The following is a 56,394-nucleotide window of genomic DNA, read 5'->3' as shown; positions in this document are numbered from 1 at the left end:
AATTTTCTTTCTAGTGACCTTCGTTTGGGAGAAAAATGCAAAGGTACAAGACAGCTTTTCCTTGCCAATATCTCTCTTTTGCAAAGAGCTGCGCATTGGAAAATTCAGGACTATGTCGTGTAGATGATGACCTAACAGGATGCTTTAAAATTTTCTTTCTAGTGTCCTTCGTTTGGGAGAAAAATGCAAAGGTACAAGACAGCTTTTCCTTGCCAATATCTCTCTTTTGCAAAGAGCTGCGCATTGGAAAATTCAGGGCTATGTCGTGTAGATGATGGCCTAACAGGAGGCTTTACAATTTTCTTTCTAGTGTCTTTCGTTTGGGAGAAAAATGCAAAGGTACAAGACAGTTTTTCCTTGCCAATATCTCTCTTTTGCAAAGAGCTACACATTGGAAAATTAAGGGCTATGTCGTGTAGATGATGGCCTAACAGGAGGCTTTAAAATTATCTTTCTAGTGTCCTTCGTTTGGAAGAAAAATGCAAAGGTACAAGACAGCTTTTCCTTGCCAATATCTCTCTTTTGCAAAGAGCTACGCATTGGAAAATTCAGGGCTATGTCGTGTAGATGATGGCCTAACAGGAGGCTTTAAAATTATCTTTCTAGTGTCCTTCGTTTGGAAGAAAAATGCAAAGGTACAAGACAGCTTTTCCTTGCCAATATCTCTCTTTTGCAAAGAGCTACGCTTTGGAAAATTCAGGGCTATGTCGTGTAGATGATGGCCTAACAGGAGGCTTTAAAATTTTCTTTTTAGTGACCTTCGTTTGGGAGAAACATGCGAAGGTACAAGACAGCTTTTCCTTGCCAATATCTCTCTTTTGCAAAGAGCTGCGCATTGGAAAATTCAGGGCTATGTCGTGTAGATGATGGCCTAACAGGAGGCTTTAAAATTTTCTTTCTAGTGTCCTTAGTTTGGGAGAAAAATGCAAAGGTACAAGACAGCTTTTCCTTGCCAGTATCTCTCTTTTGCAAAGAGCTGCGCATTGGAAAATTCAGGGCTATGTCGTGTAGATGATGGCCTAACAGGAGGCTTTAAAATTATCTTTCTAGTGTCCTTCGTTTGGGAGAAAAATGCAAAGGTACAAGACAGCTTTTCCTTGCCAATATCTCTCTTTTGCAAAGAGCTACGCATTGGAAAATTCAGGGCTATGTCGTGTAGATGATGGCCTAACAGGAGGCTTTAAAATTTTCTTTCTAGTGTCCTTCGTTTGGGAGAAAAATGCAAAGGTACAAGACAGCTTTTCCTTGCCAATATCTCTCTTTTGCAAAGAGCTGCGCATTGGAAAATTCAGGGCTATGTCGTGTAGATGATGGCCTAACAGGAGGCTTTAAAATTTTCTTTCTAGTGACCTTCGTTTGGGAGAAAAATGCAAAGGTACAATACAGCTTTTCCTTGCCAATATCTCTCTTTTTTGCAAAGAGCTGCGCATTGGAAAATTCAGGACTATGTCGTGTAGATGATGGCCTAACAGGAGGCTTTAAAATTTTCTTTCTAGTGTCCTTCGTTTGGGAGAAAAATGCAAAGGTACAAGACAGCTTTTCCTTGCCAATATCTCTCTTTTGCAAAGAGCTGCGCATTGGAAAATTCAGGACTATGTCGTGTAGATGATGGCCTAACAGGAGGCTCTAAAATTTTCTTTCTAGTGTCCTTCGTTTGGGAGAAAAATGCAAAGGTACAAGACAGCTTTTCCTTGCCAATATCTCTCTTTTGCAAAGAGCTACGCATTGGAAAATTCAGCTAGCTGTTTTTATAAAATCACTGAATCAAATCTAACTCTGATTACATCAGAGAAGGCCAGGTACCCTACACCATAACAGGGGGTTTGAAATTTTGACTTGTCTACTTAAAGATCACCAAAATCTGATAACAAGGTCAATTAGGTCCCTGGGTGGGATTGAACCACCAACCTTTTGGTTAATAGCCGCACATACTAACTGATTGCGCCACAGAGACACTTTGCAAAAGTCCATACTGACAAAGGCTAATAAGCATTCATCTAAAACGTTTCCTAGAAAAACTTTAAAAAGTCAATAATCTGGAGAGTTTTTGTAAGATGTTTCTTCCATCAACCAACGAAGAAACACATTGGTACTTTCCCATGATGAGTGAGTGCTTCAGGATCTCTTGAACTTACATGTGCAGCAGAGTACAGCAATGGAAGCATGCTGGGCCCATAACCCAGAGGTAGGCAGATTGAAACTATCCTCTGCTATATGCATTTTTTTGTTTGTTAATTAAAGTAATCCAAAACTGGGATTGATATTTTGGCTCTTTTATTTTTACTTAAAGTACAATAACTTTTACCATTTTAATTTGTTTTAATAGTATATTGACAGTATTGTTTTCTTTCAAAAATCCACTTAATTTTCTTTACCCTATTATTAAAATGGTAATTGACAAAAACAAACTACATTGTCACCAGAAGAGCAATACAAAATGTACAAGTGATATATTAAAATCATCTTTCCAGCTTGAATTTCAATGATGCATTGGGGCAACGATTTTGTGAGAAACATCTTCACCCTTAAATAAAGATTTTCTTAATTCCTTACCTGTGTGCTAATTAGATATCACCTTGTTTTCACATTAAACAGACTTCCACATGAGAAAGCAGCAAGGATGCAGTGGCGCTAATGTTACCTGGTGTCAACCTGTATTATTTCAGTAGACATTGAAATGAGGATGCATCTTGCTGCCTTTCCAATGAAGCAAGTTTAATTTAGTAATAGGTGAAAAACCATCCTTACAAAGGTGTTAATCAGAGACTTGGCTTTGTGGACACTTTTCAGAGAACAAATTTGTTAGCATAAAGATAAAGCCAGAAAATAAAGAGCTGTTTAATCACTCAATTGGATTTTTCTGCCAGCATATTTTTTTTCTCTGCAACCCACTGCTAAATTGTGCTTCCTAGCTGTTTTTATAAAATCACTGAATCAAATCTAACTCTGATTACATCAGAGAAGGCCAGGTACCCTACACCATAACAGGGGGTTTGAAATTTTGACTTGTCTACTTAAAGATCACCAAAATCTGATAAGAAGGTCAATTAGGTCCCTGGGTGGGATTGAACCACCAACCTTTTGGTTAATAGCCGTACACACTAACTGATTGCGCCACAGAGACACTTTGCAAAAAGTCCATACTGACAAAGGCTAATAAGCATTCATCTAAAACGTTTCCTAGAAAAACTTTAAAAAGTCAATAATCTGGAGAGTTTTTGTAAGATGTTTCTTCCATCAACCAACGAAGAAACACATTGGTACTTTCCCATGATGAGTGAGTGCTTCAGGATCTCTTGAACTTACATGTGCAGCAGAGTACTGCAATGGAAGCATGCTGGGCTCATAACCGAGAGGTAGGCAGATTGAAACTATCCTCTGCTATATGCATTTTTTTTTTGTTAATTAAAGTAATCCAAAACTGGGATTGATATTTTGTCTCTTTTATTTTTACTTAAAGTACAATAACTTTTACCATTTTAATTTGTTTTAATAGTATATTGACAGTATTGTTTTCTTTCAAAAATCCACTTCATTTTCTTTACCCTATTATTAAAATGGTAATTGACAAAAACAAACTACATTGTCACCAGAAGAGCAATACAAAATGTACAAGTGATATATTAAAATCATCTTTCCAGCTTGAATTTCAATGTTGCATTGGGTCAACAATTTTGTGAGAAACATCTTCACCCTTAAATAAAGATTTTCTTAATTCCTTACCTGTGTGCTAATTAGATATCACCTTGTTTTCACATTAAACAGACTTCCACATGAGAAAGCAGCAAGGATGCAGTGGCGTTAATGTTTCCTGGTGTCAACCTGTATTATTTCAGTAGACATTGAAATGAGGATACATCTTGCTGCCTTTCCAATGAAGCAAGTTTAATTTAGTAATAGGTGAAAAACCATCCCTACAAAGGTGTTAATCAGAGACTTGGCTTTGTGGACACTTTTCAGAGAACAAATTTGTTAGCATAAAAATAAAGCCAGAAAATGAAGAGCTGTTTAATCACGCAATTTGATTTTTTTGCCAGCATATTTCTTTTTCTCTGCAACCCACTGCTAAATTGTGCTTCCTAGATGTTTTTATAAAATCACTGAATCAAATCTAACTCTGATTACATCAGAGAAGGCCAGGTACCCTACACCATAACAGGGGGTATGAAATTTGACTTGTCTACTTAAAGATCACCAAAATCTGATAACAAGGTCAATCACGTCCCTGGGTGGGATTGAACCACCAACCTTTTGGTTAATAGCCGTACATACTAACTGATTGCGCCACAGAGACACTTTGCAAAAGTACATACTGACAAATGCTAATAAGCATTCATCTAAAACGTTTCCTAGAAAAACTTAAAAAAGTCAATAATCTGGAGAGTTTTTGTAAGATGTTTCTTCTATCAACCAACGAAGAAACACATTGGTACTTTCCCATGATGAGTGAGTGCTTCAGGATCTCTTGCACTTACATGTGCAGCAGAGTACAGCAATGGAAGCATGCTGGGCCCATAACCCAGAGGTAGGCAGGTTGAAACTATCCTCTGCTATATGCATTTTTTTGTTTGTTAATTAAAGTAATCCAAAACTGGGATTGATATTTTGGCTCTTTTATTTTTACTTAAAGTACAATAACTTTTACCATTTTAATTTGTTTTAATAGTATATTGACAGTATTGTTTTCTTTCAAAAATCCACTTAATTTTCTTTACCCTATTATTAAAATGGTAATTGACAAAAACAAACTACATTGTCACCAGAAGAGCAATACAAAATGTACAAGTGATATATTAAAATCATATTTCCAGCTTGAATTTCAATGATGCATTGTGGCAACGATTTTGTGAGAAACATCTTCACCCTTAAATAAAGATTTTCTTAATTCCTTACCTGTGTGCTAATTAGATATCACCTTGTTTTCATATAAAACAGACTTCCACATGAGAAAGCAGCAAGGATGCAGTTTCGTTAATGTTTCCTGGTGTCAACTTGTATTATTTTAGTAGACATTGAAATGAGGATGCATCTTGCTGCCTTTCCAATGAAGCAAGTTTAATTTAGTAATAGGTGAAAAACCATCCTTACAAAGGTGTTAATCAGAGACTTGGCTTTGTGGACACTTTTCAGAGAACAAATTTGTTAGCATAAAAATAAAGCCAGAAAATGAAGAGCTGTTTAATCACTCAATTGGATTTTTCTGCCAGCATATTTTTTTTCTCTGCAACCCACTGCTAAATTGTGCTTCCTAGCTGTTTTTATAAAATCACTGAATCAAATCTAACTCTGATTACATCAGAGAAGGCCAGGTACCCTACACCATAACAGGGGGTTTGAAATTTTGACTTGTCTACTTAAAGATCACCAAAATCTGATAACAAGGTCAATTAGGTCCCTGGATGGGATTGAACCACCAACCTTATGGTTAATAGCCGTACATACTAACTGATTGCGCCACAGAGACACTTTGCGAAAGTCCATACTGACAAAGGCTAATAAGCATTCATCTAAAACGTTTCCTAGAAAAACTTTAAAAAGTCAATAATCTGGAGAGTTTTTGTAAGATGTTTCTTCCATCAACCAACGAAGAAACACATTGGTACTTTCCCATGATGAGTGAGTGCTTCAGGATCTCTTGAACTTACATGTGCAGCAGAGTACTGCAATGGAAGCATGCTGGGCCCATAACCCAGAGGTAGGCAGATTGAAACTATCCTCTGCTATATGCATTTTTTTTTTGTTAATTAAAGTAATCCAAAACTGGGATTGATATTTTGTCTCTTTTATTTTTACTTAAAGTACAATAACTTTTACCATTTTAATTTGTTTTAATAGTATATTGACAGTATTGTTTTCTTTCAAAAATCCACTTCATTTTCTTTACCCTATTATTAAAATGGTAATTGACAAAAACAAACTACATTGTCACCAGAAGAGCAATACAAAATGTACAAGTGATATATTAAAATCATCTTTCCAGCTTGAATTTCAACGATGCATTGGGTCAACAATTTTGTGAGAAACATCTTCACCCTTAAATAAAGATTTTCTTAATTCCTTACCTGTGTGCTAATTAGATATCACCTTGTTTTCACATTAAACAGACTTCCACATGAGAAAGCAGCAAGGATGCAGTGGCGTTAATGTTTCCTGGTGTCAACCTGTATTATTTCAGTAGACATTGAAATGAGGATACATCTTGCTGCCTTTCCAATGAAGCAAGTTTAATTTAGTAATAGGTGAAAAACCATCCCTACAAAGGTGTTAATCAGAGACTTGGCTTTGTGGACACTTTTCAGAGAACAAATTTGTTAGCATAAAAATAAAGCCAGAAAATGAAGAGCTGTTTAATCACGCAATTTGATTTTTTTGCCAGCATATTTCTTTTTCTCTGCAACCCACTGCTAAATTGTGCTTCCTAGATGTTTTTATAAAATCACTGAATCAAATCTAACTCTGATTACATCAGAGAAGGCCAGGTACCCTACACCATAACAGGGGGTATGAAATTTGACTTGTCTACTTAAAGATCACAAAAATCTGATAACAAGGTCAATTACGTCCCTGGGTGGGATTGAACCACCAACCTTTTGGTTAATAGCCGTACACACTAACTGATTGCGCCACAGAGACACTTTGCAAAACTACATACTGACAAATGCTAATAAGCATTCATCTAAAACGTTTCCTAGAAAAACTTTAAAAAGTCAATAATCTGGAGAGTTTTTGTAAGATGTTTCTTCTATCAACCAACGAAGAAACACATTGGTACTTTCCCATGATGAGTGAGTGCTTCAGGATCTCTTGCACTTACATGTGCAGCAGAGTACAGCAATGGAAGCATGCTGGGCCCATTACCCAGAGGTAGGCAGATTGAAACTATCCTCTGCTATATGCATTTTTTTGTTTGTTAATTAAAGTAATCCAAAACTGGGATTGATATTTTGGCTCTTTTATTTTTACTTAAAGTACAATAACTTTTACCATTTTAATTTGTTTTAATAGTATATTGACAGTATTGTTTTCTTTCAAAAATCCACTTAATTTTCTTTACCCTATTATTAAAATGGTAATTGACAAAAACAAACTACATTGTCACCAGAAGAGCAATACAAAATGTACAAGTGATATATTAAAATCATCTTTCCAGCTTGAATTTCAATGATGCATTGGGGCAACGATTTTGTGAGAAACATCTTCACCCTTAAATAAAGATTTTCTTAATTCCTTACCTGTGTGCTAATTAGATATCACCTTGTTTTCACATTAAACAGACTTCCACATGAGAAAGCAGCAAGGATGCAGTGGCGTTAATGTTTCCTGGTGTCAACCTGTATTATTTCAGTAGACATTGAAATGAGGATGCATCTTGCTGCCTTTCCAATGAAGCAAGTTTAATTTAGTAATAGGTGAAAAACCATCCTTACAAAGGTGTTAATCAGAGACTTGGCTTTGTGGACACTTTTCAGAGAACAAATTTGTTAGCATAAAAATAAAGCCAGAAAATAAAGAGCTGTTTAATCACTCAATTGGATTTTTCTGCCAGCATATTTTTTTTCTCTGCAACCCACTGCTAAATTGTGCTTCCTAGCTGTTTTTATAAAATCACTGAATCAAATCTAACTCTGATTACATCAGAGAAGGCCAGGTACCCTACACCATAACAGGGGGTTTGAAATTTTGACTTGTCTACTTAAAGATCACCAAAATCTGATAACAAGGTCAATTAGGTCCCTGGGTGGGATTGAACCACCAACCTTTTGGTTAATAGCCGTACACACTAACTGATTGCGCCACAGAGACACTTTGCAAAAAGTCCATACTGACAAAGGCTAATAAGCATTCATCTAAAACGTTTCCTAGAAAAACTTTAAAAAGTCAATAATCTGGAGAGTTTTTGTAAGATGTTTCTTCCATCAACCAACGAAGAAACACATTGGTACTTTCCCATGATGAGTGAGTGCTTCAGGATCTCTTGAACTTACATGTGCAGCAGAGTACTGCAATGGAAGCATGCTGGGCTCATAACCGAGAGGTAGGCAGATTGAAACTATCCTCTGCTATATGCATTTTTTTTTTGTTAATTAAAGTAATCCAAAACTGGGATTGATATTTTGTCTCTTTTATTTTTACTTAAAGTACAATAACTTTTACCATTTTAATTTGTTTTAATAGTATATTGACAGTATTGTTTTCTTTCAAAAATCCACTTCATTTTCTTTACCCTATTATTAAAATGGTAATTGACAAAAACAAACTACATTGTCACCAGAAGAGCAATACAAAATGTACAAGTGATATATTAAAATCATCTTTCCAGCTTGAATTTCAATGTTGCATTGGGTCAACATTTTTGTGAGAAACATCTTCACCCTTAAATAAAGATTTTCTTAATTCCTTACCTGTGTGCTAATTAGATATCACCTTGTTTTCACATTAAACAGACTTCCACATGAGAAAGCAGCAAGGATGCAGTGGCGTTAATGTTTCCTGGTGTCAACTTGTATTATTTCAGTAGACATTGAAATGAGGATGCATCTTGCTGCCTTTCCAATGAAGCAAGTTTAATTTAGTAATAGGTGAAAAACCATCCTTACAAAGGTGTTAATCAGAGACTTGGCTTTGTGGACACTTTTCAGAGAACAAATTTGTTAGCATAAAAATAAAGCCAGAAAATGAAGAGCTGTTTAATCACTCGATTGGATTTTTCTGCCAGCATATTTTTTTTCTCTGCAACCCACTGCTAAATTGTGCTTCCTAGCTGTTTTTTATAAAATCACTGAATCAAATCTAACTCTGATTACATCAGAGAAGGCCATGTACCCTACACCATAAGAGGAGGTTTGAAATTTTGACTTGTCTCCTTAAATATCACCAAAATCTGATCACAAGGTTAATTACGTCCCTGGGTGGGATTGAACCACCAACATTTTGGTTAATAGCCAAACACACTAACCGATTGCGCCACAGAGACACTTTGCAAAAGTCCATACTGACAAAGGCTAATAAGCATTCATCTAAAACGTTTCCTAGAAAAACTTTAAAAAGTCAATAATCTGGAGAGTTTTTGTAAGATGTTTCTTCCATCAACCAACGAAGAAACACATTGGTACTTTCCCATGATGAGTGAGTGCTTCAGGATCTCTTGCACTTACATGTGCAGCAGAGTACTGCAATGGAAGCATGCTGGGCCCATAACCCAGAGGTAGGCAGATTGAAACTATCCTCTGCTATATGCATTTTTTTTGTTAATTAAAGTAATCCAAAACTGGGATTGATATTTTGTCTCTTTTATTTTTACTTAAAGTACAATAACTTTTACCATTTTAATTTGTTTTAATAGTATATTGACAGTATTGTTTTCTTTCAAAAATCCACTTCATTTTCTTTACCCTATTATTAAAATGGTAATTGACAAAAACAAACTACATTGTCACCAGAAGAGCAATACAAAATGTACAAGTGATATATTAAAATCATCTTTCCAGCTTGAATTTCAATGTTGCATTGGGTCAACATTTTTGTGAGAAACATCTTCACCCTTAAATAAAGATTTTCTTAATTCCTTACCTGTGTGCTAATTAGATATCACCTTGTTTTCACATTAAACAGACTTCCACATGAGAAAGCAGCAAGGATGCAGTGGCGTTAATGTTTCCTGGTGTCAACTTGTATTATTTCAGTAGACATTGAAATGAGGATGCATCTTGCTGCCTTTCCAATGAAGCAAGTTTAATTTAGTAATAGGTGAAAAACCATCCTTACAAAGGTGTTAATCAGAGACTTGGCTTTGTGGACACTTTTCAGAGAACAAATTTGTTAGCATAAAAATAAAGCCAGAAAATGAAGAGCTGTTTAATCACTCGATTGGATTTTTCTGCCAGCATATTTTTTTTCTCTGCAACCCACTGCTAAATTGTGCTTCCTAGCTGTTTTTTATAAAATCACTGAATCAAATCTAACTCTGATTACATCAGAGAAGGCCATGTACCCTACACCATAAGAGGAGGTTTGAAATTTTGACTTGTCTCCTTAAATATCACCAAAATCTGATCACAAGGTTAATTACGTCCCTGGGTGGGATTGAACCACCAACATTTTGGTTAATAGCCAAACACACTAACCGATTGCGCCACAGAGACACTTTGCAAAAGTCCATACTGACAAAGGCTAATAAGCATTCATCTAAAACGTTTCCTAGAAAAACTTTAAAAAGTCAATAATCTGGAGAGTTTTTGTAAGATGTTTCTTCCATCAACCAACGAAGAAACACATTGGTACTTTCCCATGATGAGTGAGTGCTTCAGGATCTCTTGCACTTACATGTGCAGCCAGTGGGGACGAATTGATAATCTGTGAGGAGGGGGATGTACACGGTGATATATCGGAGGGTGAAGATGAGGTGGACATCTTGCCTCTGTAGAGCCAGTTTGTGCAAGGAGAGATTAATTGCTTCTTTTTTGGGGGGGGTCCAAACCAACCCGTCATATCAGTCACAGTCGTGTGGCAGACCCTGTCACTGAAATGATGGGTTGGTTAAAGTGTGCATGTCCTGTTTTGTTTATACAACATAAGGGTGGGTGGGAGGGCCCAAGGACAATTCCATCTTGCACCTCTTTTTTCTTTTCTTTTTCTTTGCATCATGTGCTGATTGGGGAGGGTTTTTTGGAAGGGACATCCTGCGTGACACTGCAGTGCCACTCCTAGATGGGCCCGGTGTTTGTGTCGGCCACTAGGGTCGCTAATCTTACTCACACAGTCAGCTACCTCATTGCGCCTCTTTTTTTCTTTGCGTCATGTGCTGTTTGGGGAGGGTTTTTTGGAAGGGACATCCTGCGTGACACTGCAGTGCCACTCCTAGATGGGCCCGGTGTTTGTGTCGGCCACTAGGGTCGCTAATCTTACTCACACAGCTACCTCATTGCGCCTCTTTTTTTCTTTGCGTCATGTGCTGTTTGGGGAGGGTTTTTTGGAAGGGCCATCCTGCGTGACACTGCAGTGCCACTCCTAGATGGGCCCGGTGTTTGTGTCGGCCACTAGGGTCGCTAATCTTACTCACACAGCTACCTCATTGCGCCTCTTTTTTTCTTTGCGTCATGTGCTGTTTGGGGAGGGTTTTTTGGAAGGGACATCCTGCGTGACACTGCAGTGCCACTCCTAGATGGGCCCGGTGTTTGTGTCGGCCACTAGGGTCGCTTATCTTACTCACACAGCGACCTCGGTGCAAATTTTAGGACTAAAAATAATATTGTGAGGTGTGAGGTATTCAGAATAGACTGAAAATGAGTGTAAATTATGGTTTTTGAGGTTAATAATACTTTGGGATCAAAATGACCCCCAAATTCTATGATTTAAGCTGTTTTTTAGTGTTTTTTGAAAAAAACACCCGAATCCAAAACACACCCGAATCCGACAAAAAAAATTCGGTGAGGTTTTGCCAAAACGCGTTCGAACCCAAAACACGGCCGCGGAACCGAACCCAAAACCAAAACACAAAACCCGAAAAATTTCAGGCGCTCATCTCTACTATTTACCCTTGCATAGAAAGGTATAATCTAAGCTAGAGAATTCTATTTGGAGCTCACCTTGTACTTTGTGAAGAAATAATCAGCTTTGTGGCTGAGCAGATATATGGAGTGTGTGGCTGCACACTGCATAGATCTGCTGAGTTGCAATGCTAATAATTTTTTTTTTGCAAAGTACCAATAGCTTCATTGTGAAGGTGGAAAGAAGGGTGTTACGGCATGGAATGTACAAACTGCGAGACCCTGCTGGTAGCGCCTTTGTCTATTTAGTAGGAAGGGCACGTAACAGCCGGGGGGCAATGGAGGAAGCCCCTTTAGGGCTGGAGCCCGGCGGCAACTGACTCCGTTGACTGCCAGAGCAGTTCCGCCCCTGGACTAGAGGAATGGTCAAGAACATGGCAACATTTAATGCCAAAAAATGCAAAATCATACACGTCTCAAAAATGCAAAGGCTAACTATAATATTAAGGGCATTATAATGGCAAGAGGAAAGCTATCTAAGTATTACTATTTCAGGTGAGCAATGTAACAAAGCAATAGGAAAGGCAAGTCAGATGCTTGTTTGCATAGGTTAAAGAACCAGTAGCAGAAAAAAGTAATACAGGTTGAGTATCCCATATCCAAATATTCCGAAATATGGAATATTCCGAAATACGGACTTTTTTGAGTGAGACTGAGATAGTGAAACCTTTGTGTTTTGATGGCTCAGTGTACACAAACTTTGTTTAATACTCAAAGTTATTAAAAATATTGTATTAAATGAACTTCAGACTGTGTGTATAAGGTGTATATGAAACATAAATGAATTCTGTGAATGTACACACACTTTGTTTAATGCACAAAGTTATAAAAAATATTGGCTAAAATGACCTTCAGGCTGTGTGTATAAGGTGTATATGAAACATAAATGCCTTCTGTGCTTAGATTTAGGTCCCATCACCATAATATCTCGTTATGGTATGCAATTATTCCAAAATACAGAAAAATCCGATATCCAAAATTCCTCTGGTCCCAAGCATTTTGGATAAGGGATACTCAACCTGTAATGCCACTGTATAGGTCCTTGGTACAGCCACATTTAGAATCCTGTGTTCAGTTCCAGAAGCCATATCTCCAGAAGGCTGTAAATACATTAGGGCAACTAAAATTGTGCATGGCCTACATCACAAAACTTACCTGGAAATACTAAAAAATGTTGATGTGTATAGTTTGGAGAAGGGAAGAGGGAACATACAGTAATAGAAACATTTAAATATATAGGGAGGAATGTAATAGGGTGTGAGAATCAGAAAGTGAGAGATTTTGTGTTTTTTCCTGTTGTTTTTTTTTTTGTTTGTTTGATTGTTTGTTTTTAAAGTGGCAATCCTTTACATGGCAAAACCAGGTTGATATTTGCCATGTAAAGGATTGCCACCGTGGGCATGTGTAGAAGGGGCACTGCTACTGTTGGCATTATGTGTGTAAACTGCACTGATATGGTGGTTATGTGTATAAAGGGCACTGCGACTGTGGGTATTATTATTATTATTATTATTACATGCGGTGTAATGACAATAAGATAGTGCTACTGTGTGGCGTATTTTGATTTGGGGTGCTATTGTGTGGCCATGCCCCTTCCTTGTGATACCACACCTTCTTTTTTTAAGGAGCGCACTGTCCCTTTATTAAGTATTGGAGAGAGGGCCCAAATTAATAGTTTGCAGGGAGGCGCCAAATACCCTAGCACTGGCCCTTTGGTAGGGGACAGGATTTGCTTCTGCTTGTGCACATATGTTATGATTGCCAGCCAACAGCACTGGTTTTGCCTATAACACTAACTATAAATATTTTGAATTGGTCCTGGACCACCAATCCAAGGCACCCCTGCAAGTGTCCTGAGGCACCCCAGGGTGCAGTTTGAGAACCACTGGTCTAGTGAGTACCCAGGATAATTATTGTAGCTGGTCTGCGGGTAACAGCTCTCAGATCCACTTCTAGAAAAAATGCAGCAATGTAATTTGAGTGATAAACTGCAGAGATGAACCCTTTCTGTGACTGCTGCACAGGGATCACACAAACTCTATTCATAGGGCTGACTTCACTTAGGGGAGATGTTCTCACCCCGCAAAGAAGTGCGAGTATATACCGCACTTACGGTACCATTGGATTTACAGATATTTTCTTGCAATACACTATGGGGGTCATTCTGAGTTGATTGCTCGCTAGCAGTTTTTAGCAGCCATGCAAACGCATTGTCGCTGCCCACTGGAGAGTGTATATTCACTTTGGAGAAGTGCGAATACTTGAGTAGCAGAGCGCCTGCAAAATCGTTTCAAAATAAGACCAGCACTGTAGTTACACTTCGTGTGCGTTGATTCTAACAACCGAGGGACGGCTTTTGATGTCACACACCCATCCAGCGAATGCCCAGCCACGTCTGCATTTCTTCTGCCACGCCTGCATTTTTCCAAGCACTCCCTGAAAACGGTCAGTTGACACCCAGAAACGCCCTCTTTCTGTCAATCTCCTTGTGGCCTGTTCTGTGATTGGAATAATCGCTAGAACTAGTGCAAAACCACAATGGACTTTGTACCCGTACGATGCGCATGCACATTACGGAGCATGCGCATGCACAGATTAGCCATTTTTTTTCAACTGATTGCTACGCAGCGAACAACGGCAGCAAGCGATCAACTCGGAATGACCCCCTATATACATAGAAACATGGATTTTTACTGCAGGAATTATGGTTAGTTTAGGGGTATCGGTTAGGGTCAACAGAGGTGTAGCTAGGGGTCCAAGCGCCCCTGGCAAAGTAAGGGACTGGCGCCCCCCCTTTCGATAAAGCATTGCAGTCCATTGGCGGTTACCATGTTGGAGCCACAGCAACTGACCCCCTCCCCCACACGCTGCCCTACATCATCGGCTGGGATTCACTGTTGGTGTGAAGCCACTGGGAACATTCTGGTAGCATTAGCAGCAGTCTGTGTCATAGATAGGGAAGGCAGAAGGTTAACTAGCTAATAGCAGTCTGTTGGCAGCAGAGGCTGGGCGGGGGGCTGAGAATGAGCCAACGCTGATCAGTGTCCAGTCTGCTCAGACAAAAATATTTTGTGATCAGGGCTGGTTCTAGACCAAAGGAGCCAATGGCAAAAATTTCCTTTGGCACCCCCCCCCCCCCCACACACACACACACATACACACACACACACACACACACACACACACACACACACACCAAAAAAGAACATATCCCAGTTTAACATAACGCTATGTGGTGCAAGGTGTGGAGCTGGTCACTTGTATCAGACCTTTGACATTTGCCTTTTCACCCATATTGCATACTTTTTCTTGCAGGTTGTGTCTTAATTCAAGAAGTGTTCTAAGTAGAGATGAGCGGGTTCGGTTTCTTTGAATCCGAACCCGCACGAACTTCACTTTTTTTTCACGGGTCCGAGCGACTCGGATCTTCCCGCCTTGCTCGGTTAACCCGAGCGCGCCCGAACGTCATCATGACGCTGTCGGATTCTCGCGAGACTCGGATTCTATATAAGGAGCCGCGCGTCGCCGCCATTTTCACACGTGCATTGAGATTGATAGGGAGAGGACGTGGCTGGCGTCCTCTCCATTAGAATAGATTAGAAGAGAGAGAGAGAGAGAGAGATTGTGCAGACAGAGTTTACCACAGTGACCAGTGCAGTTGTTGTTAAGTTAACTTTTATTTAATATATCCGTTCTCTGCTATATCCGTTCTCTGCCTGAAAAAAACGATACACAGCAGTCACACAGTGTGACTCAGTCTGTGTGCACTCAGCTCAGCCCAGTGTGCTGCACATCAATGTATAAAAGCTTATAATAATTGTGGGGGAGACTGGGGAGCACTGCAGGTTGTTATAGCAGGAGCCAGGAGTACATAATATTATATTAATTTAAAATTAAACAGTGCACACTTTTGCTGCAGGAGTGCCACTGCCAGTGTGACTAGTGGTGACCAGTGCCTGACCACCAGTATAGTAGTATATTGTTGTATACTATCTCTTTATCAACCAGTCTATATTAGCAGCAGACACAGTACAGTGCGGTAGTTCACGGCTGTGGCTACCTCTGTGTCGGCAGTCGGCACTCGGCAGGCAGTCCGTCCATCCATAATTGTATAATTATATACCACCTAACCGTGGTATTTTTTTTTCTTTCTTTATACCGTCGTCATAGTCATACTAGTTGTTACGAGTATACTACTATCTCTTTATCAACCAGTGTACAGTGCGGTAGTTCACGGCTGTGGCTACCTCTGTGTCGGCAGTCGGCAGGCAGTCCGTCCATCCATAATTGTATTATTATAATATATACCACCTAACCGTGGTTTTTTTTTCATTCTTTATACCGTCATAGTGTCATACTAGTTGTTACGAGTATACTACTATCTCTTTATCAACCAGTGTACAGTGCGGTAGTTCACGGCTGTGGCTACCTCTGTGTCGGCAGTCGGCAGGCAGTCCGTCCATCCATAATTGTATTATAATATATACCACCTAACCGTGGTTTTTTTTTCATTCTTTATACCGTCATAGTGTCATACTAGTTGTTACGAGTATACTACTATCTCTTTATCAACCAGTGTACAGTGCGGTAGTTCACGGCTGTGGCTACCTCTGTGTCGGCAGTCGGCAGGCAGTCCGTCCATCCATAATTGTATTATAATATATACCACCTAACCGTGGTTTTTTTTTCATTCTTTATACCGTCATAGTCAGTCATACTAGTTGTTACGAGTATACTACTATCTCTTTATCAACCAGTGTACAGTGCGGTAGTTCACGGCTGTGGCTACCTCTGTGTCGGCACTCGGCAGGCAGTCCGTCCATCCATAATTGTATTATAATATATACCACCTAACCGTGGTTTTTTTTTCATTCTTTATACCGTCATAGTGTCATACTAGTTGTTACGAGTATACTACTATCTCTTTATCAACCAGTGTACAGTGCGGTAGTTCACGGCTGTGGCTACCTCTGTGTCGGCAGTCGGCAGGCAGTCCGTCCATCCATAATTGTATTATAATATATACCACCTAACCGTGGTTTTTTTTTCATTCTTTATACCGTCATAGTGTCATACTAGTTGTTACGAGTATACTACTATCTCTTTATCAACCAGTGTACAGTGCGGTAGTTCACGGCTGTGGCTACCTCTGTGTCGGCAGTCGGCAGGCAGTCCGTCCATCCATAATTGTATTATAATATATACCACCTAACCGTGGTTTTTTTTTCATTCTTTATACCGTCATAGTCAGTCATACTAGTTGTTACGAGTATACTACTATCTCTTTATCAACCAGTGTACAGTGCGGTAGTTCACGGCTGTGGCTACCTCTGTGTCGGAACTCGGCAGGCAGTCCGTCCATCCATAATTGTATTACAATATAAACCACCTAACCGTGGTTTTTTTTTCATTCTTTATACCGTCATAGTCAGTCATACTAGTTGTTACGAGTATACTACTATCTCTTTATCAACCAGTGTACAGTGCGGTAGTTCACGGCTGTGGCTACCTCTGTGTCGGAACTCGGCAGGCAGTCAATCCATCCATAATTGTATTACAATATATACCACCTAACCGTGGTTTTTTTTTCATTCTTTATACCGTCATAGTCAGTCATACTAGTTGTTACGAGTATACTACTATCTCTTTATCAACCAGTGTACAGTGCGGTAGTTCACGGCTGTGGCTACCTCTGTGTCGGAACTCGGCAGGCAGTCCGTCCATCCATAATTGTATTATTATAATATATACCACCTAACCGTGGTTTTTTTTTCATTCTTTATACCGTCATAGTGTCATACTAGTTGTTACGAGTATACTACTATCTCTTTATCAACCAGTGTACAGTGCGGTAGTTCACGGCTGTGGCTACCTCTGTGTCGGCAGTCGGCAGGCAGTCCGTCCATCCATAATTGTATTATAATATATACCACCTAACCGTGGTTTTTTTTTCATTCTTTATACCGTCATAGTCAGTCATACTAGTTGTTACGAGTATACTACTATCTCTTTATCAACCAGTGTACAGTGCGGTAGTTCACGGCTGTGGCTACCTCTGTGTCGGCACACGGCAGGCAGTCCGTCCATCCATAATTGTATTACAATATATACCACCTAACCGTGGTTTTTTTATACCACCTAACCGTGGCAGTCCGTCCATAATTGTATACTAGTATCCAATCCATCCATCTCCATTGTTTACCTGAGGTGCCTTTTAGTTCTGCCTATAAAATATGGAGAACAAAAAAGTTGAGGTTCCAAAATTAGGGAAAGATCAAGATCCACTTCCACCTCGTGCTGAAGCTGCTGCCACTAGTCATGGCCGAGACGATGAAATGCCAGCAACGTCGTCTGCCAAGGCCGATGCCCAATGTCATAGTACAGAGCATGTCAAATCCAAAACACCAAATATCAGAAAAAAAAGGACTCCAAAACCTAAAATAAAATTGTCGGAGGAGAAGCGTAAACTTGCCAATATGCCATTTACCACACGGAGTGGCAAGGAACGGCTGAGGCCCTGGCCTATGTTCATGGCTAGTGGTTCAGCTTCACATGAGGATGGAAGCACTCAGCCTCTCGCTAGAAAACTGAAAAGACTCAAGCTGGCAAAAGCACCGCAAAGAACTGTGCGTTCTTTGAAATCCCAAATCCACAAGGAGAGTCCAATTGTGTCGTTTGCGATGCCTGACCTTCCCAACACTGGACGTGAAGAGCATGCGCCTTCCACTATTTGCATGCCCCCAGAGTACTGCAATGGAAGCATGCTGGGCCCATAACCCAGAGGTAGGCAGATTGAAACTATCCTCTGCTATATGCATTTTTTTTGTTAATTAAAGTAATCCAAAACTGGGATTGATATTTTGTCTCTTTTATTTTTACTTAAAGTACAATAACTTTTACCATTTTAATTTGTTTTAATAGTATATTGACAGTATTGTTTTCTTTCAAAAATCAACTTCATTTTCTTTACCCTATTATTAAAATGGTAATTGACAAAAACAAACTACATTGTCACCAGAAGAGCAATACAAAATGTACAAGTGATATATTAAAATCATCTTTCCAGCTTGAATTTCAATGATGCATTGGGTCAACAATTTTGTGAGAAACATCTTCACCCTTAAATAAAGATTTTCTTAATTCCTTACCTGTGTGCTAATTAGATATCACCTTGTTTTCACATTAAACAGACTTCCACATGAGAAAGCAGCAAGGATGCAGTGGCGTTAATGTTTCCTGGTGTCAACCTGTATTATTTCAGTAGACATTGAAATGAGGATACATCTTGCTGCCTTTCCAATGAAGCAAGTTTAATTTAGTAATAGGTGAAAAACCATCCCTACAAAGGTGTTAATCAGAGACTTGGCTTTGTGGACACTTTTCAGAGAACAAATTTGTTAGCATAAAAATAAAGCCAGAAAATGAAGAGCTGTTTAATCACGCAATTTGATTTTTTTGCCAGCATATTTCTTTTTCTCTGCAACCCACTGCTAAATTGTGCTTCCTAGATGTTTTTTATAAAATCACTGAATCAAATCTAACTCTGATTACATCAGAGAAGGCCAGGTACCCTACACCATAACAGGGGGTTTGAAATTTTGACTTGTCTACTTAATCAGAGTTAGATTTGATTCAGTGATTTTATAAAAACAGCTAGGAAGCACAATTTAGCAGTGGGTTGCAGAGAAAAAGAAATATGCTGGCAAAAAAATCAAATTGCGTGATTAAACAGCTCTTCATTTTCTGGCTTTCCTCCCACGGACAACAGGTGTCTCCCCGGGTGCCTGACTTAAACAAACCACCTCACCATCAGAATCCTTCTGGTCAATTTCCTCCCCAGCGCCAGCAACACCCATATCCTCCTCATCCTGGTGTACTTCAACACTGACATCTTCAATCTGACTATCAGGAACTGGACTGCGGGTGCTCCTTCCAGCACTTGCAGGGGGCATGCAAATAGTGGAAGGCGCATGCTCTTCACGTCCAGTGTTGGGAAGGTCAGGCATCGCAAACGACACAATTGGACTCTCCTTGTGGATTTGGGATTTCAAAGAACGCACAGTTCTTTGCGGTGCTTTTGCCAGCTTGAGTCTTTTCAGTTTTCTAGCGAGAGGCTGAGTGCTTCCATCCTCATGTGAAGCTGAACCACTAGCCATGAACATAGGCCAGGGCCTCAGCCGTTCCTTGCCACTCCGTGTGGTAAATGGCATATTGGCAAGTTTACGCTTCTCCTCCGACAATTTTATTTTAGGTTTTGGAGTCCTTTTTTTTCTGATATTTGGTGTTTTGGATTTGACATGCTCTGTACTATGACATTGGGCATCGGCCTTGGCAGACGACGTTGCTGGCATTTCATCGTCTCGGCCATGACTAGTGGCAGCAGCTTCAGCACGAGGTGGAAGTGGATCTTGATCTTTCCCTAATTTTGGAACCTCAACTTTTTTGTTCTCCATATTTTATAGGCAGAACTAAAAGGCACCTCAGGTAAACAATGGAGATGGATGGATTGGATACTAGTATACAATTATGGACGGACTGCCACGGTTAGGTGGTATAAAAAAACCACGGTTAGGTGGTATATATTGTAATACAATTATGGATGGACGGACTGCCTGCCGTGTGCCGACACAGAGGTAGCCACAGCCGTGAACTACCGCACTGTACACTGGTTGATAAAGAGATAGTAGTATACTCGTAACAACTAGTATGACTGACTATGACGGTATAAAGAATGAAAAAAAAACCACGGTTAGGTGGTATATATTATAATACAATTATGGATGGACGGACTGCCTGCCGACTGCCGACACAGAGGTAGCCACAGCCGTGAACTACCGCACTGTACACTGGTTGATAAAGAGATAGTAGTATACTCGTAACAACTAGTATGACACTATGACGGTATAAAGAATGAAAAAAAAACCACGGTTAGGTGGTATATATTATAATAATACAATTATGGATGGACGGACTGCCTGCCGAGTTCCGACACAGAGGTAGCCACAGCCGTGAACTACCGCACTGTACACTGGTTGATAAAGAGATAGTAGTATACTCGTAACAACTAGTATGACTGACTATGACGGTATAAAGAATGAAAAAAAAACCACGGTTAGGTGGTATATATTGTAATACAATTATGGATGGATTGACTGCCTGCCGAGTTCCGACACAGAGGTAGCCACAGCCGTGAACTACCGCACTGTACACTGGTTGATAAAGAGATAGTAGTATACTCGTAACAACTAGTATGACTGACTATGACGGTATAAAGAATGAAAAAAAAACCACGGTTAGGTGGTTTATATTGTAATACAATTATGGATGGACGGACTGCCTGCCGAGTTCCGACACAGAGGTAGCCACAGCCGTGAACTACCGCACTGTACACTGGTTGATAAAGAGATAGTAGTATACTCGTAACAACTAGTATGACTGACTATGACGGTATAAAGAATGAAAAAAAAACCACGGTTAGGTGGTATATATTATAATACAATTATGGATGGACGGACTGCCTGCCGACTGCCGACACAGAGGTAGCCACAGCCGTGAACTACCGCACTGTACACTGGTTGATAAAGAGATAGTAGTATACTCGTAACAACTAGTATGACACTATGACGGTATAAAGAATGAAAAAAAAACCACGGTTAGGTGGTATATATTATAATACAATTATGGATGGACGGACTGCCTGCCGACTGCCGACACAGAGGTAGCCACAGCCGTGAACTACCGCACTGTACACTGGTTGATAAAGAGATAGTAGTATACTCGTAACAACTAGTATGACACTATGACGGTATAAAGAATGAAAAAAAAACCACGGTTAGGTGGTATATATTATAATACAATTATGGATGGACGGACTGCCTGCCGAGTGCCGACACAGAGGTAGCCACAGCCGTGAACTACCGCACTGTACACTGGTTGATAAAGAGATAGTAGTATACTCGTAACAACTAGTATGACTGACTATGACGGTATAAAGAATGAAAAAAAAACCACGGTTAGGTGGTATATATTATAATACAATTATGGATGGACGGACTGCCTGCCGACTGCCGACACAGAGGTAGCCACAGCCGTGAACTACCGCACTGTACACTGGTTGATAAAGAGATAGTAGTATACTCGTAACAACTAGTATGACACTATGACGGTATAAAGAATGAAAAAAAAACCACGGTTAGGTGGTATATATTATAATACAATTATGGATGGACGGACTGCCTGCCGACTGCCGACACAGAGGTAGCCACAGCCGTGAACTACCGCACTGTACACTGGTTGATAAAGAGATAGTAGTATACTCGTAACAACTAGTATGACACTATGACGGTATAAAGAATGAAAAAAAAACCACGGTTAGGTGGTATATATTATAATAATACAATTATGGATGGACGGACTGCCTGCCGACTGCCGACACAGAGGTAGCCACAGCCGTGAACTACCGCACTGTACACTGGTTGATAAAGAGATAGTAGTATACTCGTAACAACTAGTATGACTATGACGACGGTATAAAGAAAGAAAAAAAAATACCACGGTTAGGTGGTATATAATTATACAATTATGGATGGACGGACTGCCTGCCGAGTGCCGACTGCCGACACAGAGGTAGCCACAGCCGTGAACTACCGCACTGTACTGTGTCTGCTGCTAATATAGACTGGTTGATAAAGAGATAGTATACAACAATATACTACTATACTGGTGGTCAGGCACTGGTCACCACTAGTCACACTGGCAGTGGCACTCCTGCAGCAAAAGTGTGCACTGTTTAATTTTAAATTAATATAATATTATGTACTCCTGGCTCCTGCTATAACAACCTGCAGTGCTCCCCAGTCTCCCCCACAATTATTATAAGCTTTTATACATTGATGTGCAGCACACTGGGCTGAGCTGAGTGCACACAGACTGAGTCACACTGTGTGACTGCTGTGTATCGTTTTTTTCAGGCAGAGAACGGATATAGCAGAGAACGGATATATTAAATAAAAGTTAACTTAACAACAACTGCACTGGTCACTGTGGTAAACTCTGTCTGCACAATCTCTCTCTCTCTCTCTCTCTTCTAATCTATTCTAATGGAGAGGACGCCAGCCACGTCCTCTCCCTATCAATCTCAATGCACGTGTGAAAATGGCGGCGACGCGCGGCTCCTTATATAGAATCCGAGTCTCGCGAGAATCCGACAGCGTCATGATGACGTTCGGGCGCGCTCGGGTTAACCGAGCAAGGCGGGAAGATCCGAGTCGCTCGGACCCGTGAAAAAAAAGTGAAGTTCGTGCGGGTTCGGATTCAAAGAAACCGAACCCGCTCATCTCTACTTAGAACACTTCTTGAATTAAGACACAACCTGCAAGAAAAAGTATGCAATATGGGTGAAAAGGCAAATGTCAAAGGTCTGATACAAGTGACCAGCTCCACACCTTGCACCACATAGCGTTATGTTAAACTGGGATATGTTCTTTTTTGGTGTGTGTGTGTGTGTGTGTGTGTGTGTGTGTGTGTGTGTGTGTATGTGTGTGTGTGTGTGTGGGGGGGGGGGGGGGGTGCCAAAGGAAATTTTTGCCATTGGCTCCTTTGGTCTAGAACCAGCCCTGATCACAAAATATTTTTGTCTGAGCAGACTGGACACTGATCAGCGTTGGCTCATTCTCAGCCCCCCGCCCAGCCTCTGCTGCCAACAGACTGCTATTAGCTAGTTAACCTTCTGCCTTCCCTATCTATGACACAGACTGCTGCTAATGCTACCAGAATGTTCCCAGTGGCTTCACACCAACAGTGAATCCCAGCCGATGATGTAGGGCAGCGTGTGGGGGAGGGGGTCAGTTGCTGTGGCTCCAACATGGTAACCGCCAATGGACTGCAATGCTTTATCGAAAGGGGGGGCGCCAGTCCCTTACTTTGCCAGGGGCGCTTGGACCCCTAGCTACACCTCTGTTGACCCTAACCGATACCCCTAAACTAACCATAATTCCTGCAGTAAAAATCCATGTTTCTATGTATATAGGGGGTCATTCCGAGTTGATCGCTTGCTGCCGTTGTTCGCTGCGTAGCAATCAGTTGAAAAAAAATGGCTAATCTGTGCATGCGCATGCTCCGTAATGTGCATGCGCATCGTACGGGTACAAAGTCCATTGTGGTTTTGCACTAGTTCTAGCGATTATTCCAATCACAGAACAGGCCACAAGGAGATTGACAGAAAGAGGGCGTTTCTGGGTGTCAACTGACCGTTTTCAGGGAGTGCTTGGAAAAATGCAGGCGTGGCAGAAGAAATGCAGACGTGGCTGGGCATTCGCTGGATGGGTGTGTGACATCAAAAGCCGTCCCTCGGTTGTTAGAATCAACGCACACGAAGTGTAACTACAGTGCTGGTCTTATTTTGAAACGATTTTGCAGGCGCTCTGCTACTCAAGTATTCGCACTTCTCCAAAGTGAATATACACTCTCCAGTGGGCAGCGACAATGCGTTTGCATGGCTGCTAAAAACTGCTAGTGAGCAATCAACTCAGAATGACCCCCATAGTGTATTGCAAGAAAATATCTGTAAATCCAATGGTACCGTAAGTGCGGTATATACTCGCACTTCTTTGCGGGGTGAGAACATCTCCCCTAAGTGAAGTCAGCCCTATGAATAGAGTTTGTGTGATCCCTGTGCAGCAGTCACAGAAAGGGTTCATCTCTGCAGTTTATCACTCAAATTACATTGCTGCATTTTTTCTAGAAGTGGATCTGAGAGCTGTTACCCGCAGACCAGCTACAATAATTATCCTGGGTACTCACTAGACCAGTGGTTCTCAAACTGCACCCTGGGGTGCCTCAGGACACTTGCAGGGGTGCCTTGGATTGGTGGTCCAGGACCAATTCAAAATATTTATAGTTAGTGTTATAGGCAAAACCAGTGCTGTTGGCTGGCAATCATAACATATGTGCACAAGCAGAAGCAAATCCTGTCCCCTACCAAAGGGCCAGTGCTAGGGTATTTGGCGCCTCCCTGCAAACTATTAATTTGGGCCCTCTCTCCAATACTTAATAAAGGGACAGTGCGCTCCTTAAAAAAAGAAGGTGTGGTATCACAAGGAAGGGGCATGGCCACACAATAGCACCCCAAATCAAAATACGCCACACAGTAGCACTATCTTATTGTCATTACACCGCATGTAATAATAATAATAATAATAATACCCACAGTCGCAGTGCCCTTTATACACATAACCACCATATCAGTGCAGTTTACACACATAATGCCAACAGTAGCAGTGCCCCTTCTACACATGCCCACGGTGGCAATCCTTTACATGGCAAATATCAACCTGGTTTTGCCATGTAAAGGATTGCCACTTTAAAAACAAACAATCAAACAAACAAAAAAAAAAACAACAGGAAAAAACACAAAATCTCTCACTTTCTGATTCTCACACCCTATTACATTCCTCCCTATATATTTAAATGTTTCTATTACTGTATGTTCCCTCTTCCCTTCTCCAAACTATACACATCAACATTTTTTAGTATTTCCAGGTAAGTTTTGTGATGTAGGCCATGCACAATTTTAGTTGCCCTAATGTATTTACAGCCTTCTGGAGATATGGCTTCTGGAACTGAACACAGGATTCTAAATGTGGCTGTACCAAGGACCTATACAGTGGCATTACAGGTTGAGTATCCCTTATCCAAAATGCTTGGGACCAGAGGAATTTTGGATATCGGATTTTTCTGTATTTTGGAATAATTGCATACCATAACGAGATATTATGGTGATGGGACCTAAATCTAAGCACAGAAGGCATTTATGTTTCATATACACCTTATACACACAGCCTGAAGGTCATTTTAGCCAATATTTTTTATAACTTTGTGCATTAAACAAAGTGTGTGTACATTCACAGAATTCATTTATGTTTCATATACACCTTATACACACAGTCTGAAGTTCATTTAATACAATATTTTTAATAACTTTGAGTATTAAACAAAGTTTGTGTACACTGAGCCATCAAAACACAAAGGTTTCACTATCTCAGTCTCACTCAAAAAAGTCCGTATTTCGGAATATTCCATATTTCGGAATATTTGGATATGGGATACTCAACCTGTATTACTTTTTTCTGCTACTGGTTCTTTAACCTATGCAAACAAGCATCTGACTTGCCTTTCCTATTGCTTTGTTACATTGCTCACCTGAAATAGTAATACTTAGATAGCTTTCCTCTTGCCATTATAATGCCCTTAATATTATAGTTAGCCTTTGCATTTTTGAGACGTGTATGATTTTGCATTTTTTGGCATTAAATGTTGCCATGTTCTTGACCATTCCTCTAGTCCAGGGGCGGAACTGCTCTGGCAGTCAACGGAGTCAGTTGCCGCCGGGCTCCAGCCCTAAAGGGGCTTCCTCCATTGCCCCCCGGCTGTTACGTGCCCTTCCTACTAAATAGACAAAGGCGCTACCAGCAGGGTCTCGCAGTTTGTACATTCCATGCCGTAACACCCTTCTTTCCACCTTCACAATGAAGCTATTGGTACTTTGCAAAAAAAAAATTATTAGCATTGCAACTCAGCAGATCTATGCAGTGTGCAGCCACACACTCCATATATCTGCTCAGCCACAAAGCTGATTATTTCTTCACAAAGTACAAGGTGAGCTCCAAATAGAATTCTCTAGCTTAGATTATACCTTTCTATGCAAGGGTAAATAGTAGAGATGAGCGCCTGAAATTTTTCGGGTTTTGTGTTTTGGTTTTGGGTTCGGTTCCGCGGCCGTGTTTTGGGTTCGAACGCGTTTTGGCAAAACCTCACCGAATTTTTTTTGTCGGATTCGGGTGTGTTTTGGATTCGGGTGTTTTTTTCAAAAAACACTAAAAAACAGCTTAAATCATAGAATTTGGGGGTCATTTTGATCCCAAAGTATTATTAACCTCAAAAACCATAATTTACACTCATTTTCAGTCTATTCTGAATACCTCACACCTCACAATATTATTTTTAGTCCTAAAATTTGCACCGAGGTCGCTGTGTGAGTAAGATAAGCGACCCTAGTGGCCGACACAAACACCGGGCCCATCTAGGAGTGGCACTGCAGTGTCACGCAGGATGTCCCTTCCAAAAAACCCTCCCCAAACAGCACATGACGCAAAGAAAAAAAGAGGCGCAATGAGGTAGCTGTGTGAGTAAGATTAGCGACCCTAGTGGCCGACACAAACACCGGGCCCATCTAGGAGTGGCACTGCAGTGTCACGCAGGATGGCCCTTCCAAAAAACCCTCCCCAAACAGCACATGACGCAAAGAAAAAAAGAGGCGCAATGAGGTAGCTGTGTGAGTAAGATTAGCGACCCTAGTGGCCGACACAAACACCGGGCCCATCTAGGAGTGGCACTGCAGTGTCACGCAGGATGTCCCTTCCAAAAAACCCTCCCCAAACAGCACATGACGCAAAGAAAAAAAGAGGCGCAATGAGGTAGCTGACTGTGTGAGTAAGATTAGCGACCCTAGTGGCCGACACAAACACCGGGCCCATCTAGGAGTGGCACTGCAGTGTCACGCAGGATGTCCCTTCCAAAAAACCCTCCCCAATCAGCACATGATGCAAAGAAAAAGAAAAGAAAAAAGAGGTGCAAGATGGAATTGTCCTTGGGCCCTCCCACCCACCCTTATGTTGTATAAACAAAACAGGACATGCACACTTTAACCAACCCATCATTTCAGTGACAGGGTCTGCCACACGACTGTGACTGATATGACGGGTTGGTTTGGACCCCCCCCAAAAAAGAAGCAATTAATCTCTCCTTGCACAAACTGGCTCTACAGAGGCAAGATGTCCACCTCATCTTCACCCTCCGATATATCACCGTGTACATCCCCCTCCTCACAGATTATCAATTCGTCCCCACTGGCTGCACATGTAAGTGCAAGAGATCCTGAAGCACTCACTCATCATGGGAAAGTACCAATGTGTTTCTTCGTTGGTTGATGGAAGAAACATCTTACAAAAACTCTCCAGATTATTGACTTTTTAAAGTTTTTCTAGGAAACGTTTTAGATGAATGCTTATTAGCCTTTGTCAGTATGGACTTTTGCAAAGTGTCTCTGTGGCGCAATCGGTTAGTGTGTTTGGCTATTAACCAAAATGTTGGTGGTTCAATCCCACCCAGGGACGTAATTAACCTTGTGATCAGATTTTGGTGATATTTAAGGAGACAAGTCAAAATTTCAAACCTCCTCTTATGGTGTAGGGTACATGGCCTTCTCTGATGTAATCAGAGTTAGATTTGATTCAGTGATTTTATAAAAAACAGCTAGGAAGCACAATTTAGCAGTGGGTTGCAGAGAAAAAAAATATGCTGGCAGAAAAATCCAATCGAGTGATTAAACAGCTCTTCATTTTCTGGCTTTATTTTTATGCTAACAAATTTGTTCTCTGAAAAGTGTCCACAAAGCCAAGTCTCTGATTAACACCTTTGTAAGGATGGTTTTTCACCTATTACTAAATTAAACTTGCTTCATTGGAAAGGCAGCAAGATGCATCCTCATTTCAATGTCTACTGAAATAATACAAGTTGACACCAGGAAACATTAACGCCACTGCATCCTTGCTGCTTTCTCATGTGGAAGTCTGTTTAATGTGAAAACAAGGTGATATCTAATTAGCACACAGGTAAGGAATTAAGAAAATCTTTATTTAAGGGTGAAGATGTTTCTCACAAAAATGTTGACCCAATGCAACATTGAAATTCAAGCTGGAAAGATGATTTTAATATATCACTTGTACATTTTGTATTGCTCTTCTGGTGACAATGTAGTTTGTTTTTGTCAATTACCATTTTAATAATAGGGTAAAGAAAATGAAGTGGATTTTTGAAAGAAAACAATACTGTCAATATACTATTAAAACAAATTAAAATGGTAAAAGTTATTGTACTTTAAGTAAAAATAAAAGAGACAAAATATCAATCCCAGTTTTGGATTACTTTAATTAACAAAAAAAATGCATATAGCAGAGGATAGTTTCAATCTGCCTACCTCTGGGTTATGGGCCCAGCATGCTTCCATTGCAGTACTCTGCTGCACATGTAAGTGCAAGAGATCCTGAAGCACTCACTCATCATGGGAAAGTACCAATGTGTTTCTTCGTTGGTTGATGGAAGAAACATCTTACAAAAACTCTCCAGATTATTGACTTTTTAAAGTTTTTCTAGGAAACGTTTTAGATGAATGCTTATTAGCCTTTGTCAGTATGGACTTTTGCAAAGTGTCTCTGTGGCGCAATCGGTTAGTGTGTTTGGCTATTAACCAAAATGTTGGTGGTTCAATCCCACCCAGGGACGTAATTAACCTTGTGATCAGATTTTGGTGATATTTAAGGAGACAAGTCAAAATTTCAAACCTCCTCTTATGGTGTAGGGTACATGGCCTTCTCTGATGTAATCAGAGTTAGATTTGATTCAGTGATTTTATAAAAAACAGCTAGGAAGCACAATTTAGCAGTGGGTTGCAGAGAAAAAAAATATGCTGGCAGAAAAATCCAATCGAGTGATTAAACAGCTCTTCATTTTCTGGCTTTATTTTTATGCTAACAAATTTGTTCTCTGAAAAGTGTCCACAAAGCCAAGTCTCTGATTAACACCTTTGTAAGGATGGTTTTTCACCTATTACTAAATTAAACTTGCTTCATTGGAAAGGCAGCAAGATGCATCCTCATTTCAATGTCTACTGAAATAATACAAGTTGACACCAGGAAACATTAACGCCACTGCATCCTTGCTGCTTTCTCATGTGGAAGTCTGTTTAATGTGAAAACAAGGTGATATCTAATTAGCACACAGGTAAGGAATTAAGAAAATCTTTATTTAAGGGTGAAGATGTTTCTCACAAAAATGTTGACCCAATGCAACATTGAAATTCAAGCTGGAAAGATGATTTTAATATATCACTTGTACATTTTGTATTGCTCTTCTGGTGACAATGTAGTTTGTTTTTGTCAATTACCATTTTAATAATAGGGTAAAGAAAATGAAGTGGATTTTTGAAAGAAAACAATACTGTCAATATACTATTAAAACAAATTAAAATGGTAAAAGTTATTGTACTTTAAGTAAAAATAAAAGAGACAAAATATCAATCCCAGTTTTGGATTACTTTAATTAACAAAAAAAAAATGCATATAGCAGAGGATAGTTTCAATCTGCCTACCTCTCGGTTATGAGCCCAGCATGCTTCCATTGCAGTACTCTGCTGCACATGTAAGTTCAAGAGATCCTGAAGCACTCACTCATCATGGGAAAGTACCAATGTGTTTCTTCGTTGGTTGATGGAAGAAACATCTTACAAAAACTCTCCAGATTATTGACTTTTTAAAGTTTTTCTAGGAAACGTTTTAGATGAATGCTTATTAGCCTTTGTCAGTATGGACTTTTTGCAAAGTGTCTCTGTGGCGCAATCAGTTAGTGTGTACGGCTATTAACCAAAAGGTTGGTGGTTCAATCCCACCCAGGGACCTAATTGACCTTGTTATCAGATTTTGGTGATCTTTAAGTAGACAAGTCAAAATTTCAAACCCCCTGTTATGGTGTAGGGTACCTGGCCTTCTCTGATGTAATCAGAGTTAGATTTGATTCAGTGATTTTATAAAAACAGCTAGGAAGCACAATTTAGCAGTGGGTTGCAGAGAAAAAAAATATGCTGGCAGAAAAATCCAATTGAGTGATTAAACAGCTCTTTATTTTCTGGCTTTATTTTTATGCTAACAAATTTGTTCTCTGAAAAGTGTCCACAAAGCCAAGTCTCTGATTAACACCTTTGTAAGGATGGTTTTTCACCTATTACTAAATTAAACTTGCTTCATTGGAAAGGCAGCAAGATGCATCCTCATTTCAATGTCTACTGAAATAATACAGGTTGACACCAGGAAACATTAACGCCACTGCATCCTTGCTGCTTTCTCATGTGGAAGTCTGTTTAATGTGAAAACAAGGTGATATCTAATTAGCACACAGGTAAGGAATTAAGAAAATCTTTATTTAAGGGTGAAGATGTTTCTCACAAAATCGTTGCCCCAATGCATCATTGAAATTCAAGCTGGAAAGATGATTTTAATATATCACTTGTACATTTTGTATTGCTCTTCTGGTGACAATGTAGTTTGTTTTTGTCAATTACCATTTTAATAATAGGGTAAAGAAAATTAAGTGGATTTTTGAAAGAAAACAATACTGTCAATATACTATTAAAACAAATTAAAATGGTAAAAGTTATTGTACTTTAAGTAAAAATAAAAGAGCCAAAATATCAATCCCAGTTTTGGATTACTTTAATTAACAAACAAAAAAATGCATATAGCAGAGGATAGTTTCAATCTGCCTACCTCTGGGTAATGGGCCCAGCATGCTTCCATTGCTGTACTCTGCTGCACATGTAAGTGCAAGAGATCCTGAAGCACTCACTCATCATGGGAAAGTACCAATGTGTTTCTTCGTTGGTTGATAGAAGAAACATCTTACAAAAACTCTCCAGATTATTGACTTTTTAAAGTTTTTCTAGGAAACGTTTTAGATGAATGCTTATTAGCATTTGTCAGTATGTAGTTTTGCAAAGTGTCTCTGTGGCGCAATCAGTTAGTGTGTACGGCTATTAACCAAAAGGTTGGTGGTTCAATCCCACCCAGGGACGTAATTGACCTTGTTATCAGATTTTGGTGATCTTTAAGTAGACAAGTCAAATTTCATACCCCCTGTTATGGTGTAGGGTACCTGGCCTTCTCTGATGTAATCAGAGTTAGATTTGATTCAGTGATTTTATAAAAACATCTAGGAAGCACAATTTAGCAGTGGGTTGCAGAGAAAAAGAAATATGCTGGCAAAAAAATCAAATTGCGTGATTAAACAGCTCTTCATTTTCTGGCTTTATTTTTATGCTAACAAATTTGTTCTCTGAAAAGTGTCCACAAAGCCAAGTCTCTGATTAACACCTTTGTAGGGATGGTTTTTCACCTATTACTAAATTAAACTTGCTTCATTGGAAAGGCAGCAAGATGTATCCTCATTTCAATGTCTACTGAAATAATACAGGTTGACACCAGGAAACATTAACGCCACTGCATCCTTGCTGCTTTCTCATGTGGAAGTCTGTTTAATGTGAAAACAAGGTGATATCTAATTAGCACACAGGTAAGGAATTAAGAAAATCTTTATTTAAGGGTGAAGATGTTTCTCACAAAATTGTTGACCCAATGCATCGTTGAAATTCAAGCTGGAAAGATGATTTTAATATATCACTTGTACATTTTGTATTGCTCTTCTGGTGACAATGTAGTTTGTTTTTGTCAATTACCATTTTAATAATAGGGTAAAGAAAATGAAGTGGATTTTTGAAAGAAAACAATACTGTCAATATACTATTAAAACAAATTAAAATGGTAAAAGTTATTGTACTTTAAGTAAAAATAAAAGAGACAAAATATCAATCCCAGTTTTGGATTACTTTAATTAACAAAAAAAAAATGCATATAGCAGAGGATAGTTTCAATCTGCCTACCTCTGGGTTATGGGCCCAGCATGCTTCCATTGCAGTACTCTGCTGCACATGTAAGTTCAAGAGATCCTGAAGCACTCACTCATCATGGGAAAGTACCAATGTGTTTCTTCGTTGGTTGATGGAAGAAACATCTTACAAAAACTCTCCAGATTATTGACTTTTTAAAGTTTTTCTAGGAAACGTTTTAGATGAATGCTTATTAGCCTTTGTCAGTATGGACTTTCGCAAAGTGTCTCTGTGGCGCAATCAGTTAGTATGTACGGCTATTAACCATAAGGTTGGTGGTTCAATCCCATCCAGGGACCTAATTGACCTTGTTATCAGATTTTGGTGATCTTTAAGTAGACAAGTCAAAATTTCAAACCCCCTGTTATGGTGTAGGGTACCTGGCCTTCTCTGATGTAATCAGAGTTAGATTTGATTCAGTGATTTTATAAAAACAGCTAGGAAGCACAATTTAGCAGTGGGTTGCAGAGAAAAAAAATATGCTGGCAGAAAAATCCAATTGAGTGATTAAACAGCTCTTCATTTTCTGGCTTTATTTTTATGCTAACAAATTTGTTCTCTGAAAAGTGTCCACAAAGCCAAGTCTCTGATTAACACCTTTGTAAGGATGGTTTTTCACCTATTACTAAATTAAACTTGCTTCATTGGAAAGGCAGCAAGATGCATCCTCATTTCAATGTCTACTAAAATAATACAAGTTGACACCAGGAAACATTAACGAAACTGCATCCTTGCTGCTTTCTCATGTGGAAGTCTGTTTTATATGAAAACAAGGTGATATCTAATTAGCACACAGGTAAGGAATTAAGAAAATCTTTATTTAAGGGTGAAGATGTTTCTCACAAAATCGTTGCCACAATGCATCATTGAAATTCAAGCTGGAAATATGATTTTAATATATCACTTGTACATTTTGTATTGCTCTTCTGGTGACAATGTAGTTTGTTTTTGTCAATTACCATTTTAATAATAGGGTAAAGAAAATTAAGTGGATTTTTGAAAGAAAACAATACTGTCAATATACTATTAAAACAAATTAAAATGGTAAAAGTTATTGTACTTTAAGTAAAAATAAAAGAGACAAAATATCAATCCCAGTTTTGGATTACTTTAATTAACAAAAAAAAAATGCATATAGCAGAGGATAGTTTCAATCTGCCTACCTCTGGGTTATGGGCCCAGCATGCTTCCATTGCAGTACTCTGCTGCACATGTAAGTTCAAGAGATCCTGAAGCACTCACTCATCATGGGAAAGTACCAATGTGTTTCTTCGTTGGTTGATGGAAGAAACATCTTACAAAAACTCTCCAGATTATTGACTTTTTAAAGTTTTTCTAGGAAACGTTTTAGATGAATGCTTATTAGCCTTTGTCAGTATGGACTTTCGCAAAGTGTCTCTGTGGCGCAATCAGTTAGTATGTACGGCTATTAACCATAAGGTTGGTGGTTCAATCCCATCCAGGGACCTAATTGACCTTGTTATCAGATTTTGGTGATCTTTAAGTAGACAAGTCAAAATTTCAAACCCCCTGTTATGGTGTAGGGTACCTGGCCTTCTCTGATGTAATCAGAGTTAGATTTGATTCAGTGATTTTATAAAAACAGCTAGGAAGCACAATTTAGCAGTGGGTTGCAGAGAAAAAAAATATGCTGGCAGAAAAATCCAATTGAGTGATTAAACAGCTCTTCATTTTCTGGCTTTATTTTTATGCTAACAAATTTGTTCTCTGAAAAGTGTCCACAAAGCCAAGTCTCTGATTAACACCTTTGTAAGGATGGTTTTTCACCTATTACTAAATTAAACTTGCTTCATTGGAAAGGCAGCAAGATGCATCCTCATTTCAATGTCTACTAAAATAATACAAGTTGACACCAGGAAACATTAACGAAACTGCATCCTTGCTGCTTTCTCATGTGGAAGTCTGTTTTATATGAAAACAAGGTGATATCTAATTAGCACACAGGTAAGGAATTAAGAAAATCTTTATTTAAGGGTGAAGATGTTTCTCACAAAATCGTTGCCACAATGCATCATTGAAATTCAAGCTGGAAATATGATTTTAATATATCACTTGTACATTTTGTATTGCTCTTCTGGTGACAATGTAGTTTGTTTTTGTCAATTACCATTTTAATAATAGGGTAAAGAAAATTAAGTGGATTTTTGAAAGAAAACAATACTGTCAATATACTATTAAAACAAATTAAAATGGTAAAAGTTATTGTACTTTAAGTAAAAATAAAAGAGCCAAAATATCAATCCCAGTTTTGGATTACTTTAATTAACAAACAAAAAAATGCATATAGCAGAGGATAGTTTCAACCTGCCTACCTCTGGGTTATGGGCCCAGCATGCTTCCATTGCTGTACTCTGCTGCACATGTAAGTGCAAGAGATCCTGAAGCACTCACTCATCATGGGAAAGTACCAATGTGTTTCTTCGTTGGTTGATGGAAGAAACATCTTACAAAAACTCTCCAGATTATTGACTTTTTTAAGTTTTTCTAGGAAACGTTTTAGATGAATGCTTATTAGCATTTGTCAGTATGTACTTTTGCAAAGTGTCTCTGTGGCGCAATCAGTTAGTATGTACGGCTATTAACCAAAAGGTTGGTGGTTCAATCCCACCCAGGGACGTAATTGACCTTGTTATCAGATTTTGGTGATCTTTAAGTAGACAAGTCAAATTTCATACCCCCTGTTATGGTGTAGGGTACCTGGCCTTCTCTGATGTAATCAGAGTTAGATTTGATTCAGTGATTTTATAAAAACATCTAGGAAGCACAATTTAGCAGTGGGTTGCAGAGAAAAAGAAATATGCTGGCAAAAAAATCAAATTGCGTGATTAAACAGCTCTTCATTTTCTGGCTTTATTTTTATGCTAACAAATTTGTTCTCTGAAAAGTGTCCACAAAGCCAAGTCTCTGATTAACACCTTTGTAGGGATGGTTTTTCACCTATTACTAAATTAAACTTGCTTCATTGGAAAGGCAGCAAGATGTATCCTCATTTCAATGTCTACTGAAATAATACAGGTTGACACCAGGAAACATTAACGCCACTGCATCCTTGCTGCTTTCTCATGTGGAAGTCTGTTTAATGTGAAAACAAGGTGATATCTAATTAGCACACAGGTAAGGAATTAAGAAAATCTTTATTTAAGGGTGAAGATGTTTCTCACAAAATTGTTGACCCAATGCAACATTGAAATTCAAGCTGGAAAGATGATTTTAATATATCACTTGTACATTTTGTATTGCTCTTCTGGTGACAATGTAGTTTGTTTTTGTCAATTACCATTTTAATAATAGGGTAAAGAAAATGAAGTGGATTTTTGAAAGAAAACAATACTGTCAATATACTATTAAAACAAATTAAAATGGTAAAAGTTATTGTACTTTAAGTAAAAATAAAAGAGACAAAATATCAATCCCAGTTTTGGATTACTTTAATTAACAAAAAAAAAATGCATATAGCAGAGGATAGTTTCAATCTGCCTACCTCTCGGTTATGAGCCCAGCATGCTTCCATTGCAGTACTCTGCTGCACATGTAAGTTCAAGAGATCCTGAAGCACTCACTCATCATGGGAAAGTACCAATGTGTTTCTTCGTTGGTTGATGGAAGAAACATCTTACAAAAACTCTCCAGATTATTGACTTTTTAAAGTTTTTCTAGGAAACGTTTTAGATGAATGCTTATTAGCCTTTGTCAGTATGGACTTTTTGCAAAGTGTCTCTGTGGCGCAATCAGTTAGTGTGTACGGCTATTAACCAAAAGGTTGGTGGTTCAATCCCACCCAGGGACCTAATTGACCTTGTTATCAGATTTTGGTGATCTTTAAGTAGACAAGTCAAAATTTCAAACCCCCTGTTATGGTGTAGGGTACCTGGCCTTCTCTGATGTAATCAGAGTTAGATTTGATTCAGTGATTTTATAAAAACAGCTAGGAAGCACAATTTAGCAGTGGGTTGCAGAGAAAAAAAATATGCTGGCAGAAAAATCCAATTGAGTGATTAAACAGCTCTTTATTTTCTGGCTTTATCTTTATGCTAACAAATTTGTTCTCTGAAAAGTGTCCACAAAGCCAAGTCTCTGATTAACACCTTTGTAAGGATGGTTTTTCACCTATTACTAAATTAAACTTGCTTCATTGGAAAGGCAGCAAGATGCATCCTCATTTCAATGTCTACTGAAATAATACAGGTTGACACCAGGTAACATTAGCGCCACTGCATCCTTGCTGCTTTCTCATGTGGAAGTCTGTTTAATGTGAAAACAAGGTGATATCTAATTAGCACACAGGTAAGGAATTAAGAAAATCTTTATTTAAGGGTGAAGATGTTTCTCACAAAATCGTTGCCCCAATGCATCATTGAAATTCAAGCTGGAAAGATGATTTTAATATATCACTTGTACATTTTGTATTGCTCTTCTGGTGACAATGTAGTTTGTTTTTGTCAATTACCATTTTAATAATAGGGTAAAGAAAATTAAGTGGATTTTTGAAAGAAAACAATACTGTCAATATACTATTAAAACAAATTAAAATGGTAAAAGTTATTGTACTTTAAGTAAAAATAAAAGAGCCAAAATATCAATCCCAGTTTTGGATTACTTTAATTAACAAACAAAAAAATGCATATAGCAGAGGATAGTTTCAATCTGCCTACCTCTGGGTTATGGGCCCAGCATGCTTCCATTGCTGTACTCTGCTGCACATGTAAGTGCAAGAGATCCTGAAGCACTCACTCATCATGGGAAAGTACCAATGTGTTTCTTCGTTGGTTGATAGAAGAAACATCTTACAAAAACTCTCCAGATTATTGACTTTTTAAAGTTTTTCTAGGAAACGTTTTAGATGAATGCTTATTAGCATTTGTCAGTATGTAGTTTTGCAAAGTGTCTCTGTGGCGCAATCAGTTAGTGTGTACGGCTATTAACCAAAAGGTTGGTGGTTCAATCCCACCCAGGGACGTAATTGACCTTGTTATCAGATTTTGGTGATCTTTAAGTAGACAAGTCAAATTTCATACCCCCTGTTATGGTGTAGGGTACCTGGCCTTCTCTGATGTAATCAGAGTTAGATTTGATTCAGTGATTTTATAAAAACATCTAGGAAGCACAATTTAGCAGTGGGTTGCAGAGAAAAAGAAATATGCTGGCAAAAAAATCAAATTGCGTGATTAAACAGCTCTTCATTTTCTGGCTTTATTTTTATGCTAACAAATTTGTTCTCTGAAAAGTGTCCACAAAGCCAAGTCTCTGATTAACACCTTTGTAGGGATGGTTTTTCACCTATTACTAAATTAAACTTGCTTCATTGGAAAGGCAGCAAGATGTATCCTCATTTCAATGTCTACTGAAATAATACAGGTTGACACCAGGAAACATTAACGCCACTGCATCCTTGCTGCTTTCTCATGTGGAAGTCTGTTTAATGTGAAAACAAGGTGATATCTAATTAGCACACAGGTAAGGAATTAAGAAAATCTTTATTTAAGGGTGAAGATGTTTCTCACAAAATTGTTGACCCAATGCATCATTGAAATTCAAGCTGGAAAGATGATTTTAATATATCACTTGTACATTTTGTATTGCTCTTCTGGTGACAATGTAGTTTGTTTTTGTCAATTACCATTTTAATAATAGGGTAAAGAAAATGAAGTGGATTTTTGAAAGAAAACAATACTGTCAATATACTATTAAAACAAATTAAAATGGTAAAAGTTATTGTACTTTAAGTAAAAATAAAAGAGACAAAATATCAATCCCAGTTTTGGATTACTTTAATTAACAAAAAAAAATGCATATAGCAGAGGATAGTTTCAATCTGCCTACCTCTGGGTTATGGGCCCAGCATGCTTCCATTGCAGTACTCTGCTGCACATGTAAGTTCAAGAGATCCTGAAGCACTCACTCATCATGGGAAAGTACCAATGTGTTTCTTCGTTGGTTGATGGAAGAAACATCTTACAAAAACTCTCCAGATTATTGACTTTTTAAAGTTTTTCTAGGAAACGTTTTAGATGAATGCTTATTAGCCTTTGTCAGTATGGACTTTTGCAAAGTGTCTCTGTGGCGCAATCAGTTAGTATGTGCGGCTATTAACCAAAAGGTTGGTGGTTCAATCCCACCCAGGGACCTAATTGACCTTGTTATCAGATTTTGGTGATCTTTAAGTAGACAAGTCAAAATTTCAAACCACCTGTTATGGTGTAGGGTACCTGGCCTTCTCTGATGTAATCAGAGTTAGATTTGATTCAGTGATTTTATAAAAACAGCTAGCTGAATTTTCCAATGCGTAGCTCTTTGCAAAAGAGAGATATTGGCAAGGAAAAGCTGTCTTGTACCTTTGCATTTTTCTCCCAAACGAAGGACACTAGAAAGAAAATTTTAGAGCCTCCTGTTAGGCCATCATCTACACGACATAGTCCTGAATTTTCCAATGCGCAGCTCTTTGCAAAAGAGAGATATTGGCAAGGAAAAGCTGTCTTGTACCTTTGCATTTTTCTCCCAAACGAAGGACACTAGAAAGAAAATTTTAAAGCCTCCTGTTAGGCCATCATCTACACGACATAGTCCTGAATTTTCCAATGCGCAGCTCTTTGCAAAAAAGAGAGATATTGGCAAGGAAAAGCTGTATTGTACCTTTGCATTTTTCTCCCAAACGAAGGTCACTAGAAAGAAAATTTTAAAGCCTCCTGTTAGGCCATCATCTACACGACATAGCCCTGAATTTTCCAATGCGCAGCTCTTTGCAAAAGAGAGATATTGGCAAGGAAAAGCTGTCTTGTACCTTTGCATTTTTCTCCCAAACGAAGGACACTAGAAAGAAAATTTTAAAGCCTCCTGTTAGGCCATCATCTACACGACATAGCCCTGAATTTTCCAATGCGTAGCTCTTTGCAAAAGAGAGATATTGGCAAGGAAAAGCTGTCTTGTACCTTTGCATTTTTCTCCCAAACGAAGGACACTAGAAAGATAATTTTAAAGCCTCCTGTTAGGCCATCATCTACACGACATAGCCCTGAATTTTCCAATGCGCAGCTCTTTGCAAAAGAGAGATACTGGCAAGGAAAAGCTGTCTTGTACCTTTGCATTTTTCTCCCAAACTAAGGACACTAGAAAGAAAATTTTAAAGCCTCCTGTTAGGCCATCATCTACACGACATAGCCCTGAATTTTCCAATGCGCAGCTCTTTGCAAAAGAGAGATATTGGCAAGGAAAAGCTGTCTTGTACCTTTGCATGTTTCTCCCAAACGAAGGTCACTAAAAAGAAAATTTTAAAGCCTCCTGTTAGGCCATCATCTACACGACATAGCCCTGAATTTTCCAAAGCGTAGCTCTTTGCAAAAGAGAGATATTGGCAAGGAAAAGCTGTCTTGTACCTTTGCATTTTTCTTCCAAACGAAGGACACTAGAAAGATAATTTTAAAGCCTCCTGTTAGGCCATCATCTACACGACATAGCCCTGAATTTTCCAATGCGTAGCTCTTTGCAAAAGAGAGATATTGGCAAGGAAAAGCTGTCTTGTACCTTTGCATTTTTCTTCCAAACGAAGGACACTAGAAAGATAATTTTAAAGCCTCCTGTTAGGCCATCATCTACACGACATAGCCCTTAATTTTCCAATGTGTAGCTCTTTGCAAAAGAGAGATATTGGCAAGGAAAAACTGTCTTGTACCTTTGCATTTTTCTCCCAAACGAAAGACACTAGAAAGAAAATTGTAAAGCCTCCTGTTAGGCCATCATCTACACGACATAGCCCTGAATTTTCCAATGCGCAGCTCTTTGCAAAAGAGAGATATTGGCAAGGAAAAGCTGTCTTGTACCTTTGCATTTTTCTCCCAAACGAAGGACACTAGAAAGAAAATTTTAAAGCATCCTGTTAGGTCATCATCTACACGACATAGTCCTGAATTTTCCAATGCGCAGCTCTTTGCAAAAGAGAGATATTGGCAAGGAAAAGCTGTCTTGTACCTTTGCATTTTTCTCCCAAACGAAGGTCACTAGAAAGAAAATTTTAAAGCCTCCTGTTAGGCCATCATCTACACGACATAGCCCTGAATGTTCCAATGCGTAGCTCTTTGCAAAAGAGAGATATTGGCAAGGAAAAGCTGTCTTGTACCTTTGCATTTTTCTCCCAAACGAAGGACACTAGAAAGAAAATTTTAAAGCCACCTGTTAGGCCATCATCTACACGACATAGACCTGAATTTTCCAATGCGTAGCTCTTTGCAAAAGAGAGATATTGGCAAGGAAAAGCTGTCTTGTACCTTTGCATTTTTCTCCCAAACGAAGGACACTAGAATGAAAATTTTAAAGCCTCCTGTTAGTTCTTCATCTACACGGTATAGCCCTGAATTTTCCAATGCGTAGCTCTTTGCAAAAGAGAGATATTGGCAAGGAAAAGCTGTCTTGTACCTTTGCATTTTTCTCCCAAACGAAGGACACTAGAATGAAAATTTTAAAACCTCCTGTTAGTGCTTCATCTACACGGTATAGCCCTGAATTTTCCAATGCGTAGCTCTAAAAATCCAATTGAGTGATTAAACAGCTCTTCATTTCTGGCTTTATTTTTATGCTAACAAATTTGTTCTCTGAAAAGTGTCCACAAAGCCAAGTCTCTGATTAACACCTTTGTAGGGATGGTTTTTCACCTATTACTAAATTAAACTTGCTTCATTGGAAAGGCAGCAAGATGCATCCTCATTTCAATGTCTACTGAAATAATGCAAGTTGACACCAGGAAACATTAATGCCACTGCATCCTTGCTGCTTTCTCATGTGGAAGTCTGTTTAATGTGAAAACAAGGTGATATCTAATTAGCACACAGGTAAGGAATTAAGAAAATCTTTATTTAAGGGTGAAGATGTTTCTCACAAAATCGTTGCCCCAATGCATCATTGAAATTCAAGCTGGAAATATGATTTTAATATATCACTTGTACATTTTGTATTGCTCTTCTGGTGACAATGTAGTTTGTTTTTGTCAATTACCATTTTAATAATAGGGTAAAGAAAATAATTGAGGTGCAATTTAGTAATAGGTGAAAAACCATCCTTAAAAAGGTGTTAATCAGAGACTTGGCTTTGTGGACACTTTTCAGAGAACAAATTTGTTAGCATAAAAATAAAGCCAGAAAATGAAGAGCTGTTTAATCACTCAATTGGATTTTTCTGCCAGCATATTTTTTTTCTCTGCAACCCACTGCTAAATTGTGCTTCCTAGCTGTTTTTATAAAATCACTGAATCAAATCTAACTCTGATTACATCAGAGAAGGCCAGGTACCCTACACCATAACAGGGGGTTTGAAATTTTGACTTGTCTACTTAAAGATCACCAAAATCTGATAACAAGGTCAATTACGTCCCTGGGTGGGATTGAACCACCAACCTTTTGGTTAATAGCCGTACATACTAACTGATTGCGCCACAGAGACACTTTGCAAAAGTACATACTGACAAATGCTAATAAGCATTCATCTAAAACGTTTCCTAGAAAAACTTAAAAAAGTCAATAATCTGGAGAGTTTTTGTAAGATGTTTCTTCCATCAACCAACGAAGAAACACATTGGTACATTCCCATGATGAGTGAGTGCTTCAGGATCTCTTGCACTTACATGTGCAGCAGAGCACTGCAATGGAAGCATGCTGGGCCCATAACCCAGAGGTAGGCAGATTGAAACTATCCTCTGCTATATGCATTTTTTTTTGTTAATTAAAGTAATCCAAAACTGGGATTGATATTTTGTCTCTTTTATTTTTACTTAAAGTACAATAACTTTTACCATTTTAATTTGTTTGAATAGTATATTGACAGTATTGTTTTCTTTCAAAAATCCACTTCATTTTCTTTACCCTATTATTAAAATGGTAATTGACAAAAACAAACTACATTGTCACCAGAAGAGCAATACAAAATGTACAAGTGATATATTAAAATCATCTTTCCAGCTTGAATTTCAATGATGCATTGGGGCAACAATTTTGTGAGAAACATCTTCACCCTTAAATAAAGATTTTCGTAATTCCTTACCTGTGTGCTAATTAGATATCACCTTGTTTTCACATTAAACAGACTTCCACATGAGAAAGCAGCAAGGATGCAGTGGCGTTAATGTTTCCTGGTGTCAACCTGTATTATTTCAGTAGACATTGAAATGAGGATGCATCTTGCTGCCTTTCCAATGAAGCAAGTTTACTTTAGTAATAGGTGAAAAACCATCCCTACAAAGGTGTTAATCAGAGACTTGGCTTTGTGGACACTTTTCAGAGAACAAATTTGTTAGCATAAAAATAAAGCCAGAAAATGAAGAGCTGTTTAATCACGCAATTTGATTTTTTTGCCAGCATATTTCTTTTTCTCTGCAACCCACTGCTAAATTGTGCTTCCTAGCTGTTTTTATAAAATCACTGAATCAAATCTAACTCTGATTACATCAGAGAAGGCCAGGTACCCTACACCATAACAGGGGGTATGAAATTTGACTTGTCTACTTAAAGATCACCAAAATCTTAATACAAGGTCAATTACGTCCCTGGGTGGGATTGAACCACCAACCTTTTGGTTAATAGCCGTACACACTAACTGATTGCGCCACAGAGACACTTTCCAAAAGCACATACTGACAAATGCTAATAAGCATTCATCTAAAACGTTTCCTAGAAAAACTTAAAAAAGTCAATAATCTGGAGAGTTTTTGTAAGATGTTTCTTCTATCAACCAACGAAGAAACACATTGGTACTTTCCCATGATGAGTGAGTGCTTCAGGATCTCTTGCACTTATATGTGCAGCAGAGTACAGCAATGGAAGCATGCTGGGCCCATAACCCAGAGGTAGGCAGATTGAAACTATCCTCTGCTATATGCATTTTTTTGTTTGTTAATTAAAGTAATCCAAAACTGGGATTGATATTTTGGCTCTTTTATTTTTACTTAAAGTACAATAACTTTTACCATTTTAATTTGTTTTAATAGTATATTGACAGTATTGTTTTCTTTCAAAAATCCACTTAATTTTCTTTACCCTATTATTAAAATGGTAATTGACAAAAACAAACTACATTGTCACCAGAAGAGCAATACAAAATGTACAAGTGATATATTAAAATCATATTTCCAGCTTGAATTTCAATGATGCATTGGGGCAACGATTTTGTGAGAAACATCTTCACCCTTAAATAAAGATTTTCTTAATTCCTTACCTGTGTGCTAATTAGATATCACCTTGTTTTCACATTAAACAGACTTCCACATGAGAAAGCAGCAAGGATGCAGTGGCGTTAATGTTTCCTGGTGTCAACCTGTATTATTTCAGTAGACATTGAAATGAGGATGCATCTTGCTGCCTTTCCAATGAAGCAAGTTTAATTTAGTAATAGGTGAAAAACCATCCCTACAAAGGTGTTAATCAGAGACTTGGCTTTGTGGACACTTTTCAGAGAACAAATTTGTTAGCATAAAAATAAAGCCAGAAAATGAAGAGCTGTTTAATCACGCAATTTGATTTTTTTGCCAGCATATTTCTTTTTCTCTGCAACCCACTGCTAAATTGTGCTTCCTAGCTGTTTTTATAAAATCACTGAATCAAATCTAACTCTGATTACATCAGAGAAGGCCAGGTACCCTACACCATAACAGGGGGTATGAAATTTGACTTGTCTACTTAAAGATCACCAAAATCTGAATACAAGGTCAATTACGTCCCTGGGTGGGATTGAACCACCAACCTTTTGGTTAATAGCCGTACACACTAACTGATTGCGCCACAGAGACACTTTCCAAAAGTACATACTGACAAATACTAATAAGCATTCATCTAAAACGTTTCCTAGAAAAACTTAAAAAAGTCAATAATCTGGAGAGTTTTTGTAAGATGTTTCTTCTATCAACCAACGAAGAAACACATTGGTACTTTCCAATGATGAGTGAGTGCTTCAGGATCTCTTGCACTTATATGTGCAGCAGAGTACAGCAATGGAAGCATGCTGGGCCCATAACCCAGAGGTAGGCAGATTGAAACTATCCTCTGCTATATGCATTTTTTTGTTTGTTAATTAAAGTAATCCAAAACTGGGATTGATATTTTGGCTCTTTTATTTTTACTTAAAGTACAATAACTTTTACCATTTTAATTTGTTTTAATAGTATATTGACAGTATTGTTTTCTTTCAAAAATCCACTTAATTTTCTTTACCCTATTATTAAAATGGTAATTGACAAAAACAAACTACATTGTCACCAGAAGAGCAATACAAAATGTACAAGTGATATATTAAAAATCATCTTTCCAGCTTGAATTTCAATGATGCATTGGGGCAACGATTTTGTGAGAAACATCTTCACCCTTAAATAAAGATTTTCTTAATTCCTTACCTGTGTGCTAATTAGATATCACCTTGTTTTCACATTAAACAGACTTCCACATGAGAAAGCAGCAAGGATGCAGTGGCGTTAATGTTTCCTGGTGTCAACCTGTATTATTTCAGTAGACATTGAAATGAGGATGCATCTTGCTGCCTTTCCAATGAAGCAAGTTTAATTTAGTAATAGGTGAAAAACCATCCTTACAAAGGTGTTAATCAGAGACTTGGCTTTGTGGACACTTTTCAGAGAACAAATTTGTTAGCATAAAAATAAAGCCAGAAAATAAAGAGCTGTTTAATCACTCAATTGGATTTTTCTGCCAGCATATTTCTTTTCTCTGCAACCCACTGCTAAATTGTGCTTCCTAGCTGTTTTTATAAAATCACTGAATCAAATCTAACTCTGATTACATCAGAGAAGGCCAGGTACCCTACACCATAACAGGGGGTTTGAAATTTTGACTTGTCTACTTAAAGATCACCAAAATCTGATAACAAGGTCAATTAGGTCTCTGGGTGGGATTGAACCACCAACCTTTTGGTTAGTAGCCATACATACTAACTGATTGCGCCACAGAGACACTTTCTGAAAGTACATACTGACAAATGCTAATAAGCATTCATCTAAAACGTTTCCTAGAAAAACTTAAAAAAGTCAATAATCTAGAGAGTTTTTGTAAGATGTTTCTTCTATCAACCAACGAAGAAACACATTGGTACTTTCCCATGATGAGTGAGTGCTTCAGGATCTCTTGCACTTATATGTGCAGCAGAGTACAGCAATGGAAGCATGCTGGGCCCATAACCCAGAGGTAGGCAGATTGAAACTATCCTCTGCTATATGCATTTTTTTGTTTGTTAATTAAAGTAATCCAAAACTGGGATTGATATTTTGGCTCTTTTATTTTTACTTAAAGTACAATAACTTTTACCATTTTAATTTGTTTTAATAGTATATTGACAGTATTGTTTTCTTTCAAAAATCCACTTAATTTTCTTTACCCTATTATTAAAATGGTAATTGACAAAAACAAACTACATTGTCACCAGAAGAGCAATACAAAATGTACAAGTGATATATTAAAATCATATTTCCAGCTTGAATTTCAATGATGCATTGGGGCAACGATTTTGTGAGAAACATCTTCACCCTTAAATAAAGATTTTCTTAATTCCTTACCTGTGTGCTAATTAGATATCACCTTGTTTTCACATTAAACAGACTTCCACATGAGAAAGCAGCAAGGATGCAGTGGCGTTAATGTTTCCTGGTGTCAACCTGTATTATTTCAGTAGACATTGAAATGAGGATGCATCTTGCTGCCTTTCCAATGAAGCAAGTTTAATTTAGTAATAGGTGAAAAACCATCCCTACAAAGGTGTTAATCAGAGACTTGGCTTTGTGGACACTTTTCAGAGAACAAATTTGTTAGCATAAAAATAAAGCCAGAAAATGAAGAGCTGTTTAATCACGCAATTTGATTTTTTTGCCAGCATATTTCTTTTTCTCTGCAACCCACTGCTAAATTGTGCTTCCTAGCTGTTTTTATAAAATCACTGAATCAAATCTAACTCTGATTACATCAGAGAAGGCCAGGTACCCTACACCATAACAGGGGTATGAAATTTGACTTGTCTACTTAAAGATAACCAAAATCTGAATACAAGGTCAATTACGTCCCTGGGTGGGATTGAACCACCAACCTTTTGGTTAATAGCCGTACACACTAACTGATTGCGCCACAGAGACACTTTCCAAAAGTACATACTGACAAATACTAATAAGCATTCATCTAAAACGTTTCCTAGAAAAACTTAAAAAAGTCAATAATCTGGAGAGTTTTTGTAAGATGTTTCTTCTATCAACCAACGAAGAAACACATTGGTACTTTCCAATGATGAGTGAGTGCTTCAGGATCTCTTGCACTTATATGTGCAGCAGAGTACAGCAATGGAAGCATGCTGGGCCCATAACCCAGAGGTAGGCAGATTGAAACTATCCTCTGCTATATGCATTTTTTTGTTTGTTAATTAAAGTAATCCAAAACTGGGATTGATATTTTGGCTCTTTTATTTTTACTTAAAGTACAATAACTTTTACCATTTTAATTTGTTTTAATAGTATATTGACAGTATTGTTTTCTTTCAAAAATCCACTTAATTTTCTTTACCCTATTATTAAAATGGTAATTGACAAAAACAAACTACATTGTCACCAGAAGAGCAATACAAAATGTACAAGTGATATATTAAAATCATCTTTCCAGCTTGAATTTCAATGATGCATTGGGGCAACGATTTTGTGAGAAACATCTTCACCCTTAAATAAAGATTTTCTTAATTCCTTACCTGTGTGCTAATTAGATATCACCTTGTTTTCACATTAAACAGACTTCCACATGAGAAAGCAGCAAGGATGCAGTGGCGTTAATGTTTCCTGGTGTCAACCTGTATTATTTCAGTAGACATTGAAATGAGGATGCATCTTGCTGCCTTTCCAATGAAGCAAGTTTAATTTAGTAATAGGTGAAAAACCATCCTTACAAAGGTGTTAATCAGAGACTTGGCTTTGTGGACACTTTTCAGAGAACAAATTTGTTAGCATAAAAATAAAGCCAGAAAATAAAGAGCTGTTTAATCACTCAATTGGATTTTTCTGCCAGCATATTTTTTTTCTCTGCAACCCACTGCTAAATTGTGCTTCCTAGCTGTTTTTATAAAATCACTGAATCAAATCTAACTCTGATTACATCAGAGAAGGCCAGGTACCCTACACCATAACAGGGGGTTTGAAATTTTGACTTGTCTACTTAAAGATCACCAAAATCTGATAACAAGGTCAATTAGGTCTCTGGGTGGGATTGAACCACCAACCTTTTGGTTAGTAGCCGTACATACTAACTGATTGCGCCACAGAGACACTTTCTGAAAGTACATACTGACAAATGCTAATAAGCATTCATCTAAAACGTTTCCTAGAAAAACTTAAAAAAGTCAATAATCTAGAGAGTTTTTGTAAGATGTTTCTTCTATCAACCAACGAAGAAACACATTGGTACTTTCCCATGATGAGTGAGTGCTTCAGGATCTCTTGCACTTATATGTGCAGCAGAGTACAGCAAAGGAAGCATGCTGGGCCCATAACCCAGAGGTAGGCAGATTGAAACTATCCTCTGCTATATGCATTTTTTTGTTTGTTAATTAAAGTAATCCAAAACTGGGATTGATATTTTGGCTCTTTTATTTTTACTTAAAGTACAATAACTTTTACCATTTAATTTGTTTTAATAGTATATTGACAGTATTGTTTTCTTTCAAAAATCCACTTAATTTTCTTTACCCTATTATTAAAATGGTAATTGACAAAAACAAACTACATTGTCACCAGAAGAGCAATACAAAATGTACAAGTGATATATTAAAATCATATTTCCAGCTTGAATTTCAATGATGCATTGGGGCAACGATTTTGTGAGAAACATCTTCACCCTTAAATAAAGATTTTCTTAATTCCTTACCTGTGTGCTAATTAGATATCACCTTGTTTTCATATTAAACAGACTTCCACATGAGAAAGCAGCAAGGATGCAGTGGCGTTAATGTTTCCTGGTGTCAACTTGTATTATTTCAGTAGACATTGAAATGAGGATGCATCTTGCTGCCTTTCCAATGAAGCAAGTTTAATTTAGTAATAGGTGAAAAACCATCCTTACAAAGGTGTTAATCAGAGACTTGGCTTTGTGGACACTTTTCAGAGAACAAATTTGTTAGCATAAAAATAAAGCCAGAAAATGAAGAGCTGTTTAATCACTCAATTGGATTTTTCTGCCAGCATATTTTTTTTCTCTGCAACCCACTGCTAAATTGTGCTTCCTAGCTGTTTTTTTCTGAAAAACCACAACCCCAAAAGGCACTACACTGGGGCATACTCTATCTAGTAAAACAAACCCCAAGTCTTAATTCGTCCTCTATCCGGAGTTATGCCTTCCCAAAAAATATCTAATTCACTCTATAGGAAAACGGTGTCAAAAAGCCACAAAGGAAGTCACAGAAAAAAACTGACAGTTGGAACTTTAGGTTACTCCCAATTCCTCATTTTTTATTATTTTGCATGCAGCACCGGGTAACGATTCTACACGCCCATGCCAAATTTCAGCTCAGTACGTCCAATCAGTTTTGAGGTGTAGCCCCTCAAACACCATGCCCCCATCTCAGAAGTTCCCTATGGGAGAATTCCGTTTGTTCGATTCAGCCTTAATATAAGGGCACGACCGTGCCCTTATATATATCTATCTATCTATCTATCTATCTATCTATCGTATGTGTGTGTATATATACATCTATACATACATGCGCTAACACCTGGACATACACTGATGTACCCACACCTAATATCCATTAGAGATGAGCGGGTTCGGTTTCTTTGAATCCGAACCCGCACGAACTTCACTTTTTTTTTCACGGGTCCGAGCGACTCGGATCTTCCCGCCTTGCTCGGTTAACCCGAGCGCGCCCGAACGTCATCATGACGCTGTCGGATTCTCGCGAGACTCGGATTCTATATAAGGAGCCGCGCGTCGCCGCCATTTTCACACGTGCATTGAGATTGATAGGGAGAGGACGTGGCTGGCGTCCTCTCCATTAGAATAGATTAGAAGAGAGAGAGAGAGATTGTGCAGACAGAGTTTACCACAGTGACCAGTGCAGTTGTTGTTAAGTTAACTTTTATTTAATATATCCGTTCTCTGCTATATCCGTTCTCTGCCTGAAAAAAACGATACACAGCAGTCACACAGTGTGACTCAGTCTGTGTGCACTCAGCTCAGCCCAGTGTGCTGCACATCAATGTATAAAAGCTTATAATAATTGTGGGGGAGACTGGGGAGCACTGCAGGTTGTTATAGCAGGAGCCAGGAGTACATAATATTATATTAATTTAAAATTAAACAGTGCACACTTTTGCTGCAGGAGTGCCACTGCCAGTGTGACTAGTGGTGACCAGTGCCTGACCACCAGTATAGTAGTATATTGTTGTATACTATCTCTTTATCAACCAGTCTATATTAGCAGCAGACACAGTACAGTGCGAGTTCACGGCTGTGGCTACCTCTGTGTCGGCAGTCGGCACTCGGCAGGCAGTCCGTCCATCCATAATTGTATAATTATATACCACCTAACCGTGGTATTTTTTTTTCTTTCTTTATACCGTCGTCATAGTCATACTAGTTGTTACGAGTATACTACTATCTCTTTATCAACCAGTGTACAGTGCGGTAGTTCGCGGCTGTGGCTACCTCTGTGTCGGCAGTCGGCAGGCAGTCCGTCCATCCATAATTGTATTATTATAATATATACCACCTAACCGTGGTTTTTTTTTCATTCTTTATACCGTCATAGTGTCATACTAGTTGTTACGAGTATACTACTATCTCTTTATCAACCAGTGTACAGTGCGGTAGTTCACGGCTGTGGCTACCTCTGTGTCGGCAGTCGGCAGGCAGTCCGTCCATCCATAATTGTATTATAATATATACCACCTAACCGTGGTTTTTTTTTCATTCTTTATACCGTCATAGTGTCATACTAGTTGTTACGAGTATACTACTATCTCTTTATCAACCAGTGTACAGTGCGGTAGTTCACGGCTGTGGCTACCTCTGTGTCGGCAGTCGGCAGGCAGTCCGTCCATCCATAATTGTATTATAATATATACCACATAACCGTGGTTTTTTTTTTCATTCTTTATACCGTCATAGTCAGTCATACTAGTTGTTACGAGTATACTACTATCTCTTTATCAACCAGTGTACAGTGCGGTAGTTCACGGCTGTGGCTACCTCTGTGTCGGCACTCGGCAGGCAGTCCGTCCATCCATAATTGTATTATAATATATACCACCTAACCGTGGTTTTTTTTTCATTCTTTATACCGTCATAGTGTCATACTAGTTGTTACGAGTATACTACTATCTCTTTATCAACCAGTGTACAGTGCGGTAGTTCACGGCTGTGGCTACCTCTGTGTCGGCAGTCGGCAGGCAGTCCGTCCATCCATAATTGTATTATAATATATACCACCTAACCGTGGTTTTTTTTTCATTCTTTATACCGTCATAGTCAGTCATACTAGTTGTTACGAGTATACTACTATCTCTTTATCAACCAGTGTACAGTGCGGTAGTTCACGGCTGTGGCTACCTCTGTGTCGGCACTCGGCAGGCAGTCCGTCCATCCATAATTGTATTATAATATATACCACCTAACCGTGGTTTTTTTTTCATTCTTTATACCGTCATAGTGTCATACTAGTTGTTACGAGTATACTACTATCTCTTTATCAACCAGTGTACAGTGCGGTAGTTCACGGCTGTGGCTACCTCTGTGTCGGCAGTCGGCAGGCAGTCCGTCCATCCATAATTGTATTATAATATATACCACCTAACCGTGGTTTTTTTTTCATTCTTTATACCGTCATAGTGTCATACTAGTTGTTACGAGTATACTACTATCTCTTTATCAACCAGTGTACAGTGCGGTAGTTCACGGCTGTGGCTACCTCTGTGTCGGCAGTCGGCAGGCAGTGCGTCCATCCATAATTGTATTATAATATATACCACCTAACCGTGGTTTTTTTTTCATTCTTTATACCGTCATAGTCAGTCATACTAGTTGTTACGAGTATACTACTATCTCTTTATCAACCAGTGTACAGTGCGGTAGTTCACGGCTGTGGCTACCTCTGTGTCGGAACTCGGCAGGCAGTCCGTCCATCCATAATTGTATTACAATATATACCACCTAACCGTGGTTTTTTTTTCATTCTTTATACCGTCATAGTCAGTCATACTAGTTGTTACGAGTATACTACTATCTCTTTATCAACCAGTGTACAGTGCGGTAGTTCACGGCTGTGGCTACCTCTGTGTCGGAACTCGGCAGGCAGTCCGTCCATCCATAATTGTATTATTATAATATATACCACCTAACCGTGGTTTTTTTTTCATTCTTTATACCGTCATAGTGTCATACTAGTTGTTACGAGTATACTACTATCTCTTTATCAACCAGTGTACAGTGCGGTAGTTCACGGCTGTGGCTACCTCTGTGTCGGCACTCGGCAGGCAGTCCGTCCATCCATAATTGTATTACAATATATACCACCTAACCGTGGTTTTTTTATACCACCTAACCGTGGCAGTCCGTCCATAATTGTATACTAGTATCCAATCCATCCATCTCCATTGTTTACCTGAGGTGCCTTTTAGTTCTGCCTATAAAATATGGAGAACAAAAAAGTTGAGGTTCCAAAATTAGGGAAAGATCAAGATCCACTTCCACCTCGTGCTGAAGCTGCTGCCACTAGTCATGGCCGAGACGATGAAATGCCAGCAACGTCGTCTGCCAAGGCCGATGCCCAATGTCATAGTACAGAGCATGTCAAATCCAAAACACCAAATATCAGAAAAAAAAAGGACTCCAAAACCTAAAATAAAATTGTCGGAGGAGAAGCGTAAACTTGCCAATATGCCATTTACCACACGGAGTGGCAAGGAACGGCTGAGGCCCTGGCCTATGTTCATGGCTAGTGGTTCAGCTTCACATGAGGATGGAAGCACTCAGCCTCTCGCTAGAAAACTGAAAAGACTCAAGCTGGCAAAAGCACCGCAAAGAACTGTGCGTTCTTTGAAATCCCAAATCCACAAGGAGAGTCCAATCGTGTCGTTTGCGATGCCTGACCTTCCCAACACTGGACGTGAAGAGCATGCGCCTTCCACTATTTGCATGCCCCCTGCAAGTGCTGGAAGGAGCACCCGCAGTCCAGTTCCTGATAGTCAGATTGAAGATGTCAGTGTTGAAGTACACCAGGATGAGGAGGATATGGGTGTTGCTGGCGCTGGGGAGGAAATTGACCAGAAGGATTCTGATGGTGAGGTGGTTTGTTTAAGTCAGGCACCCGGGGAGACACCTGTTGTCCGTGGGAGGAATATGGCCGTTGACATGCCAGGTGAAAATACCAAAAAAATCAGCTCTTCGGTGTGGAGGTATTTCACCAGAAATGCGGACAACAGGTGTCAAGCCGTGTGTTCCCTTTGTCAAGCTGTAATAAGTAGGGGTAAGGACGTTAACCACCTCGGAACATCCTCCCTTATACGTCACCTGCAGCGCATTCATAATAAGTCAGTGACAAGTTCAAAAACTTTGGGTGACAGCGGAAGCAGTCCACTGACCAGTAAATCCCTTCCTCTTGTAACCAAGCTCACGCAAACCACCCCACCAACTCCCTCAGTGTCAATTTCCTCCTTCCCCAGGAATGCCAATAGTCCTGCAGGCCATGTCACTGGCAAGTCTGACGAGTCCTCTCCTGCCTGGGATTCCTCCGATGCATCCTTGCGTGTAACGCCTACTGCTGCTGGCGCTGCTGTTGTTGCCGCTGGGAGTCGATGGTCATCCCAGAGGGGAAGTCGTAAGCCCACTTGTACTACTTCCAGTAAGCAATTGACTGTTCAACAGTCCTTTGCGAGGAAGATGAAATATCACAGCAGTCATCCTACTGCAAAGCGGATAACTGAGTCCTTGACAACTATGTTGGTGTTAGACGTGCGTCCGGTATCCGCCGTTAGTTCACAGGGAACTAGACAATTTATTGAGGCAGTGTGCCCCCGTTACCAAATACCATCTAGGTTCCACTTCTCTAGGCAGGCGATACCGAGAATGTACACGGACGTCAGAAAAAGACTCACCAGTGTCCTAAAAAATGCAGTTGTACCCAATGTCCACTTAACCACGGACATGTGGACAAGTGGAGCAGGGCAGGGTCAGGACTATATGACTGTGACAGCCCACTGGGTAGATGTATGGACTCCCGCCGCAAGAACAGCAGCGGCGGCACCAGTAGCAGCATCTCGCAAACGCCAACTCTTTCCTAGGCAGGCTACGCTTTGTATCACCGCTTTCCAGAATACGCACACAGCTGAAAACCTCTTACGGCAACTGAGGAAGATCATCGCGGAATGGCTTACCCCAATTGGACTCTCCTGTGGATTTGTGGCATCGGACAACGCCAGCAATATTGTGTGTGCATTAAATATGGGCAAATTCCAGCACGTCCCATGTTTTGCACATACCTTGAATTTGGTGGTGCAGAATTTTTTAAAAAACGACAGGGGTGTGCAAGAGATGCTGTCGGTGGCCAGAAGAATTGCGGGACACTTTCGGCGTACAGGCACCACGTACAGAAGACTGGAGCACCACCAAAAACTACTGAACCTGCCCTGCCATCATCTGAAGCAAGAAGTGGTAACGAGGTGGAATTCAACCCTCTATATGCTTCAGAGGTTGGAGGAGCAGCAAAAGGCCATTCAAGCCTATACAATTGAGCACGATATAGGAGATGGAATGCACCTGTCTCAAGTGCAGTGGAGAATGATTTCAACGTTGTGCAAGGTTCTGATGCCCTTTGAACTTGCCACACGTGAAGTCAGTTCAGACACTGCCAGCCTGAGTCAGGTCATTACCCTCATCAGGCTTTTGCAGAAGAAGCTGGAGGCATTGAAGAAGGAGCTAACACGGAGCGATTCCGCTAGGCATGTGGGACTTGTGGATGCAGCCCTTAATTCGCTTAACAAGGATTCACGGGTGGTCAATCTGTTGAAATCAGAGCACTACATTTTGGCCACCGTGCTCGATCCTAGATTTAAAGCCTACCTTGGATCTCTCTTTCCGGCAGACACAGGTCTGCTGGGGTTGAAAGACCTGCTGGTGACAAAATTGTCAAGTCAAGCGGAACGCGACCTGTCAACATCTCCTCCTTCACATTCTCCCGCAACTGGGGGTGCGAGGAAAAGGCTCAGAATTCCGAGCCCACCCGCTGGCGGTGATGCAGGGCAGTCTGGAGCGACTGCTGATGCTGACATCTGGTCCGGACTGAAGGACCTGACAACGATTACGGACATGTCGTCTACTGTCACTGCATATGATTCTCTCAACATTGATAGAATGGTGGAGGATTATATGAGTGACCGCATCCAAGTAGGCACGTCACACAGTCCGTACTTATACTGGCAGGAAAAAGAGGCAATTTGGAGGCCCTTGCACAAACTGGCTTTATTCTACCTAAGTTGCCCTCCCACAAGTGTGTACTCCGAAAGAGTGTTTAGTGCCGCCGCTCACCTTGTCAGCAATCGGCGTACGAGGTTACATCCAGAAAATGTGGAGAAGATGATGTTCATTAAAATGAATTATAATCAATTCCTCCGCGGAGACATTGACCAGCAGCAATTGCCTCCACAAAGTACACAGGGAGCTGAGATGGTGGATTCCAGTGGGGACGAATTGATAATCTGTGAGGAGGGGGATGTACACGGTGATATATCGGAGGGTGAAGATGAGGTGGACATCTTGCCTCTGTAGAGCCAGTTTGTGCAAGGAGAGATTAATTGCTTCTTTTTTGGGGGGGGTCCAAACCAACCCGTCATATCAGTCACAGTCGTGTGGCAGACCCTGTCACTGAAATGATGGGTTGGTTAAAGTGTGCATGTCCTGTTTTGTTTATACAACATAAGGGTGGGTGGGAGGGCCCAAGGATAATTCCATCTTGCACCTCTTTTTTCTTTTCTTTTTCTTTGCATCATGTGCTGATTGGGGAGGGTTTTTTGGAAGGGACATCCTGCGTGACACTGCAGTGCCACTCCTAGATGGGCCCGGTGTTTGTGTCGGCCACTAGGGTCACTAATCTTACTCACACAGCTACCTCATTGCGCCTCTTTTTTTCTTTGCATCATGTGCTGTTTGGGGAGGGTTTTTTGGAAGGGACATCCTGCGTGACACTGCAGTGCCACTCCTAGATGTGCCCGGTGTTTGTGTCGGCCACTAGGGTCGCTAATCTTACTCACACAGTCAGCTACCTCATTGCGCCTCTTGTTTTCTTTGCGTCATGTGCTGTTTGGGGAGGGTTTTTTGGAAGGGCCATCCTGCGTGACACTGCAGTGCCACTCCTAGATGGGCCCGGTGTTTGTGTCGGCCACTAGGGTCGCTAATCTTACTCACACAGCTACCTCATTGCGCCTCTTTTTTTCTTTGCGTCATGTGCTGTTTGGGGAGGGTTTTTTGGAAGGGACATCCTGCGTGACACTGCAGTGCCACTCCTAGATGGGCCCGGTGTTTGTGTCGGCCACTAGGGTCGCTTATCTTACTCACACAGCGACCTCGGTGCAAATTTTAGGACTAAAAATAATATTGTGAGGTGTGAGGTATTCAGAATAGACTGAAAATGAGTGTAAATTATGGTTTTTGAGGTTAATAATACTTTGGGATCAAAATGACCCCCAAATTCTATGATTTAAGCTGTTTTTTAGTGTTTTTGGAAAAAAACACCCGAATCCAAAACACACCCGAATCCGACAAAAATAATTCGGTGAGGTTTTGCCAAAACGCGTTCGAACCCAAAACACGGCCGCGGAACCGAACCCAAAACCAAAACACAAAACCCGAAAAATTTCAGGCGCTCATCTCTAATATCCATACATACACGCCCTGACACCTGGACATACACCAACATTCCCACACCTGCATCTATACATACACATGCTGACACCTGGACATACACCAACATACAAGCACCTGCATCTATATATACACGCGCTGACAAATGGACATACACCGACGTACCCACACTTGCATCTATACATACATGCACTGACATCTGGACATACAAGCACCTGCATCTATACATACACGCGCTGACACCTGAACCTACACTGACCTTCCCACACCTGCATCTATACATACACATTCTGACACCTGGACATACACAGACGTACCCACACCTGCATCTATACATACACGCGTTGACACCTGGACGTACACTGACGTACACACACCTACATCTATATATGCATGGATGCAAATGTGGGTACGTCTGTAT

At 39.5% G+C, this 56,394-nt stretch overlaps 4 non-coding genes across 4 annotated transcripts; 2 read left to right on the top strand and 2 right to left on the bottom strand.

The window, feature by feature from the left end:
• Positions 1 to 8,900: 8,900 nt before the first annotated feature.
• On the bottom strand, positions 8,901 to 8,974 carry TRNAN-AUU (transfer RNA asparagine (anticodon AUU)). Its single transcript has one exon. It is a non-coding gene; the product is annotated as a tRNA-Asn (tRNA).
• A 1,094-nt stretch (positions 8,975 to 10,068) lies between these two features.
• TRNAN-AUU (transfer RNA asparagine (anticodon AUU)) lies at positions 10,069 to 10,142 on the bottom strand. The gene has a single exon. It is a non-coding gene; the product is annotated as a tRNA-Asn (tRNA).
• Positions 10,143 to 27,644: 17,502 nt separating this feature from the next.
• TRNAN-AUU (transfer RNA asparagine (anticodon AUU)) lies at positions 27,645 to 27,718 on the top strand. The gene has a single exon. It is a non-coding gene; the product is annotated as a tRNA-Asn (tRNA).
• A 1,094-nt stretch (positions 27,719 to 28,812) lies between these two features.
• Positions 28,813 to 28,886, top strand: TRNAN-AUU (transfer RNA asparagine (anticodon AUU)). The gene has a single exon. It is a non-coding gene; the product is annotated as a tRNA-Asn (tRNA).
• Positions 28,887 to 56,394: the final 27,508 nt, after the last annotated feature.

Source organism: Pseudophryne corroboree, unplaced genomic scaffold (assembly GCF_028390025.1).
Source record: "Pseudophryne corroboree isolate aPseCor3 unplaced genomic scaffold, aPseCor3.hap2 scaffold_1119, whole genome shotgun sequence".
NCBI lineage: Eukaryota > Metazoa > Chordata > Amphibia > Anura > Myobatrachidae > Pseudophryne > Pseudophryne corroboree.
The sequence above is the reverse complement of the archived record's forward strand: the minus strand, read 5'-3'. Positions and strand labels throughout refer to the sequence as shown.